General features: G+C 41.5%; 2 protein-coding genes and 2 long non-coding RNA genes across 4 annotated transcripts; all 4 read right to left on the bottom strand.

Annotated features, from left to right (window-relative positions):
• Nucleotides 1–17,880: 17,880 nt before the first annotated feature.
• Nucleotides 17,881–21,494, bottom strand: LOC144686339 (uncharacterized). The gene is made up of 3 exons (XR_013577904.1): nucleotides 21,387–21,494; nucleotides 18,533–18,643; nucleotides 17,881–18,006 (listed from the first exon to the last, which is right to left on the bottom strand). It is a non-coding gene; the product is annotated as an uncharacterized LOC144686339 (long non-coding RNA).
• Nucleotides 21,495–23,646: 2,152 nt separating this feature from the next.
• On the bottom strand, nucleotides 23,647–26,371 carry LOC144686940 (antigen WC1.1-like). Its single transcript, XM_078552786.1, has 5 exons — nucleotides 26,011–26,371; nucleotides 24,705–25,022; nucleotides 24,159–24,476; nucleotides 23,971–24,012; nucleotides 23,647–23,786 (listed from the first exon to the last, which is right to left on the bottom strand). The coding sequence occupies exons 1-5, from the start codon at nucleotides 26,369–26,371 to the stop codon at nucleotides 23,647–23,649; spliced, it is 1,179 nt and encodes a 392-aa protein (XP_078408912.1).
• A 931-nt stretch (nucleotides 26,372–27,302) lies between these two features.
• On the bottom strand, nucleotides 27,303–38,895 carry LOC144686941 (scavenger receptor cysteine-rich type 1 protein M130-like). The gene is made up of 4 exons (XM_078552787.1): nucleotides 38,784–38,895; nucleotides 33,363–33,677; nucleotides 31,878–32,192; nucleotides 27,303–27,625 (listed from the first exon to the last, which is right to left on the bottom strand). The coding sequence occupies exons 1-4, from the start codon at nucleotides 38,893–38,895 to the stop codon at nucleotides 27,303–27,305; spliced, it is 1,065 nt and encodes a 354-aa protein (XP_078408913.1).
• Nucleotides 38,896–39,004: 109 nt separating this feature from the next.
• LOC144686340 (uncharacterized) lies at nucleotides 39,005–44,464 on the bottom strand. The gene is made up of 3 exons (XR_013577905.1): nucleotides 44,278–44,464; nucleotides 39,829–39,861; nucleotides 39,005–39,098 (listed from the first exon to the last, which is right to left on the bottom strand). It is a non-coding gene; the product is annotated as an uncharacterized LOC144686340 (long non-coding RNA).
• Between the last annotated feature and the right edge of the window lie 27,625 nt (nucleotides 44,465–72,089).

Raw genomic sequence — 72,089 nt, forward strand, 5'->3', positions numbered from 1 at the left:
GTCTTTTAATCATTGAAGCTGGGCAAAAAATCCCGGATGCTCACTTTCCCGCCAACATTTCCATTGGTGCACCCAGATCACTTGGACTGTAGCGGTTAAATAAGTGGGCCATTTGCGATGATCAATACATTCTGGCTCTTCCAGAATCTTTCCACTAAGGTTGAGGTAAATAATGGAACATTGATAGACAGATAGTTAGACTGAAACAGGCAGGTTTATCACTAGAGCAATGACTTTCTCTGTAAGCATTGCTGTTGAGAAGTGAATAATCAAGAACCTTGGAAACGAGTCACAATCAGGGAGTTTAGCTGAACGCAAATCATTCCACAAAAACTCAGGTCTAAATGTAGAAAATCCAATTGCCTTTGCTGCATTTGACTCCATAATTGAGATTGCTGATCATGCCATGCAGCACATGTGTCTTTCAATCTAACTGTGTCCTTTCACATTGTAATAGTCACCATCAATTTGCAAAACATGCACCTTCAATTTTATCAGTACAAAAACCAGGTCATGAAGAGTGGGCTTCCCAGAGTTGTCGTCCTTCCCCCACCGTCTCCTTTCTCGTCGCAATTTTTTTCACACCTAATTTTTCCCTGTTTCTCTACCTTCTCTCTCTCTCTCCCTCTGTTTCTCTCTCTCTCTGCCTCTCCCGCCACCCTCCCCTTCACCGCCCGCCTCTCCCTCTGTCTCTACCAATATTCCTCCCCAAACCGAAGTTTTCTCTGCGGGAAGGGGTCAGTCTCCTTTCCTCTGTTATTCTATTCGAGTTTCAGTCAGCTCAGACCATGGAGTGAACACAACGTTGTTCATGAAAGCACAAGTATTGGAATATGGAATATCTGGCCTTTTCCGAAAGGAGATGAATTGATTTGTTGTGATGATCTGTAATGTACACCCTAAAAAGGCGATGGAAACAAATTCCGCGGAATTTCAGAGTAAGGAAGCCAGTCAGTCAAGCTCTTTGTCGGTTTTTATTCTCCCTAAGAACATTCAACAACAGGGGTCGTACAACATATTTTCCATTCTTGTTCAATGTATAGGATATGACTTCAGGAATATTGAGCTAGAATGATTCGAAAAACCTATCTATTCTACTAGTGTACTTTCACATTCCTGGTGACTGTGTTACAGGAAGAACGTGATCAAATGAGAAAGCGGACGGAGGAGGGAAATGGGCGATTTTGTCACAAACATAAAATGATATCTATGAGGAAAGATTTGATGTGCTGGGGCTGTTAAAACATCACAGACTATGTGAAGGTTTAATTGAGCTCTACCAAACTATGATGAAGTTTTATTGTGGCTGATATAGTGGAGAGGAAGCCCATATTTCTCATTGAAATGTTGTCAATAACGACGGGGCGTATAAATAAATCAAAACATAATGAACGAATTAGAATTTAGTTGAGGTGAACTACTTTCTGCCACAGGTTGGTGAGAATCCGGAATGCGCTGCCTGGATTTATTCTCGACGCATAACTTCTCATCGCATAACAAAAAAAATCATCTGAACTATCGAAACCTTGGGGCTAAGGATGAGTGTTGAAAAATAAATTACGTTGCCTAGCTCCATTCTGGCCAATAAAAATTATGGTTGGAATGACTGCCGACTGTGATGTACTTTTTATGTTATTATTTTTAATATTTGTATGAGTAATAGTGGAAATAGAATTCGATGCGGTAGTCGTATTATTGTTGTTACGATGATGATGATAATAATTGTTATCATCATCGTTATTATTATTATCATTGTTATAATTATTACTATTAGTATTATTATTATTAATTGTATTAGTAGCATTAGTAGTGGTATTAGTAGAACTAGTAGTAGTATTATTAGTAGTAGAATTAGTGGTAGCAGTAGGAATAGGATGTATTAACTCTAAGGATCTGAGCTTCGGTAGAAACTCCGCCATTTTTTGTCCACACCTGACTGCAATTTCGAAGGTTGGCCACACTGATGTACCCCATTAAGTGTAACTATGGTGCACTCTCAGTGATTTAAGGGAGTATTCTCTAAGATGTTGGTGCAGTGACAATGAAGACATGGTAATATGTACACTAGTGATGATGCTGTGCGCCTTCGAGCGCAACATGCAGCTAGTTGTGGACTCATGTTTCTGCTGCCCTTGAGGTAATTGTCGAGGGTCTCCATGCATCCCGTAGATGGCACTCCTTGCTGTCAGTGTACGCAGGCGGTGGAGAATGAGAATGCTTAATGTAGTGAGTAAGGCACGCTTTGATTCCCATCCTCTCCAGCTTGTTATGTGTTGCTTGAGCTTGGCTGATCTAGGAAAGTCGGAATTTGTCTATGGAAATGAACAGTTCCTACTTATTGATGGTTGAGCAAGCATTGGGGATGAAGGTGATGAATTACTCGCCACAGTATATTCAACCACTTACCTGGACTTGCCAGCACAATATTCATATTGCTCGCCGGTTATGGAGCTACATATTAACATTCCTTAGCATATTTTAGGTAGAAGATTTGTTGGTGTTGATGGCACTGAAATGTAAGAGGAGATGTTTCGAATTAATTTTGTTGGAAATTACCTGGAACCGGCATGGTGAAATAGTCTGTTGCCACCTATCAGTCAAAGCGGGAAAGTTGTCCAGACATTGTTTTATATTGGAATGGATGGCTTCAGACCCTGTTGAGATAGGAATATTGCTGAATATTGTCCAGCCTTCGGTGAAAATCAACACTGATTGCTTTATGTTGGAGGGACGATATTTATAAAGGACCAAACGATGGTTGGGCCTAGGAGACAAATGTGACCAATTACATAAACGCTGCCCTGGGGTTCAGAGGGTTGTCCACCGTAAACAGAAAGGACGCTGGTTTCTGTGTTAGGTGCGACTAAATCCCGTGCAGAGTGCGCAACACCATCCCACAGCCTCACTTCGTATAAATATCCCACCAAACTCCACGCCGTCGACTGAATGTTTTGACTGAGATTTAAAGAATGTCCGAAGCTAATTATTCAGAGAAAACTTTTGGCAAAATCAATGATCCCATCGCATGTACCTTGCTTTAAGAGGAGAACTCGTATCTATGACAATTATTTAAAATATTTGTTTCCAGGCAAGCATTTATGATGCAAGGGGGCTTCTGGAGGAAGATAGGTTCAAATGATTCATCACTGTCATTTAATAATCCTGGAAGCGGATTGGTCAGCGTGGATCAGCCTCAGAATGTTAGTTGTTTTATTACCTACGACCATTCTCGATAGATGTGGCAGGCCTGCAGAGTTCTGAGCTGATCCATTGGCTTTGGCATCGCTTAGCTCTGCACATTTCATGCTGATTCCGCAATTCAGCATACAAGGAGACATGTGCTGTCACTTCACCGTGTTGTCAGCTCCATTTCAGTTGTATGTGGCTGCTCATGACTCATGTCCTTGAATCATGAACATTTTCCTTTGAACGATTGGTAGAGTGAAGTAGATTTCGAGGCTGCATGTTCGAAAAATGTGGATGAATACTATTCTGCTGTCGTGATGATTTATATAACCTACTTGATGTCCCAGTACTGAGCTGTCATATCTGCACTGAGGAAGAAATAGGAGAAGGTGTAAGCCATTCAGACCTTCGGGACCTCCCGCCAACCAATGAAATAGTGGGTGATATTCGCATTCAACACGATTTTCCTGCATTTTCTTGTATCCCTTGATTAACTTTAGAAACCTATTGACATCGGTCCTTTGAATACGCAATGACTGAGCCTCCACAGCCCTCTAGGGCAGAGAATTCTAAAGATTCTCCACGCTCTCCTTTCAGAACTGCCTCCTCATCCCTGTCCTAAATGGCCTGTTCTTAATTGAGATAATGCCTCCCCTGTTTCTCGACTCGCGATCTAGGTGAACAATCCTTCCAGCATCAGCCTTGCCTAACATTGTTAGATTTTTTTTTGTTTGAATGCGATCGCCCCACACTTTCTAAACTCTGGATATTAAATCTATTTTTTATTTACTATTTCCTCATATGACAATCCCTCCATTTAATGAATTAATTTGGTGAAACTTCGTTGCCATTCCTATTCTGCAAATATAACGATCAAATTACATAAATAAATATTTTACCTTGCTCATTTTTTTTCCTTCAGAAGCCAATGTGCTATTTAGCTTCTTAACTGCTGGATGTGCCTCCATGTTAGCTTTCAGTGACTCATGAACAAGTATACCCAATGGCACACTTCCCACTCTCTGAACATTTTAGCAACGCTCGGTATTTCTCTTTTTTCCGACGAAGGTGGATAACATCGTACTTCTGCACATGGTATTCCATCTGCGGTACCTACACCCACTCGCTTAGCTTCTGCAAACCACATTGCATCCATCTCAAAATTGCGACTCCGACCTTGTTTTGTGTCATCTGTAAATTTGGAAATATTGCCTTTAATCCACAGATCCGAATCATTGATATAGATTTTAAATAACTGGATCCCAGGGAATTAATCTTGCAGTTCCAAATTAGTCACAGCCTGCCGACCTGAAAATATTTAATTATTCCTGGTCTCTGATTTGTGACTCTTAACCAGTTCACAATGCAGGCTTTAATACCACACCCCCTCCAACCCCCACCATCGCCCCACCCCCGCAATTTCATGCATCTAATTTTTCTTACCAGCCTCGCGTGTGGGAACTTACTAAAGCCTTTCTGAAATTCTAAACATTCCACTTGCAGAGCATCACCGTGACCTGTTCTGCTTGAGCACATTCTCATAAAATTGCAACAAATTTATTAATCGCGATTTCCCTGTTATAAATCAATGTTGACTCAGGCTAACCCTCCGATTATTTCCTCGGTCTATAAAGTTCACATTCTCCAATAGGAATACTAGAATTTTCCTTACTACTGATGTCAGGCTAACACCTGTAGTTCACCATTTACTCTCTCCTAATTTTCTTAAATAACTTGGTTACATTCGGCACATTCCGATCAGCAGATTTCATTCCAGAATCTATCAAATTTGAATGATGATCGCCATTGCATCTCCTATCTCTAAGCTACATTTTTCAATTTATTTGGATGCAGAACTTCAACTCAAAGGGAACCATTTTTTTTAAAGGTCAGTAATTTCTCCAGTTTTATTTTCAAGACGAATATTAATATCATGAATTTCCTCGCTAAGAGTAGTCCGCTGCTCCTCCAGTGTTTCTTGGAGTATTTAATATTTTCCTCCATAAAGACATGCACAATATATTTGTATAGCTTCTGGGCCATTTCCTTATTCTGCATTATAAATTCTCAATAATCCTTTGGTAATGGGCCCATATTTGACGTTTATTCACAAGTATTTTCCTTTATGCTTGCCTGTAGGATGTTTAACAGTCTATATTTTAATGTTTGATGCTACTTTTGCCTTATAATCTTTTCCCCTTAATTAAGCCAGGTGTTGCTCACGTCCCAGTGCAGATTCGATTGGCCGAATTGCCTCTTCTGCACTGTGTTATTCTGTGATTCTGTGAAGATTCTCTCTGTTTTTGTTTCCGCTTTGCGGAATTTAAAATGCTTCCAATTCTCAAGCTTACCATTTTTGCAAATTTGTACGCTTCTTCCTTTGACACAATGTAATCCTATATTTAATAAATTAGCCACGGCTGAAACACATTCCTTGATTAGCCTTATTGCATTAAATGAATGTATTTTTCTGGTAAACTATGCACGCGTTCCTTAAGTTTTAGCTATTGACTGTCTATAATCATGCCTTTTAACAAAGCTTTGCAATAACAAAGTCAACTTGAAGATCGTGCAATCACATATTCCTTTGCCTTTTAGACGAATATCCCATTGAACAAAAACACGTTGTGAATCAAGACTTGTTTTTTTGCGATTTATGGTCTCTCTTTCCTAAAGGGTAGTTTACAACAAAAGTATTAATTCGTCCCATTAATTGCACGATACTAGATCTAAAATTGCCAGTTGTCGAGTTGGTTCCTCAACGTGCAAGTTCGGGAAACCACCTTACATACACCCCAATATATCTACCTACACAACATTAGTACTGATTAGCATTTCCCAGTTTATTAGACCTCGAACATTCTCATGATTATTGATATAGGCCAGGAAAGAACAGGCCAGTGAGTCTCAGGTCAGTGATAGGGAAAATGTTGGAGAAAGTTCTGAAGGAGAGTCCCTGTTTCCACTTGGAAAGGCAAGGTTTGCTCAGGGATAGTCAGCATGGCTTTGTCAGAGTGAGGTCATGCCTAACAAGTTTGATTGAGTTTTTTGAGGAGGTGACCAGATGTGTAGCTGATGGTGGTGTAGTTGAAGTAGTTTAAATGGATTTCAGCAAAGCTTGTGACAAGGTCCCACATGGGAGACTTATAAAGAATGCAAATGCACATGGGATTCAGGGTGATTTCATAAGGTGGATTCAAAATTGGTTAAGTTGAAGGAGGCAGAGCGTGATGACATAAGGATGCTTTAGTGGCTGGAAGCCAGGTCCAGTGTAATACCTCAGGGATGTGTGCTCGGTCCACCATTTATTGTCAATAATATGAACGACATATTTGATTTTGCGGGGCTTAGGATTAGTAATTTTGCGTATGACACAAAGATTGGCCGGGTGGTTAACAGTGAAGTTCAGTATCTTGTGGTACAGTAAGATATAGACGGGATGGTCAAATGGGCAGATAAGAAACAGATAGAATTTAACCATGAAAAGTGTGAGGTTATATACTTTGGAAAGATGACTTTGTCAAGGAAGTATTCAATGAACAAAATGTCACTAGGAAGTTCTGAGGAAGAAAGGAACCTTGGCGTATGTTTCCATAGTTCCCTGAAGGCAGAGAGGCACCTTAGCGGGACTGTGAGAAAGGCATATGGGAGACTTGCCTTTATAAAACAAGGCATAGATTAGAAAAGGAGGGAGGACATGTTGGAGTTTTATAGAACATTGTTGAGACCACAGCTGGAGTACTATGTGCAGTTCTGGTCGCCACATTATAGGAAGGATGTGTTTGCACTGGAGATGGTGCAAAGGAGATTCACCAGGATGTTGCCTGGGATGAAACATTTAAGCTCTGTAGAGAGGTTGGATAGACGTGGGTTGTTTTCGTTGGAGCAGAGAAGACTGAGGGACGACATGATCGAGGTGTACAAGATTATAAGGGGCATGGGCAGGTTGGATAGGGAATAGATGTTCCCCCTAGTTGAAGTCTCAAGGGGGCATACGTTAAAGGTGAGGGATAGGAAGTTTAGGGGGGGTGTGAGGAAAAACTTTATTTTTACCAGCGGGTGGTGTCGGTCTGTAATGTGCTGTCTGGAAGGGTGGTGGTGGCGTGTTGCCTCACGTACTTTAAAAAGTACCTGGATGAACATTTGGCACGTCATAACATTCAAGGCTATGGGCCATTTCTGGGAAATAGAATTAGGTTGTTAGTTCTGGTTGTAATCGTGTGTCGTTGCAGACTCAATGGGCCGAATGGCCTCTTCTGCGCTAAGATGCTGCGATTCCGATTCCGTGATTCCGTGATTATGGTATTATTCTTGTTACACGCACTAAAAATGTCCTGATTTATTTTATGATTTACATTACAGTTGCTGTTTCATGCATCGTTTTTGGAGCTTGCTGGTTGTTAATTCCACCTCAGTTAATTCCATGCATTTATGTTCGGATCCAAGTTTATCTCTCACTATAGTATTAATACTGTTTTATTAACTGTGCTATCCACCACATCTGCCTGTTCTACCTGAGTGTTCAATGCCATTCGATAATCAGGTCCCAGCGTTTCTTTCCTTGTAGCCACGTCACTGCAGATTTTATATTGGAGCTGGAAAACGTCAAACACAAACAGGTAGTAGTGGGGCAGGAAAGAACACAATATAATTACTGTGACAATTTGGATAACAGACAATGATAACAGACTATTCATTACTTCAGTTTTACAAAAAAAATATGTACCTTATAAACAAAATATGCCCCTTGAGTGACTCCTGCAATTTGACATACATAGCAGCACCGTTCAATTTCTTTTAATGCATTACCGTGTCTCAGGCAGCCTTGAAAACCAATTAAGTTCATAGTTCTTACTTCATATCAAACATTAGTTTGCGCTTTGCAATACAGCGACCAAGTAGAGGGCACAACAGAACAGGTAGCAAGATGCTTCCTTCATTTAAACAACAGAACATGTTCGAATAATTTCCGTAGTTCTGGCAGCATCTGTTCAGATAATAAGAACTCCGTTTTTTTGGCACTCTGAATTCCAAAGAAGAAACATGTTGGACTGGCAACGTTAACTCTGTTCCTCAGTCCACGGAAGCTGTCAATCCTGCTGAGCTTTTCCAGCATGTTTTGTACTTATTACAGGCCTCCACTGACTGCACTAAATTGCTTTTAAATTCCATACATAATTTGCCACGTTGCTGAGTGACAGATCAGTACAACGTCTAACTTTGATACAAAATGGCTCATTAGTGAGTTGTAGTAATATCCGCATGTTCAATGAATGCAGTATAGGAAAGCAGAAGCAGTACCACCAACATGACTACTTCACCAGGATGGAATTGTTGCTACCCTGAAAAATGAAAAGCAAACAGGGAAAGAGTGTTCTGCATGTACCGCATGTGGATGAAATATATTATTCCTCTACGGGGGGCTCTGCAGTTTCGTACAGAAATAAAGCTGAGTCTCGGAGGAAAAACGGTCCACTTATGATTAGCGAAAGAGACCAGGCGACAAAGAAAGTGCATTTCCTGACGTAGTAGGTGCAAATTGCAAAGACAATAAAATAATTGATCTTTAGGGTTGTGGAAAGTGGGTATAGATGGGAGTCTAGCATGATGCTGATGCAGAGGAGCAGGTCGAGGGCGGAAGTGCAGGATATGGGACCATCATGGTCGAGATCCCTGTGTGCCCCAATGAAGCGGACTTATGGGCAGAGCAGGGAGGAAGGAATTTCTATAGTAGCGCTGTGGAACATGGCCCAATTAATACAGATGTGATGAAGGCGGAGGAATGTGAAAAATCAACTGAGAAATTACAGGAAGCAGAATGGCAGATGAGTCATGCATAGGGAGTACAGGAATTGAATTACTTTATATAATAGATAAGTGGTCTGTTCCCAGTCAACACCAGTAAAGTAAAGGCAGAATAACATAGCAGTCAAAATATCAGAAATAATGTTCCCTTCACGTAAACACAGGGATAACTAGGAAACTTAAGAATTTCAATATAATTATTCTGATTTCGTTGGAGAAATTCTGTAGATGCAAAGGTGATTTTTCCAATGAGAGTACAGTTTCGACAGATGAAGTTTGCTGCTGTTACAAGGCAATTATTTGGACGGACGTATATGAATAAAAAAGATGGGTCGTTTGGGTGGCGGGGAAGGGGGCAGTGGTGAAGCAAGCCACAGAATTCCCAGTAAAGTTGGAGAGCAAATATCCACTTGCTATCTTGGTGAATAATTATTAATAGGGATGTGGGGGAGATTGATGCGACCCGTTCCGAGAAGAGACAGAGGTGTTTTCTGTCAAAATGGATTCTCCAAGTATTGTGCTGCACTGGATATGAACGGAAAGCTGAGAGATCGTGGCCGTGGGGCACGTGCCAGGCTGTCCTTAACAGAAGCAGAGGTGTTAGAGGAAATGGATTTCCAACTGAGTGATAGAGTTATAGAGCGACTTAGTGTATTGGTGAGGGATGAACTTGCAGAAGGATTGATTGTTCTGATGTGGTCTGGAGAGGTAGAGGGAATGGATGTCATAGAACAAAGAAAAGTACAGCACAGGAACAGGCCCTTCGGCCCTCCAAGCCTGCGCCGACCATATTGCCCGTCAACTAAAACATTTTGCACTTCCGGTGTCCGTATCCCTCTATTCCCATCCTAATCATGCATTTGTCAAGCTGCGTTTTCAACACCTCTATCGTAAATGAGCCTGTGGAGTTCGCTGCTACATGAATTAGTACAGGCCAAAACATTGCATGTTTTAAAGGAAGAGTTGATATAGCTCTTGGGGCGAAATGGATCAAAGGATATTGGGATAAAGCTGGAGCAGGATATTGAGCTGGATGATCAGCAATGATCATAATGAATGGCGGAGCAGGCTCGAAGGGCCGTTTGGCCCATTCCTGCTCCTAATTTCTATATTTCTATGTTCCTATGTTTCACATAAACTCTCTCCCAATCTCTCTATCTCTCTCTCACATGCGCAAAGAAACACACACTCACACAAACACACACATAAATACACACACAGTCAGAACACGCACACACACACAAAAAGTCACAAAAACGCACAAATGCACAGACACACATACGAATGCACACATAGTCACACAAAAAAGGATGCACACATGCTCACAAAATTACTGTCACAAGCAGAGATACTCATGCACACCCACAAGATCTCACAAGCACCCCCTGACACACACACACACAGAAAAGCACACACGCACAAACTAACAGCAATACACATAAATCAGGTACATAAACACATGTGAATTTTCACATTCGCAGAAATTTTAAGAGAAACGCACGTTCTCACACACAGTAATATAGACAGGAATAAACACACACGCCTCTCCCTCTCTCTTCCACACACACATTCATGAACACACAAATGAACACACACACGCATGCACACGCAGGCACATACACACACATTAACTCACGCACACAGCCAATGAATCAGCCAAGGACTTTCAGGCACCAATATGCAGGATGATCCGCCAATGCACATCACCGTGTCTATACAATCAGATGGCTCTGTGAGCACCTATCCTCTGCGAATCCCCACTTCCAGTGACCTCAGCAGCCCCAGCTCCACATGCCGAGGAGGGTATCACTGCCACATAGCAGGACCACTATAGCAGGCCGGGCACCTCCAGGTCTCGGCCCTCCAGAGGCCGCCCGTCAAGGTAAAGACAATCAACAGGCTGTGTCCACCTCTGAACTGGATTTTGGGGTCTACCAATACGTATGGGCAGAGTTTGGGAGGTTAGGGAAATGGACTTGCACAGCCTGGGCAAGCGTGTTATTCCCTTCTACTTCACTAGTGTAAATTACCTCCCCAGAATGTGCCTTCCCTGTGTCTCCTTGTTATGATGAGCAATGTTTGTGTCACTCGGATGTGAAATTGGATTGTCTGTATAATTGCAACAAGAAATCCCCCCTCCTTTACTCGAATCCTCCAGCTCCGAAGGCCAACACACCATCCAGCTCCCCCACCGACCACTGCACTCGCATGCTTACCCTCAGCGAACGGTGCACAAGGACACCCATACCTCATTGCACACTCCCCTCACTCAATTCAAAGCCATTCAGATAACGATCTGCCCTCCCATCCCTGCGACTAGAATGGACAAACTCACAACCATCGCCAGCAGACTGCTTCTGGCATGCAGCTGCCCACCCACTCACCCTCTCTTAATAACACCGAAGCATCTCTGCATCCTCCACACAGCTCAGCCACCCAACCAGCAGCATTTGCAAATTCAGAGACACCACACCCAGCTCCCTCATCCAAATCATCGACACGCACCGTGAATAACTGGGATCGCAGCAACGACCCCCACAGCACCGCTCTATTCAGTGCCTGCCATTCGGTCCAAGACCTGCTCATGACCGTTCCCTGATACTTGTCTGCCAACCAGTCTTCTGTCTATCTCTGACTCTGTCCGATTCTGCCACTGCTTCCCAAGGGCTCAGCTAACAAATATTCCAAAACGGAATCCTGAATTCTCCACAGCACCGATGTCAGGCCGACTGGTCTACAACTCCCCGCTTTCTCTCGAACTCCCCTTGCAAATTTTGCCGTTCCGTTAGGTAAACTCCAACCCGCAGTAACTTTACCCAACACGATAGAATCTCGGAAGATGACCACCAGTGCATCCACCACTTAAAGGGCGACCTCCCCAATGACACTGGGACGTAGACCATCAGACCCCGGGATTCCACTGGCCCTCAATCCCATCAATCCCACCAACACCAATTCCGTGCCGATACTGGTCCCGTACAGCTCCTCCCTCTCACTCTATACCTTGCTCCCCAACATTTCTGGCACGCCACCTGCATCCTCATTTGTGAAGCCAGAACCAAAATATCCATCTAGTTGGTCAGCCACCTCTCCGTTCCCAATCATAAATCCCCTGTTTCTGACTGTAAGAGACCCGCACGTGCATCCACCAACCCTTCCCTCCTCACATTCTGTAGAAGCGTTAACAGACAGCTGATATGTTCCCGCAAGCCTACTCTCACACTCCACCCTCGCCTAATTAATCAATCCTCTGGGGTCTTCCCCTGATGAACTCTAAAGTGCTCCAAATCCTCATGACTTTTTCTTTTTTTCCCCCCAACTTGTCTGCCTCTTCCTTGGAACCAACACTATCCCCAATTTCCCCTGTAAGCCATGGTTGGGACACCATTTCTATCTCTCCCTTGTGCCAGACATGAACAAACAACTGTTGCAGCCCACAGAAGCGCCCCCCGAATATCCGTCACTGCCCATCCACCGTCATCCCTCCAAACAACGTTTCCAAATCCAGCATAGGCAGGCCGCACCCCATACCATCGTCGCCTACTCCATTAAGTTTCAGGGCCCTTGTTTCAGAATCAAATACGTCACTCTCTATCACCATCTCATAGTCGCTCATCCTCACTGTTGAAGAGTGAAAGTGTAGAAGGACTGGATGTCCGCGGAAGGAGAAATGTAGAGGGACCGGATGCCAGGGGTGAGTGAGGTGGCCTGGACAGGCTAGATGTCCGGCTGAGTAATGGGAATGCAGACTTACTGTGTGCCTGGCTGAGGGATGAAAGTGTAGAGGGAAAGTGCATTCTGTTGAGCGTCGGATGTGCAGAATAACTGCATGCCCTAGTGATGGATGGAGGTGAAAAGTGACTGCCGGTCGGATTGCGGGATGGAGGTGAAGTGAGATTGGTCTTCCTGGTGAAGATGAAGGGGTAGAGGTTCTGAATACCCTGCTGGTAGACGGAGGTGCAGAGGGAGTGAATTTCCTCGTGAGGCATGGAGAGGTGGAAGGACTGTGTGCCCTGGAGAGGGATGGAGATGTGGAGGGATTTGATTTCCTGCTGGGGAATTGAGGTGTCGAGGAACATGATATCCTGGTGATGGTATGGTACACAGAGGCACTACATGGCCTGGCGAGTGATGGAGGTAAAGAAGGACTGAATGTCGTTGTGAGGGATGTTGGCATAGTGAACCTGGATGTGTTGTTGAACAATGCATGTTCAGAGGGACCAGTTGTATCGCTGAGGTATGTGTGTGTAGACGAACTGGATGTCCTGCTGATGAATGGATTTGCAGGGGGACTGAATGTCGTCGTGATGGATGAGGCTTAGAGGGATTGGGAGACCTGGTGAAGATAGAATTGTAGGGGGATTGGCTGTTCTGCTGAGGGAAGAATTTATCAGTTTTTTATTCTTTCGTGGTATGCGGGAGTCAGTGGTAAATTCAGCATTTGTTGCTGATTCCTAATTGCCCTTTAATTATAGTGTTGTAAGGAAGGGAATTCCGGGACCCTAAACCATCGACAATGAAGGAACGGTGATGCAGATGTAGTTGAATGTCCTGGTTGTTGTAGGGGAACTGGATGTCCATTGTGAAACAGAATTAGTGAAGGCCAGGATACTGGATAAAAACAAAAAAACTGCAGATGCTGGAAATCCAAAACAAAAACAGGATTACCTGGAAAAACTCAGCAGGTCTGGCAGCATCGGGAAAGCCAGGATACTGGAAATGGTTAAACATGTTGCGTAATGTCGAAAGAGATTTTTAAATGTCTTTCCAAAGATTAGTGATAGGAAGAAGTGGGAATGATGTGTCGGACAGCGACATCATTTTTATAAAGGCATTTGCTTGATCTTTCATCACTAGCTAGGCCACTATATCCTGCCCATTGCCAATTGCCCTGATATTTATGTTGGAGCCAAATTCCTGTGGTGTAGATACATTCTCTCTGCGGCTCGGAGGGATTTCCAGTATTTTTGCCCATTGGCAGTAAAAGAACGAAGAGCGTCTTGAGTGTTACGGAAATTTGGAAGGATGCGGAATATGCTCGAGTACAGTGTGGCGTGAGGGTGAATTAGTTTTTTGTGAGCATAACTCCAGCGTACATGGCGTGTCGAGAGTGTCTGGGGAAGGATGGCTTGATGTCAACTGTTGGTGTCTCGCTACAGGTGAAGACTTGGACGAAATTCCAAACTGCTGGTGATTCCGATCCGGCAGCTGGAAGATTGGTATAAAACACCAAGTGCGATTATTTTTCCACCAGCCTTCCAGAGAAGGAAGAATTTTGGCCCTGAGCGTACAGAGCACAGCAAGTTCAAAGGGACAGAACACAGAGTGCTAGAGCTGAGGGTTTCCATAATCACTCCGGCCCATGACCCTTTCACAGACAGGAAAGATGAGCATTGTTTCTCTCTCAGTCTATGTTATCTCATTATTTGAACATTTTTTCTCTATTTTGTGCCGTATTTATTATAATGGTGGCCCTCAGCATGTGGTCATGCCTGATACAATCGCCAACCTCATGGAACTACAATAACAGCTGCTGGGGGATAGTGCACGGTGATTTGTTTCTCCTGAGCCAGTTAGCACTGAGCTCAAATGATGGGTAACTGAACAGTTATTTTATAGAAATAAAGTATTGGAGACATATTGAATTCTGATTGTTTTCTTGCCTCCCTCCAGACTCGATAACCCGAGAGTTATATGTTGTGCTGTCAAGCAACATCGTGTTGTTTTGAGCTGCTATGAGAATGCAGCTCTCTGTGTACCCGGTATGTGGCAGTCTAGAGAGAAAGTACACTAAATGGATGTAAAACAGACATTCCATTTATTTCCCTGTTCTAATACTTCTTTTTAAGGCATTTGGGAAAAAAACAAATCTTAGAAAATGGAGCTGAAATTAACTTGTAATGATAGTCATCGGTTCTTCAATTCTCTTGATGGTTTGTATTGTCGATACAGCGGAGTGTGGTACAGTTTTATTATATACATGAAAATGCGCGAAAAATATCCCTTTGTCCTACAATTCTGATTAGACAGTATTTATTCATACTTCTTAAGATAATTTATAGATTTAAGAAACGAATCTAGATGTTTCCACACAAGGTAACGTTTGCTTTTTGTCTCAAAATATGTTTATGTCGGAAAGGTAAGCATCTTCGAGATGGATGTACTTTTTTGAAAACTTAAGGGCGTTCCCTCAGATTTTACACAGCGAGTCACACGCCTGGGGCTTCGCATCCTCGATTTGTCGATGTATTTTACCTGAAAGATGGGTTAAAATAGTATTGCTTTAGAGAGAGTGTTGCAACTATGTCCACCATCATCGAAATGAAGGCAATGCATTTATTTTCTTCTTCAGAATATTTCCAAATCAACTAGATTATTTTTGTTGTTGTTGTTGTTTCTAGAGAAACAAAAAACAGCAGGTTCTCATTGATAATTTCAGCATCATTAAAAGCATCAGAACAACTCCATGTAATGACATGGTAAAAACCAGAGAGGGCTGCATACTCCCCAACTATGCGGAACAAGCTTGTAGCCGGTAATGAAGCATTGGCTTTACCAGTTTAATGTATATGTTGTAAAGTTTGAGCAACACCCTCATTGCTTTCTGGGGACAGATTGAGCGGGCTTGTGAAGGTTTCACAGAGGACATTGTCATTAATATCAGGAATTGGAGGAACCGATAAGGCGTGATCAAAAATAACCTGAGTGTTATGCACTTAGGATGAACATGTTATTGGTTAATAATGGGCTGAGAGCGGGTGCATTTCCGGTGTCTGGTGTGTGTGTGTGCGCGCGAGTGAGCATGTGCGTGGGTGTGTGACAGCAGCATGAAGAGGTTAGAATTTATTTATTTATGAGTGAAAGAGAAATGGTGTTTATTTTTGCCCGGGCTGTGTTGTGCCGCTGTGAGGCAACAGATGACGTCCTGCAAAGTCCGATGTTTCATGTTGAGCACTCGACGTATTCCCGTTTGGGGTCTGAACAAGTGAGAAAATCACAGCGAACAGCATTAATTTTATTAACGACTAAAGCCAACTCGAGCCCAATCAGTCTACTCTCCATCATCAGGAAAATCAGCATCGACACATGCTTAGCAATCTCCTGCTCAGTGACGATCAGTCTGGGTTTTGCCGGGGTCACTGAGCTTCATTATTATTTTCGGCCTTGGATCAAACATGGACAACAAATCTGAACTACCAAGGTGAGGGGACAGTGACTGCCTTTGAAATCGAGGCGTTATGTGACCGAGCGTGGCTTCAAGTAGCCCGAGCAAAACTGGAGTCTTTGGGATCCAAGGGAATGAAAAAAAAACTCGCAGTTGCTTGGAGTAATATATACCACACAGGAAGATGGCTGTGGCTTTTGGAGGCCATGGATCTCAGTTATACGGCACCGCTGCAGGAATTTCTCAGAGTAGTGTCCTCGGCCCAGTCATCTTCAACTGCTTCATGAATGACCTTCCTTTCATCAGAAGGTGAGAGGAGGGGTTGTCCGCTGTAGATTTCACAATGATCATCACCATTCACAACAGCTCAGGTTCTGAAATTGTCCATGACTAAATGCAGCACAATTTACACAATATCCACTCTTGGGCTGACATGCGACAAGTAGCATTCACTCCACCAAGGTGCCGGACAATTACAATCTCCCACAAGGGAGAATCTAATCAACATCCCTTGACATTTAATGGCATGCTCATCTCTGAATCCCGCTATCAAAATCTTGGAGCTTACAATTGACCATCAGTTGAACTGGAATAGGCAGGTAAACACTTTGACTACAAGAGCATGTCAGATGCTCGGAATCCTGAGGCGAGCAACTCAACTCCTGACTCCAGAGAACCTGTACATAATCGACAAGGCACAAGTCAGGAGCCTAATGGAATACTCTCCACTTGACTGGACGATGGCACGACCAACAACACCGAAGAAGCTCGTCAACCTACAGAACTAGGAACTCTGCTTGATTGATACCCCTTCCACAAACATTCCCTCCCATCACACCGACGAATAGTAGCATCAATGCGCACCATTTGTAGGAGGCACTGTAGAATCTCACTAACGCCCCTGTGGCAGCACCTTCTGAGCGCCGGACCAGGGCCATTTAGCACGACACGGGTATAGCATACATGAGATCACCAACATTTGTAAAGTCCCTCCATGTCACAAGCCTTTCTGATTTGGAAATTTTTCGCCTTTACTTCTGTGTCGCTGGCTCAGAATCCTGGAATCCTGTGTCCAACAGCACTGAGCAGGTACCTACAATAGCAGGGCTACAAAGCTACAAGAAGGAAGCTCACCACAACCTTCGCAAAGACAATTGTGTTTGGGCAATAAATGCTGGCCAAGCCAGCGACGCCCATATCCAATAAATTAATGAAATATATGGTATCACCTCAAGAGGAGCATACACCTAACAAAGGTTTGTACAATCGCCAATATGAATGAACTTTAAAACTGATCCAGTTCATTCCGCAAATATGAGCAGGTGAGGGAAGGAATAATCAGAAGTAATCATCTACTCCGAAGTCAGTGGCGGGAGGTGGAGGAGGCCGATCTCTCCCAGAAGGAGGAGGAAAATCAATTCAGGGATGTTTCCAACGCATCCCTGAAGATACACAACTAACCCCGTGACTTATCTGAAAACGCTGTTGGCCGCAATCCAACAAACACAAACGTGCATATACTAAGTCGAGATGATGGATGGAGCGCACAACCTTCGAACAACCTGTGTACCCAACTTTTCAAGCTGCGCGTATCCCGTTAGTGAGAGACTCCGCAGATCATCCAATGGACTATCAGGCATTTCAGAACCGATATAAGCAGAGAGTAAGAAAGTCACCAACAATACAGAGGACAGGCTGAGAAGATAAATAAATCTCTATCACACCCAGAATTCACATATCAGCGCCGGCACTTTCCCGTGTGAAGAAATCATCATGAACACGGTCCAGCAGCAAGTGATCGTCCTTAGAATCATTGTCTGTAGTCTTAGCATCGTCGTAATCGCGGAGACCTGGGAGGAACAAACGACTTTCGTTGAGATTAATTGCTAACAATTAACAGAATAACATTGAGACTTGTCAAAAAACAATAAGAGGAGAGGATAGTGGTTCTGTCGCGCTAACAGGGGAGGGAGCTTAAAGTGTGGAGAATTTTTTGAAGAACTCGCGTCACAGTATTTTTATATTATGTTTTAATGCACGTGTCTCACTGACCCAATGATTTCGACAGCCTGCGTGCGCATTTCACATTTCACAGATTACTGGGCCTTGTGATGAAACTAATAATATGATATGTACTCTAAATGAAACTATTTATCTTCTTTATATTATTGAGTACAATCACATGATCTTGATATGATATTGTATCAGCCTGAAAGTATTTTAGAAGCGTTTTTATCTAAAGTCACTGTAATAGCTGATATCATCGTCCGTGCAACTTAACTTCTATTCGTTCTTTTTAATACTTCATATTCGATTGTAGATATTACTGAGTGTGAAGGATGAAAACCATATGGTCGGAAGTATAAGTTTACCCACCCTGAATACTGGAGGAGTTCTCGTCAGGATTTTGCGATCCAAGACTTTCGAAATCCAAAATGTGGCTGGTGTAAAATTCGATATGATTGAGCGAATCAATGGAAGCAGAAACTGTTAAAGAAAGGGGAAAAAAATACTTTGGTTCTTGGAGGAATTATTGATGTCATTATAGTGTCATCACGGTACAGAAGTAAACAGCCCTTTGGAGTAGAGGTTAAAATAAGTAACCCCCTCCGAAAAATTCTCCTTCCATTTCATTGTCAGAGACGTTAAATCCGTCCTATTTGAGGGAGGAGAAAGGAACTCATGGGCAATGGAACCAAAAAGAGACCAACAAGCATTTTTTGATCCTTATTTTCAGCATTTTTGGATTCCTTTTGCTCCTAACACGGTTTCCGTTCTTGTAAAGTGCTTTGAGCCTCATCAACTACTCCTCTATATCTTTAAAAATATGCTGACCAGAACCCTAAATTATACTCCAAATTCCCTCTAACTAATGTTCGATCGAGGTTCAACAGAATAATATTGTTATTTAAGCACATCTATCCAGAAATAAAAGATAGTGTTTGTTTTGGCTTTTTACAGCCTGATCATTCTCCATCGATTTACTTTCTTTATTTATTTCCCTGAACTCCTGCATTCCACGATTTTAACATTTAATTCGGATTCATTGTTACAGACCGAAAATTAATTCTTAGTTTATATACTAGATTGTAATTCCCCATAATTACTTATGCAGATATTCATTTGCCAATCGTATGTTCTTTGCCGCAAATTTAATAATGTATGTTTTTAAAATGCTTTCACTATCCCCAGCCCAACACAATTTGTTCAATAGTTAAATTTAGAAAAAATATCATTTTTATCCAAAGTCTGAATCGTTCAGATTAATTTAGAACAACAGTAATCCCAGCAGAGACGCGTTTTAAATACCCATTCCCACTTTCCTCCCCCAACATAACTACCTTGTGTACCACTCTCTGTTTCCTGTCTTTCAGGCAGCACTCTACCCATTCTCATAGGTGTCACTTTACTGCATATAAATGTGATGAATACGAGCAAACAGTGATTTTCAAGATCGCCAGATGTCCAAAGCTTTTTACAGCTAATGGATATTTGTGATGTATCATCACTATTTAAATATGGGAAATGCAGCAGACAATTTGTACTCAAAAAACTTTCCACAGGCAATCACAGCGATGTGCTAATTAGCAGATAATATGACTTTGTGATTTTGCTCAAGAGATACATATTTGTCAGTATACCAAGGGCAGGTCTAAATTCTCCAGGAGAAGACATTTTGGTCACCACTTAAACAACGACTCTGAAAGAGAACACGCCAAGAAGGCATCAGCCGCTCATTTCTGCACCACAGTGTCAGCGTTGAAATTCCTGAACAAGTACTGGAGTGGAACTGGATGCCGGAGGATATTGATTCAGAGGCAAGATTGACACCCACTTGGCAATAGCTGAGAGGTTAGCACTTGTCTTATCTATCGGAATATTAAGTGCACAGTTCCAAAAATTATTTATCAAATCCACAGATTTTATGTCCTCACTGCTAACCTTATCTATGCTGTTAACTTTTTCAGCATTTTGCTGAAGTTGCTAATGTGACAGTTCCCATTATGGAGTATTTGCTGACTGCGCTTTTGGTTGTTTGATGCGAATTTGTACCCTTTTCCTCCTTTGTATCAATTTAATTAGTTTTTCTCCCACCAACGTTCAGATAACGGATCATTCTTCCCTGGACATTTTCCTTCTCCATATTTAATTGTACATTTAATATTAATTATCTGCCAGGATCGTGGCACTACCACCGCTTGAAATTAATTGGTTAATCACTGTAATTGTGCCTCTGCTATCTTATAATATTTTTCCATAATGATATGATGCAAATTGTTCTGACCCGTGCTTTTTTGGTAAGATTTTTTTTAACTTTCTTTTTAAATTCATTTTAAATGAAATTATGTCACTCCTAACCTAATTTTCCAAAGTCATGCCCTCTTACCCCTGGTGAATACTGAAATAATGTTATTGATTAATATTTCTGATATTTCATGAATGCTGCTCTATTCTTTCAGTTCCTTTTTGGAACACGGTCATGACATACTGACCGACCATTTCTTTGTGCCGTTAAATATTGTACTAACTTGCTAGACGGTCCACGATCATTTCATTGATTAGACGTTATTATCACCGTAATTACATTTGTCATCTTTCTTCGTTTTCTCCCTTATGCTGCTTTGCCACCACACCGCTTCCCATCATTGTTATTCTTCGCGATTTTATCGTTATTTCTTTTTTTACGTGTGCTCTTGTTCCCAATGGTTTGCCCCAGTATTTATCATATTCTTATTAGTTATTGAAATATGGTCCCCTGGATTCGGTTGAAAGTAGTTTGAATATATTTTCTTTTTCATTATGGATATTCATAATGTTGGATCAATTATTCCCGAATGTGATTCCCGGCCCCTGAGATCAGCGGCCCTGTAGACTATCATAGTTGGGGAGAGTGGATTGCATTTTCTGTTCAATAATCCTCTCTTTGTATAATTTAGTCAGTCAGATACCTAATGGAGGCAGTGAGCAGTCCCTTGGGAAGTTGGAAACACCGATCTGCTCCCTATTTTCCGCCAAACGGCAAAACACCCTTTGAGCAACACAGAATTTGGGAAATTTGAGAAGCTCATTACTCTTCTCACATAACAGAAGCACACGGAGATAGGAAACTTTCACATGAGTAAAGTGAGCGGAATGCCTGTCGGGCCCATTCATTGCCCTGGCTTTTAAAATGAGTAAACGGAAATGGAATCCCCCAGTGCGGATTGGCTTTGCAATGGAAGTTACAAACCTGAGCCACGGGTCAGAGCGGGATCCTTGACAGGCGGAATATCTTCAATTTCTTCATAAATTGCTTCGTACAAATCAATTGGTGTACCCCAACTGCCAGTGACATAACCTGATGGAGACAATGACGAGGGGTTAACAATTTGTTGCGTTTTACCTTTGATTAATAATATAAGTGTTTGCAAATATTAACACAAAACTGATGGCGAAAGTGAATGCAGAAAGTCAGTGAGCTGGTTATGAAGGATCTTTTGTTAAGTAGTTTTATTTTAACGAGAGAGCGCGTATCCATACGTGTGTGTGAGAGAGATAGAGAGAGATAGACGTTATGTGCGTGTGGCTGTGTCTGTGTGGGCGTGTGGGTGTGTGGGTAACCGCATGGGCGCGTGTTCAATTTCACCAGTCTATGGAAAATGTAATTAAGGTCGGAAAAGACGAAACTAGGCGTTTTCGGGAGGAATGAATTCCAGCTGAAAACTCTGTTGTGAGACCCAAGGGGATTTTAGCTGATGAGAAGCTGGGGAAAATGACTGAATTCTGCTGACAGCATCAGGTTGGAAAGACGAGTGAGGAGCTGACGTTTCTTTTATGTATCGCAACAGTATTAAAATTAATTTGCTGTGCGCATCGAGCAGGAGTGTTATAGTTGTTCAGATCAGAGTAGTTAGTTAAGTCAGGGTACACAATATTAATAAACTGGTGCTTAAAATCCCATCAAAGTCTCCTGCCTCAAAAGTGTGGATCGATTCTGGCTATGGAGCTCGAGATTGGGCATCTGGGCACTGAAACGGAAGGACTGGACGGACACTGATTGGATAGACTTCGATTGACGGAAACATCATGACTGGGCACTAAGTCTAAAATGCTTCAAATAACCTTCAGATCGATGGCTACAACAATTGCTTGACCTTCAGACACAGTAGCGGTGGAACAATTAGGACAGTGAATGTGGACAGTCAAGTGACTCTTCCATTTAAATGACACATTTCACTATTTGATCGAGTACTTTGAACGAGAATACTCGCTAAATCGGTTAACATTAGCTTCCAACATGACAAGTGACATTCAATGGAAAAGGGCAATAAAGTGAGTTCTCGTCGGCGTATCAGGCATGAAGGCGCCTGAAAAAAAACTGGAGCCAGTAGGATTCAGGGGGAAATCTTCGCTGCTTGAAGTCAAAGTGAGCACAAAACAAGGGAGTTGTGGTTGTTGGAGGTCAATCATCTTTCAGTAAATGCACATTAATACAGGTGCTCCTCAGCATAGCGTGCTAGGACCAACGATCTTCACCTGTTTCATCAATGACCATCTCTTCATCTGAAGGTCATGAGTGGGGATGTCCGCTGATTATGGTACAATGTTTATTACCAGTCTCGAATCCTCAGCTACTGCAGCAGGCCATGTCCACATCTAGTCAGACATGGACCATATCCAGGACTGACGTTCATAGTGGTGAGTAAAATTTGCGCCTCACTAGTGCCAGGAAATGGCCATCTACAACAAGGTGTGATCTAACTGTCAGCCTTTGACAATCAGTGGCATCACCATCACTGATTCCCCCGCTGACAACATCTCGGGGGTTTCCATTGACCAGAAACTGAACTGGACTTGTGATATGAATGATGTGGTGACAAAAGCAGGTCAGAGGCAAGGAACGCTTCTGAGGAACTCAACTCCAGACTAGGCAAATCGTTTCCATCATCTACAAGGGACAATCAGGAGTGTTCCTGAATATTCTCCACTTGCCTGTTTGAGTGCAGCTACAACAAAACTCTAGAAGTTTGCCCCAATCCAGAATAATGTTTTCCGCTTTATTGGCACGATATCCACAACCAATCACTCCCTTCACCATCGACTTATAGTGGCAGCAGTGTGTACTGTTTACAAGATGCACTTGGAGAATCCAGCAAGTCTACTTAGACAAGACCTTCCAAAACCACATAAACAACCAAGGATAATGACAAGGGAAGCAGAGACATGGGAAAACAACTTCCTGGAAGTCACCCTCCAAGCCTCTCACCATTCTTATTTGCATATTTGTCGCCATTACGGCATGGTCGCTGGGTCAAATCCTTACACTCCCTCTGTAAAAGCACTGTGGGTGTACCTACGCAACATGGATTGCAACGGATCAAGAAGACATCTCATCACCACTTTCTCAAGGGCAATTATGGATGGGCCATGAATGCAGGGCTGCCAGCGAGGCTCATTTATCATTCATGAATTGAAATAAAAAATAAAAATATCCGAGATTAAATGTGAAGTCAGTGGTAATATTTGTCCTCACCTTTCCTTGATGATTTTCTCCGCATTACCACAATTAGTGCGATGAACTCACAGATCAACAGGATCCCGATTGTTATACCGATCACAAGAGGGATGGAAGTGATATTGTCTTCATGTTCTTAATGAAATGTTAAATAAAGATTCAACTGGGACACAGGATGCTATGTATTGTTAAATAGTCCAACATTCTGAAACACTAAGATTAATTCAGAATTTTTTTATAAAAACAAGCATATGTCAATCATATCAGATCATTCTGGACATTAGCCTTGACATGAATGCTACTTATTCATAAGACCAACCTGCGGGTGTGGACGGAGAAGCAGCCGACGACAATTCGGGACCTTGGGTTATTATGCAAAAAAAGATACAAATTTAATTTAGAAAGTGATCTGTTGTTCATCGTTTACGAATTCATGAGACATTGAGCGAACATTGACCAACTGCCAATCTCCCGGCCCCAACCCGCCCCGTTCTGCACTACCCTTACCGGAACAAATCACACTGGCGTCTTCCTTGTGATCGCAGTCAGGCTGAGCAGACGCTGAAGAAGGACAATCGGAGAGAAAGGATTCGCTTCCCGTACACCTCACCTCATCAAACCACATGTCACCTCCACCCTGGCCAAAAGCGGCCCCTCCTGCGGCAAGTAGAGCAGAGCCACAACCCAGCTGTCTGCAGACAACATTGGCATCGGCCATATCCCAGGAGTCATCACACACCGTGCCCCTCGTGTTTTTGCACTGTATCTCCACTCGCCCGGAGCAGCTGTTGTTACCTCCAATCAGGTGCAAATCTACACCCGAATCTGTCAATGATAATCAATCACTAATATTTCTGCACAAAAATACAGGTATACAACTCAGATAATTGATATAATAAAGCGGATAGATCACCTGATTGTCGAGCACAATCCTTTTCACTTTCGGGTTGGTCCTTCGTTATCTTTCCTCCTGTTGGGGAAGGAAACGTGCTGACTCATTTGGACATCAACGAATAAAATAACACTCTCACATTAGAAGGTTTGTTTTGTTACCTGAACATAAAACGCCTGCATCTTCTCTGTGATTACAGTTGTGTTGTCCCCACGGGTCTGTCCGACACTGCCAAATGGTCGACTCGTGTGAAATACATTCTATCTCATCGAGCCAAATACGTCCTGATCCTTCTCCGAATGACCGAGCGCTATAATCAATAGAAGCGAGAGGGCCGCACTGTAGCTGTTTACAAATCACCTCAGCATCATGGCTATCCAGTGTTTCCGAGCACACTGTTCCCCAGGTCCCATTGTAGAACACTTCCGCCCTCCCCTGACAGCGATGCTTTCCATTCACCAGCCGCAGCTCCTTGTGTTCTATCAACGAAATAAGAAATCTCCAGATGTTTCCAGTGATAAATTGAATCAAGTCAACAGTGCCCCCTCAACCCAAGTTGCGCCAGATGTGCTCACTGAATAGAGATAATTATTCCAAAAATGTAACAGTGATGCATGTACAATCCAATTATACAATCAAGGATAATCAACGCAGATTTCCAAAGAGCGAACTCTATATCTTCCAATTAATTGAATTACTTGAAGAAGTTTCAGAAAGATTATGTGGAGATAATAATGTCTATGTAATCCACATGGATTTTGAAAACAATAACGTTCGAAAAGTTTTCAAACAGCAGAATTAAGGCTGAGATCAGGGAAAATGAAATTATCGGCACAGTATTAAAAGAAGAGCCAACAAACAACAACGCAGGATTTCACATAGAATAGCAGAAGATGGAGCGTGCTGTGCACAAGGATTAATGCTGGGGGTCACATCTGTTTAAGATTAACATACTACACTTGGTATTGGGAATTGAAGTAAATGTTCAAAATGCACTAGGATTTGCAGTTAATACCAAGACAGACTCCACTAACTGCAGGAAGACGTTCAGAGACGGCAGGATAGGCGTGTCAATGCCGAAATTATTTCAGTGCTGATTAGAATAAAGTTGTGCTTTTTTTGGACGAAGAAACACAAGAGCCAAACAAATTGCGATTTCAGCTTTTTTTTTTCACTCTCTATTACCCAGATAGAAGGAGAATGTGGAACATGGAACATGTACGTTTGGTGGGGCGAATTGTGGTGATGCCTTGAATGTGACGTTTGATAAAGACACGAGAGGAAAATGCAGAGTGGAATTCAACTCATGCCAGATGAAATGATGTAAGATTATGAGCAGAATAAGCAGCTGTCAGACGCGTTGAGCAGAATAAACCGTTGATGTGCAGTTTCTGCGCTATTCAGTAAAATACCATCTGTGTGAATCTTCTTGTATAAAGGAAATGAGTTCATTTAGGTCGCCCGTACCTGAGCACATAATCTTCACATCTTCTTTATGGGAACAGTCGTGGGAACCCAAATATGCAGAGGGACATTGCCAGAGATACGATTCCTCCCCTGAACACTCCAAGCCTTCCAGCCAAACTGGACCTGAGCCTGGTCCACAAGAGGCAGGAAGTGTGACGTCCAATGCCTTTCCGCAATGCAGCTGTTTGCAAACTACGTCAGCGTCTGTCAGATCCCAGGAATCATCACAAACGGAGCCCCAGGTCCCGCTGTAATAAATCTCCACTCGTCCTGCACATGGGCTTCCACCATCTGACAGCCTTAACTGTATGTGTTCTGATCCAAAAAATACAGTATTTATCAAGAGGATTCGATTACGCATTTATGTCATAACCCAGTTGAAACTATTGAATATTATCCAGCAAAAGTAATTTAAAAAATATTTGACTTGACTATGACAGGTAACTGTTTCTATAGTTGAAACCATGTATCACTAATTATTTGAAATTTATAGTGTGGAATGCACAAATATTTCAAATATTCCCACACCTGACTCCTACGGTATTTTGGATTGCAGTTCACATATTGTGTGCTCAATGCTGTGTGCCCTGTTTCAACCTCAATTAAACTTTTTTGTATTCATCGTTGCACCCAAACTACTAATGAACTTCAATTGTACACAGTTTATTTTCCCCTGTACGCATCTCGAACCCTTATTTCACTCGATTTCTGAATATCTCGCTATTTTCTATTGATTATATTGAAAAAAATGCTGTAAATCCTCAGGAGGTCTGGCAGCATTAGTGGAAAAAGAAACCAAGTTGACTTTTAGGAAAGACATTTCATAGAAGCTCAGCCTTCTGCTGCTGAAAGGCCTGTAAGTACCTGGGTTTTTCAAAGATGGAATAATCCAGAAATCCCATGAGCGGCCTCTTGCCCTGACCAGTATGTGAACTGCAATTCTATGAAAACGTTGTTAAATTAACACAATTTCGCACCAAGCTGTAAGGCTCCTCCCGACACCACCTCACCTCCGCCTCACAACACCCCCCGACCCGCGCTAACAACACACTCTCCCAACCGTGCAGTCAGAATTTCCTGTCTGAGAGATAATTGAGAATTCGGTCGTTAATAAATGCACAGCTAACATGCAAGTGCTGTTTGTTGATCAGTTCTGTCCGTGCCCACTCTCTCCACGTTAGCCCTCCAGTGTTAAGCAGTTAGCTTAAAAGAACTCGAGGAACAAGTGACGTATATTCACACCAAACTCCTTATTAGATATCTCTATGTATGTTCCTGTAAAATTGAACTATTTATTCACCTGAACACAGAACTCCGACGCCGACACTCTCATTGAGAGAAGAATTCATTGCAAATGGGCTGCAGTTGCGGAGATGCAATTCGTTTCCTCCACACTGGACATCATTCACCCACACAGGCACTTCACTCTCTCCATAATTTGAAAAGATATAAGCGGCAATTGCGTCACCACATCCTAGTTGCCTGCAGACCACGTTAGCATCATTGATTTCCCAGAGGCTGTCCTGTACTCTGCCCCAGCGACCGTTGTGGTAAATTTCCACCTGACCATCACAGCGGCTTCCCCCATTTGTCAATTTCAGTGACCAACTTTCATCTACAAGAAGAAAGCTGTTGAGAGCAAGGGTTAACGTTCAAAAAAAAAGTGCACCTTTGATTCAACATAACCGGGGCAATAATTATTCAAGTAAATGTTGTGACCGTGGTGCCAAGGTGAGGCAGATCACTGGCGACCTGCTGAGCTCTCTGATGCGGGAGGGTGAGCAGTCAGCATTCGTGCTCCGTTAGTGGAGCAATTTCAGCGGTAGGAAGAGGGGTGTAGTCCTGCAGATGATTTTTAAGGATATTGCAAAGAATCTGGTAAATTGCCATCAACGGAATAATATCCTGATAATATTAAAATATCCCAGCACAACGCACGAGCGATAGAACTGATGAACGTCGCCGGACAAACGGTGCATGAGAGCGCTAATCAAGCTCATGTGACTTTGTGATCTGTTCTCATGGACTCATAGACTCAGTTCTGTGAAGAAAGGACCAATGGATGTTTTCATCTGTTTCAGATGAAAAAATCCGAGGGCAATGTCCGTCTGGTTTGTTTGTTGGACAGTTCAGAACTAATTTGGCTGGGATTTGGGAACGGGCAGATAATGTTAGAGAGAAAAACCAAACTGCACAAAAAACTAGAAAAGAAAGATTGCAATAACGGAGGAAATAATGTGGTGTTATTCAGGATAAGAGCAACAGGGGTTGTATAAGGGTTTCAATTATATTTACCATTCAAGTGTGTGAACATACATTGTAATAAATGATTTTCGTGACGTGCAGGCTCTTTTGCAGGTGCAAAAATGGAAAATTGGCTTAGACACGTGCAGGACGATGCAAAAACTCCAAGGCTCCCTGGCTGATTAAAGAGGTGGGGATTAAGGTGAAGCAGAACAAAATATATACATAGGATATTGAATTTGGATAATGCAAGTGAGATCCAAGATTAATGTGCAATATCCAAACCGTATAAGAGAGTCCCACTAACATAAAACGTGATCTTACAGTCTTATATAGGCACAAAACCGACACCAGGAAGGACATCGGCATATAAAGGCTGATGTTTCAGCTCAGCTGCTGAGTGAGCATTTTGAGTAAGTTTTTGCCAAGGAAGAAAACGCTGCTCAATGGCGGACAAGGAATAGGCAGACGGAAAAGAAATGGAATGGCTAGATGTTTATAAAGAGGACGAATTGGCTTGGGCAACTAATGTTGAATTTGACAGGACACATGGATTGGATGAGATGTATTCGAGGGGCATGACCAATATCAGAGCTGAAATCGCCAGATAATGGTCATAATGTTCCCATCCTTCTTCAATGCCGATAACTGATGTTTCCAAATATTATACCCTTGTTCAAGAAAGGGTGTAAGGATAAATGCAGTAAATTCAGACCAGTAAGTTTAATATTGTCTTTGGGAAAGCTTTCTTTCCTTGGAAAATATCCCTTGGGCAGAAGTAACAGCAAGTTATGCTTGAGAAAATATGGATTCATTAACAAACTAGGGCGGATTTGGTAAGATACATCGCATTGCACGGACTTGCTAGAGTAAATAAATGAGGTTACAGAGAGTGTTAATGAAGGTCATGGGGTGGATGTGGTTTTGATGGACTTTCAAATGACCTTTGGAAAAGGGCCACGAATGATGCTTGGTAGAAATGTTAGCGCCTGTGGAATAAAAGGCTAAAATGGCTGCTTGGAGATGGAATTGCTCTTTGAAAGGGACAGGATGTCGTGTTCAAGATTTCTTCTTTTCCAGACCAGAGGAAGAGAACATTCCACCCGGATAGCAACCCTAATTTTCCAGTAATATATATTATCTACCGAAACTTGGTTGTAAGAGGAACAATTTAATGCTTTTTTTTTCACAGAATTTTTAAGTGTTGTAAAATGTTGAAAGGATAAAATTCAATCGAACACAGACAAGCTGTTAGGACGGGCCGGAAAGTTCCAGATGAAATTTAGCTGAGGGAAGCATTGGTTGGCTCACTTTTGTCGGAAGTAAATAAATGTATATTTAAAGTTGATAAGTGTTTTTTTTTAAACTACCGGATGTCTCAACGCAAGTTACAGGCATTCATTTGCATCGTGTAATGTCGTCACTGTTGCAATTTAAGGAACGCCGCAGCCATAATGGGCGCAGTAAAATCGCACAAACAGTCATGTGATAATGACCAGATGAGCTACATTGTCTGATGTTGATCAAGGGATAACTTTGGAAAGGACACCGAGGAAGACTCCCTCGTTTCCCTCAAAGTAGAGCCATGGTTCACATTTTTATTAACCTCCACTGATGCAGATATGGCATCGATTACCCCTCTTACCCGGAACACGAAATATTATAGAGGGCAGCATTCCCGCAGCACTGCACTTCATTCACAGACTTGACTGCTCTGGTAAATAACTTGAGTCATTCTTGTACCTGGCCTTGTGCTTTAGAAGTGAGAGTGTTTTTAAGTGAAGTAAGGCTGGCACACGAAGGACGAGCAGAAGGAACAATAAAGAGCGGGATCATTTCTAAATGAGTTTCAGCAGCTGATGAATCTCGGGTTCATTTCTACAAACAAATGTACTTCACAGCGCAGGTTGCGAAAAGGCTACTAAAGTTTTGAGTTCTTTGGTGTATAACTAAGGCACTGAGTACACGGCAGGGAAGATGTGATGACTCATGTCGGCCTCATCTGGAGTAATCCTTCCATTTTTTGGCAACAAACTTTACGGAGGGTCTGAAGGCATTGGAAAAGATGCAGAAATGCTTCATAAGATCATTATGGTGATGATAAACTTACTTTTTCTACATAGTTTTAGGGAGCTACGAATATTCTACTTGGAGAGGGAATGCTCAAAACCTCCGGGATCTGGACAATATGACACAGAAAAATTGTTGCCATTGGTGGAAGGATCATGAATGATCAGTACAGATTTATGGTGATGGACAAATTGGAAATGGTGACGTAAGGATGCTAATTTTGCATGGTGCGATTAATCAGGTCCTGCAATGCACTGCCTGTGAATGTGGAGGTCGAGGATCTGCAATGCACTGACTGAAATTGTAGTGAATGAGGAAATGCAATGCAATGTCTGAGAAAATGCTGGATTACGATCTGCAATGCACTGTCTTAGATTCTGATGGATGAAGATCTGCAATACATTGACTGAGAATGTGGGTGATGAGGACCCGGGATGCAATGTACGAGAATGTGGTGGATGACAATCTGCAATACACTGTCTGAGATTGTAGTGGCTGAGGATCTGCAATGCACTGTCTGAGAATGTGGTGGATGATGGTCTACAATACACTGGCTGAGAATGTGGTACGTGAGGATCTGCTTCACGCTATCTGACAAAGTGGTGGATTAGGATTTGAAATGCACTTTCCGAGATTGTGGGCGGTGAGGATATGAAATGCACGGTCTGAGATTGTGGCCTATGTGGATCTACAATTCACTGCCAGAGATTGTGGGGGATGTGGATCTGCAATGCACTGCTTGAGAATGTGGTGGATTTGGATCTGCAATGCACTGTCTGAGAATGTGGGGGAATGGAGATCTGCAATGCACTGTCTGAGAATGTGGGTGATGAGGGTCTGGAATGCACATCTATGAGAATGTGCTCGATGACGATCTGCAAAGCAATTTCGGGGAATGTGGTGGATGAGGATACGGAATGCTCCTTCTGAGAATGCGGTGGATAAAGATCGGAAATACGCTGCCTGAGATTGTGGTGGATGTCGACCTGCAATGCACTGTCTGAAAATGTGGTGTATGTGGATCTTCATGGCATTTTCTGAGAATGTGAGTGATGAGGAACTGGAATGCACTGTCGGAGAATGTGTTGGATGACGATCTGCAATGCACTGTCTAAGATTGAAGATGTTTGATGTTCTGCAATGTACTGTTCGAGAATGTGGATGATGAGGGTCTGCAATGCACTGCCTGAGAAAGCGTAGGATGAGGACCTGAAATGCACTCTCTGAAAATGATGATGATGAGGATCTGCAATTCATTGTCGGAGAATATGGTGCTTGAAGATATGAAAAGCAACGTCTAAGGATGTGGCGGTGAGGATCTGAAATTCACTGCCTGAAGATGTGGTGGATGAATATCAATCGGAGATTTTACAATATATGTGGTCAGATAATTGCATGGAAAATAATACCGGATTATTGTAAATTGCATGGGTGTGTGAGTGGGTGAGATACTTTTGCAGAGAACCTGCACGGACAGAACATGCTGAAAGGCCTCTTTCAGTTCTGCAGGGAGATTATTTTAATCCATGATTACATCGACTGAGAGGACTCACCCGAACAGATGACACTCGCGTCATTTCCATGTGAGCAGTTAAAATTTTCCCCGGATGTAACCGGACAATCTGTCAATCGGGATTCATTCCCGCGGCACCTGTAATTTTCCTTCCACACGGGGCCAGTTCCCTGCCCAAAGTAAGAACCCCTCGGGATTTCCTTTACAGCCCCGCACTGAAGGTGCTCACACACCACACTGGCGTCTTGTAAACCAAAGTGAATATCACACAGCGTCCCCCACTGCCCTCCGTGCAGCACTTCCACCCGGCCGGAGCACCTGTTCTCACCACCAACCAATCGGGGTCCATGCTTCCCTGTTTTTAATAAAAATAAGGACGAAAACATTTTGTAAATCCACATTTGAATATAGACATGGCGAAAGATAAAAAAGGAAGAGATGAAAATGGATAAGTTTGTGTTACACTGCACTGTTTACACATCTTATTGGTTGAAACTCACCAGACTGCGATAAGTCCTTAAATGAACGTGTCTATTTGCTCAAAGTAGAGAGTTCATCCAACAAAAAGCTAATGGAATTTTGGACTTTGTCACAACAGCTTTGAAATTCCAAAGATAGGACGTGACGTTTCAGTCATACCCAGTATTGGCCAGAACCAACCTGTATAACATATGTCAGATTTGGACAGGGCACTCCGGAAGATAATATTCGTCTTGGAGGGGATAAAACGTAGATATGAAAGATGTATAATGTAATTAAGCATTGTATTATGATCCCAGTTTGAACAAAGATGACTTGAAGCTATTTAATCTGGAAGAATTAGGGCTGATAAAACTATGTTAAAAATCTTACATTGATTTCAAAGATTTGATAAAGAGTGACGGGTGCAGTAACCCAGAACAAGGCCACTCAAAGGATGAATTTGCTGTTGCCGGGGATAGGAATATATTTGACAAGGTTTGCATTTATTACTGGTTCCTACACTCCCCTGCAAAAGCGATTGAAATCCATTCTCTTGAACTGCTGACGTGGGCAGATTGAAAGTAGACTTGCAATGCTGCTACTGAGATAATCCCACTATTTTGAGCGAGAAACCAGAAAGGAAATTTTCTCCTAATTATTTACCTCATTTGGGTCAATTCATGGAAACGCCTCTCTAAAATAACGCAACCACCGTTAATTAATGATTCGCCTACGTTTGTAATTAATGAAGTCTGCCTCAGGTTTGGCAAACAGAACACGATTTGAGAGTTCTTTCGATAATGGGTGTTCCGGCAAATGTGAATGAAGAACCTATGCATGGTGCAAGCATTAATTTAGCAATAATAATGTGCTATTTTCAGATAACGTAGAAGTTACTGACTTACACAGAATTGTGTTATTCCAGAATCATAATAAAGCGACAGTGAACTATAAAGAAGTGCTTGGGAATGATCATGAAAGAAGGAAATATCAATGGCTTTTTCTCAGTTTCTGAAAAGTTCACCAGAAAACTTTTTTTGTCATTCGGATTCGTTTTACTCACCGGAACAGCTCACACTGACATCGTTCATGTGGGTGCACTCGTTTTGATTTACTGGAGAGTTTGGACAGTCTGTCAGGCTTGTCTCATTGCCTTTACATTCAAATTTATCGCTCCGTTGAAGTCCAGTGCCCTTTCCAAAATAAGCCCCTTTTGCCACGGACACAGCGACTCCACACTGAAGCTGATCACAAACCACACTGGCGTCATTCCAATCCCAGTGAAGATCACACACTGTTCCCCAGGTTTTGCCGAACTGTATTTCCAGTCTGCCCGAGCATTGGGAATCCCCGGAAACGAGTCTGGGAAACCTGTGATCTGAAGAAGAACAATTCATGATAGTCGCAATCATTTTCAATTTTGTGCATATCTGTTTAAGCAAAACCTGTCATGATGACTCCTGATAAAATTTTCGTTCTGGCATAATCGCGATTAAGCTAAACCCTACATTGCTCCAGAAGTTATTGCTTGCAAAGTGGCCATATGCAACCTTTAACATACTTAGATTTATTGCTACCTCAGTACGGTGTTACAAACACGCACTATATCTACAGGGGGAACTTAGCTAAGCATCTATTGAAAGAGATGTGCACTTTGACGTCAAACAATGTCTACTCTACCCGCAGCCAACTTTCTTCATTCCCATATCGTTCTTATCCCGATTCCCGCCTTCAAACTATAGACCGAAATGCGGCCTATGAAGAACACTGAAATTCTGTCTACACTGAATGACAAAAAGATAATGCTACCCTTTCCCTCCAACCATACCATCTTTCACCCCAACACACGTGGACACCTTCGAGGTGCAGTCGATAGATCTCATTAATGAAAACCACCCAGAATTCGACTTTTCACAGCTGGTATTACATTGGCACTAATTTGCAAATATAAACTACATCAAGTTGCATCCAGGCACCTCCCCTCCCCAGCCCCATCAATCCCTGCGGGAAAACATCTGATCACCAAAAAAAATCCCTTTCCCTTCCATTCTGTATTTTCTATCGGGTTGTATTTAATAATTTTATTACATATCTATTCTCAAAGTCCAAATTTATCTACTTTTACTACCTCTGGCCCCTCACGTTTCAATCCCTTCTCTTGAAATTATAAGACCCACTCTTCACAACATCTACTTATATGGAAGCGACAGCAGCTTTCTCTTCATAATACTTTCAGGGAGTAACTCTTCCCTGGCACCTATTGCACATACTGTGACAGGCCAGAAAATTATTCGGATAAATCCAGGAACCCTGACTTGTCCTCGAGTGTTTAGAGTCTCCCATTTGATCTGCTGGCGTTTGTCATTTCGTCAATGGGGCACATTGACGAACACAGACACGAAATAACCTCAAACATTAACTGTTTGATTCCACACTACCTTCCTAGTGAAAAGTTCCGAACACTGGAAGCGCAAAGCAATGTTAAGAGCCCTTTTGAATCTGTCAGTAAAATGTAACGGTCACATACAAGGGGAAAAAAATGGCTCGTCCTATTTTAGCATTTTTAACGTATTGACAGCTAGAATCAAAAGGAACCAATCACCGGATAACCATGTACAGTTCGGGAACCAAGCCTTGGTTTGAATACGCTGATCATGTAAGGAGTGCATTTAGAGCTCCCCAGAATGTTCCTCGTCTTTCAAGTGTAAACTTGAAAGGACAGCTTATGTCGATTGGTTCTTGTTCCCTTACATCACCTTTTGATTCCCGAAGCTTTAGGGAGCCTCTTAAGGCAATGATCGACGAGCAAATAAATGGGGAGACAGTGATACTCCAACAATATTCTCTCTCATCGTCGCTCGGCCCTCACAACTAATTTAATCAGGACAGTGAGAGGCGATGAAGAAGCAAACTCATTGCAACCGAATAGTCTTCACGGGCCTTGGCAATTAATGCCCAGTAACCTTCCATCACGTAGCCTAAATTACATCGTATAATGTAGGGGAGAAGAGATAAAAACAAAAATGACCCTCAATAATTAAGGGTCATTTGATCCAGGACAGTAACTGCACTGCCGGATGCATTCGAACGTTTGGATAACAGAGTATCTGATCGCTGCCTTCTATAATGGTTACCAACGTTGGTTATGGATTGTTTGTCCATTAACGAATGTCGTCTCTGAATATCGCTTCCACAGTTTTAGTGCCAAAAGCCTACTGGTGTGAAACGTGAACATTGTCTCTCCACAGGAACCTCTTACTCAAATCATTGGGTTTGGCATCTTCTGTTTTTTTTTTAATAGTTACATTGTTTCCTTTACATTTAACAGTAGATTTTCTGTACTGTCGTGCAATAGAGAAAAAAAAACAAGCTAATTCTGTGAGAGACGATGTGGAGCTAGCGGACAGCGAGCAGAATTAATTCCAAACTGCATAGCAAACAGAAATCAATGATTAGGGATTGAGGGTAGATACTCAGACCAGCACAAAGGTAGTACATTGTGTTCCAGCAGGACGGATGCCAGGAAGAATATTGTTTACCGTTTATAGAAACAGATTATCCACAGGAAAAAGTTCAAAATTAGTCTGTGAAGTAAAATTCGAAGCTCAGCTGAAACTCAGGAAATCTGTGAGGATGTACTGACAGAGACAGAATAAACAGTAAATGCAATAAATTCACAAAATGTGCACTTAATTTGCAAATGAATGTTATAATAGTGAAGGGCAATGCAGTACTTTTGTTAGAATTAATTCAGAGCTCAAGTATTCATTGGAAAATGAAAGTGCAAATTAGGTAGATGCGCCATCGGATGGATCTCAGTCTCGGCCTTCATTTTTGGAGGGAAGGAATTAAAAATCTTGATAGTTTCATTATATTTAGGTCAGCCCACGCTTGCGCTCCCGGCATATTAAAGTCCCGCCGAAGTCAATGCACATTTGAATAGCTCACCGCCATTTACACCCACGGCACCGCCGCAACGGGGCAGTCAAATTCCAAGAGACGCGAGAAAAGTTGAAAGTTATTTAATTGGATTTTGACAGTTCTACGAGGAAGGTCGGGGGAAATGAAATTAATTGCTTGGGTACATTTATTATCACTAGGGAAGGTAGCCCGAGCACTGAAATGATAAAGATCTTTATGACGATTGAACGAATTGAAAGGATAGATGATCGTTAACTGTGGTCTATGGCCAAACTTGCAAGCATAAAAAAAACTACTAAAATTTGCAAATGCATTCAGAAGAATTTTTTTTTACCAGACGGTTATTAGAATGTGGAACTCGTGGCCACAGAAGATGAGGTGATTGACATGGATTTATTTATGACTGATGAACAGATAGGGGAGAATGGAACCTCACGTTATATTGATGAAGATAGAAGACGTGGTGTTGTTTTGGCGGGAGGGTAAATTGGTTGGGGAGCGGGGGAGGCTCGATTAGATCATTAACCCTGAGATTGACCTGTTGGCCTATGGAGTCAGTAGCTTTATCGTCGAAAATGTGTGATTCTGTGTAATTTTTCCAACAGAACTACAGATGTGAACTTCGCTAACACGATCTGTATTAAGTGTCCATCCAATTTTGCTTGAGAAGATTATTTTGTGTTTCATAAAAGAAGCTGCCTTGTGTGTGGTGAACGGGCTACCACATTGCTGTTCGATTGGGAGTTCATGGAATTTGAACCAGCGAGAAGAAGGCCGTTTCTTTGAGAGATGGAGAAGAGAATGTTTTTAGAGGAGCTGCCGTTCCCCCTGCACATAATTAAGAATTCAGTCTTATTACCCCACTGAGGAAGAGAATTGTAGTTGATGGCGGTGATTAAACACCCTGTCAAAGACAAAACTTCGTCTGGGGATGGGAAGTCTCCTGAACAGTGCCTCAGCAGCGCCTATACAGGTCAAGTGCAGTTTCCACGATGAGCAATCATTCGGGAAATAAGAAACTCTGGTGAGACAGTTGAAGACCGAAACTCACAAAACATTCAGCCTCTGGCCTGCTGAAGACGCCACAGCATTGGCATTCGGTATTGCAAATGAAAGTTCAGTCAACGGTGTTCCCGAAGTTTAAGATGGTGATGGACTGTTTGATTGTAAAGCAACTGAATGTTAAGTGGAATTTCTCATTCTTTGCTGTCGTTAGCCGTTTGCAGACACCCGTGTGGTGCACTTATTACTTGTCTTTTATCATTTGAGGCATGGATGTTGTGCAGGATTTGCTCTATGTGCTCCTGGGCTGCTTCCTAATTTGATGAATTGCGAATGGAGCCGAGCGCTGAGCAGTCATGATCAAACAACTCGTCTCCTGAACATATAACGTTAAGAAAGACATGACTGAAGCAGTTGAAAAAAGTTCGATATCGATCAGTAACTTAGAAAATGCAGTTTCCGTTTAATCTTCATTGAGTTTAGTTTTAAAAGACTGATTCAGTTTTATAATTGCTGCCCTTTGCAACAAAATCCTACAAAGTGTTAAATTGCTAATGAATCTGTTCTGAGGATGGCCAGGTTAGGTCCATGTGGTCGGATTTCTTGGGTGCGGTGATGGTGAACTTTCCCCTTTCTTCCAGTACTATAACGCTGTTAAGATTATTGACTGCAATTGTGCCGTGCACTGCACTTAACATATCTGTTTGAAATGCAGCACTTCTTCCGATCTCAATATAAATTAAATATTGAAACGAATGGACTGTGCAGTTAACATCGGGATTCTGTTTGCAGATTAGACCCGTGCTGCCCCATGATTTAGACTCTCCCTACGCACAGAAACCTTCCTCCCCAATTCCCGTTTAACAACCTATAAAATAGCAGCCCAAATATTCCGTACTAGTGACTCTCGGAAACCTAAGGAACGGCAGAGATGAGCATGCGGCCCCTGCGGAAGTATTGGCGCCTTGAACTATGTGTGAACAGCCCGGGAAGTTTCAACTTCATCTGGGGAATTCCCCTGCTCTCTGGGAGACTCCGCAATGGAGCTGAATGAAAGACACGTGCGCGCTCCGATGTGCTCCCCAGGGTCGTTACACCAGGGAATTTATACAGGGAGGGACAACATAAATCAATGATCTAACAGCCGGGCAACTGAACAACTGGACTCTGCAATCGCTCTCACTCATTCCCCCAAGAGCATCCCGAACCACCCGGGCGAGTGGCGAGGGAGAGGGTAGAATGCGTGCGGGATTTTCCGGACATTCTTCCCTATCCTCGGATGGTCCGGGTCACCTCACAGCAAGAAGCCAGCAGTGATATAAAGCGGGGTGCAACCTGCCATTCGGTGTGAGCTTATTTTGTTTTTAAATTAACACAATTATTGACATGAATTTATGACACACAATGAATCTGATTGAATATAACATTAACTCCAAGTGGAATATCCTGCCCTGAGTCTCATTCTTCAGCAATCGGCTGTCCCAAAATAACATCTCCGCCTTTATTCCAGGGAAAAAAATCAGACCCGGCGGGTGATGAGAAGCAGAAGAAATATTTGTACCTGAGCAGATCGCGCTGGCATCATTGTTGTGTGTAAAGGAATAGTGACCCCAGGCAACTGATTGACAGTCTCGCAGGGCGGCCTCGTTCCCGCTGCATTCAACATAAAGCATCACAATGGGTCCGGAGCCTTCCCCAAAGTGAGCCCCGCCCGGTGCAGCGACTGCGGTCCCACAACCCAGCTCCCGACACACAACGGCGGCGTCCTGCAGGTCCCAGCTCTCATCATACACAGTCCCCCACTGTCCCCTGTAGTGAATCTCCAATCTTCCTGCGCACCGACTGCCCCCATTCGCCAGTCTCAGTTTCACCGCCTCTGTAAAATACAATAATAAGCGCAGAATTACAACCTATTAAATCCGCGAGACCCAGCTAACCGGTCTCCACTTTCTGCAGGTCAGAACAGGAGAATTTGGAATATTGGCCTGTGCCCAATCTCCCATTGAATCTCGATTTAAAAATCAAACCTGTCAAACACAAGGGTATAATTGTATTCAACCCTTTAAACGAGCCGGTTATAAGTGGGAGAGATGCCCCTTCTGGGGCAGTTGGTCGATACGTTCAGAATATATTCCAGTCCCCGGAGATCAAGAGATGGACGTGACTATAACAGCGAACTCACTGATTGGCGGAGACTGAGGTCCATTCAGAGCACCAGACACACATTGCAATCTCCTTCTCCCAGCCAGCACTTCCCTCCCCAGCCCACCGGAACTGGAACGTCATGTAACCTCTATATCTGTCTGGATGTAATTCGAGAATTGGCAGCCCATTTGGGATCGGCAGCAGTATCAGTGGTTATTGATATTCCCCTCTCCGGGACCCAAGCCATGGTCGCTCTGCATTAGGCAGCAATTGTCCCTCAACAGGGTTTAAATATGTTCATTGTCAGAGTGCAGGAAACATCCCATTCCTCCCTGACAGGCACATGGAGAGCGGGTTAATCAATGATCAAATCGGTACCGCAATTGTCTCCGACAGTTAGTTTTAATTCACGTAGAGTGGACAGGAAAATATCAGATAATATGAAAATTGAGAGTTATTACCTGATGGATCAGCCTGACTGCTCCCAGTTCTGCCTGAAATGAAATGTTGAGAATTAAATTTTCATGGGTTAAGAGGACGATGAAATGGCCAGAAACGTTATTTGTTCAACGCAACTGGAGAATATTTTGTCATTTTTTGAACATAATGTTTTCAGGAACTTTATGTTAAAAATATTCAACAAACACCCAAGTTTCCATCATTATCTGAAGGTAGATTTCCCGTCGCTTTTCGGGAGAAATAATCCCGCGGTTTGTGATTTCATCTGTTTTCCACTCCTGATGATGCATCCAGTACAGGCTCAGGAGCAAGTTCATGTTATTAACTGGTCAACGTTTACCCAGGAGTTCCCGAGAATGCCCCATTACACAGATCACCTTCTCACCATCTAAAGTCCCTCTAACATACTATCGATGGTATGTTTACCTCACTCACGCTCGGTGCTGTAAGACATGGTGGCCCGCATGTTTCTTGGTCACTTTCCATTTGTTGGTTTCACACCATTGACTATGCGTTAACATTTTCCAAAATTGGCTCTGGTTTTTATTTTAACCAGGAGTATATTCTGGAATCGCTGTACTCCCTTTTTAACGTGTTATAGAACATCTCACATTGATTTCCGTCCTCAATTGGATTTCTGCAACCCCTTACATGATTTCTGCCAGTCCTGCACAAAGCCTGCGCCTTCCTAGAATATATAACTCAGGGGTTTGTTGGAATTGTCTGTGATTGTCTGGGTAATGGAAGTCGCAACAATACTCAACAAGCTGCGCACCAGCAAGTTCATAGCAACCCCCTTGAGCGTCAGCCCAAACATGTCCTCTTTAACTACCTCATGTACAAGGTGCACAAGATATAAATGCGGCCTAAAGCCTGATACAAAGCGGCATAAAGGAATGCAAGTTTGAGAGTTGAGATCTGATATCTCATTAGCTACAACATGATCTATTATAAAAACATATGAAGCATGTGGAACAGGCTGACAAACATTCAGGCTCACATAACAAATATACATATAAATGTCTGCCTTAGGAAAGTGTTTAATTAAAACATATTTCATGCCCCCAAAATGTTACAAATAATCAAGCATGTTTACAGGTTAATTGCCGGTAAAATGTGAGATCTTATGCTCTCCTCACCTATCAGCGTGCAATTAATACTCATTTTTGCCATAATTATCCTATCACAACCAACGTTGATCGATCGCAATTTACAATTTTAATTTGAAAAAAAACACAGCCATTGTCCATCATTCCATAGTTGAAAATACTATTTGAAACCTTTCAGCTCGTTATAGCACACAACAATCACAAAGCTCTACCACTGATAAACATATGTTTGAAAAATATGTGCGCGGGTTCACTTGGCAGTAACTGCAACTTTAACAGGGTTGTTACAGTCAGTCCTTGACCTTACAACCCATAATGTGATTCATGCTTCTCCAGGAGTAAATGCGCTCTGCTTCTAGCACTCTGGGATTAAAAACATTTGCAATCGACTCTGCTTTGCCTGTGCAAGAGCCGCAGGGGAGAAATTAAAACTAACTGCCTCGTTTTTGGAGTTGTATTCTGGATTAAATCGAAATGTGATATCTATTTGGTCAGGTATTCAAAGTTTCTGTTAAGCAGATGCAAGTTAATATTTAGATGTCACAGTTATTAATAGAATTGGATAAATTAATTTCCCTGTTTGATGTCGAATGAACGGAAAATAATACAGTCCGTAATATGTACTCAATGACATTTCCACAATGCAAATAAACAATTTCAAATCTCGCTACATCTAATCACACGTATTCTAAATTTTAACAACATTGGCCCGCTTTTGTGGAATTAAGCCTGATCTGCGCTTGGTTTGTGAAAATGATTCTGGATAATATTAATTTTGTCTTCTATCTCCTGTGCAGGGAATGTTCGTTAAATTAGCGACACAATTAGAATTTTAGAATTGAAACTTTTTAAAATTTTACTTTTTTAAAAAATAAATTAAATAGCCAATGCAAATATATTTCGGTAAATGTAAAATATATCTGATAGCTATTCTCGAATTTATTCCCTGTCAGTAAAACACAATTTATTTTGTGCTTTTGACTGACAAAGCAGCAAAAAAGATAATCCTCGCCCCGATGCAAAGTAATTTTTTTTAAAAATCCAGAGATCCCCTTAACTCTACATAAAAGCAATCGGGAACGTGACACTCATTCACCAGTGAGTGCTGCCCTGACCAGGATTCTGTATTCATGGAGTTAATTTACATTCCAGAATTTGATCCGCTCCTTTCTAACAGCGACATTCTACGGTCCTTATCCACTGAATTAAAATAACCAGGTTCGAATTGCATGTTCAGTCTGCGGTTTCTGGACAAGAGGGGCAGAGGTCAAGATAAAAGCAAACTGCTGGGAGTATGATCACTTTAGACCTTTTGACACCCAAGTCTCAGTTGCAATTGGAAATAAGTAAAACATGTTAGTCCAGATAACGGCCACCAAAAGCAATGGCAACATTTGGACTATTGAACTTGGCGGATTTAAAATGAAACAAATGAGCAAAGAGTCTACTAGCTCAGAATTCAACACAATTAAATTAACTATTTCAGGATTCCCTTCTACATCCCAATTTAATTACCAATTTAAGGAAAAATCTTCCAATTTTCGACAAAGAATTTTGTTCATTCCTGGATTTGTGAAAATATTTTCCGGAGCAATATATAATACATGCTTCCAGTAGTTCTTTGATTTAGAAGACATGTTCCTCAAATAAATTACAATGCCTGGAGTTTAGTGTCAGTCATTTATTTCTAGATAATTAGAAACTGATTGAGAGAGCCATGTGCCTTTTACCGTGTACCTGACAAGAATGCAGCGAGGTTTCCCTGTCACTAAGGCAACATTTCCTATTTCTAATAAGAGATTTAGAACTGTAAATGAAGACCCGCACTGGAAGCAGCAACAAATTTCAACCAAGACATCGACATAAAACTGAACAATAATATCAGGCCGGTGGAAGGATGTAAAGGCACAAGACTCGATACCTCATTAAACACCACATGGGACCTTGAAAAACAGTGAGAATTCGGAATAAATTTCAGAGAACGTACTTATCACATAACCCGTGAAAACAAATAGTTCAATGGGAATTTTAAACTTTATACAATGTGGTCATAACTTGGAAGGTTGTATCATCAAATTAAGCAAGAACATTGATAAGTACCATTTCCCATGAGTTAAAGAAGTTGCAGTAACTATATATTTGGAGAATGCAATTAATCGCCAAAAGAAAACATTATAATATTAATTGTGCTCTTTCTTCTTATTTCAATATAAACTATTTATCGAACTTGCAAAACACTCGAAGGCAGAACCAACTGTTATGCATGCTTTAGTGTTTGCCCCTATATCACACATAATTCAGGCGGAACGTCGACTGAGAAATACCCCTGAGAGTACTATGTGTGGAGGCTCACACGTTAGTAGGTGCAGTTTCATACTCAGTTAATTGACATAAACCAGGACTCCGCTCCATGATATTCTAACAGTGACGGCTCTCTACGTCGTACCAGCTCTGCTGAAATTGTCTGATCAGAGTGTTAATCTTAATAAGCTGTGTGTGAGGAAGATTAGCAGGGGACTCAATAAATTCAGCTGCTGTGTTATTTCTGTTCTCTTTCGGATTTAAATCGTTCTGACCTAAATATCACATTTAAAACAATCACCAACCAGGTGCAAATCCTTTCAAATATGATTCAAAATGATATATTTTTAAATCAATTGAAATGCCTAAAATATTAACTGGATAAAATTTCGGCAAATAAACTCGACTCATCAATCCTCAGTTCATACGATCTTAATGAAGCGCAGAAATAAATGTAAAAAAATCCGTGTTCAATAAATAAAGCCCAGACTCGACTATTCTCTCTCGGCAAATCCATCTGTTTTATATTTGTACAACTGTCTCAGTTGGGAAGTTGTTCAACTCCAAACTAGCCAGCCGGTTAAGGGACTTTAGGTGAACGCTGATAGAGAACAGGGACCTATGCACACGGGTAAAGCCATAGCAATTTGAGGCTCAGAATTAGAGCCTTCGGTTGAATGGGCCTGCGCGGGTCGAAAAATCGGATACCGCCTGGTCCCACTTTCCAGTTTTGGCCGCTTGTTTTGTGCGCTACCATAATTTAAATGCGCAACCGAACGTGTTTTAATTGTAATGAGGGTTCCTGCATTCACCGGCCTTTCAGGCAGCGAGCGTCCTTCGATCTGCGTATTATTATGCAGCAATATCCCATTACACAATAGGCAAACGTGTTAATATTTGAATACAAATCCAAAATTTACCTTACAAAATAGCTCAATGTTTTCTGCAGTAAATATCAATATCTGTATTGATAAGATCCATTGTTGAATATCAGTGGAAGCCGCAATGTAGAACAGGATAATATTAATTTTAAAAACTTACATTTCAGAAGTTGCAGTGCAGTTAGAGTCAGAAAGGACCGCAGCATCTTCCCGGAACTGGGATCCTGCGCTGGGAATTGAGCTTTAACCGAATGCTGTACACAGATGCCGGGCTCTCCTTCGAACACCTTCCGAAAACCCGGCTGAGGCGGCAATTAAGTGTTTGAAAACAGTTTGAACAGAGTTGACTCTTCCTTCCAAATAAAATAGAGATGTTATCATGTGAGAGCTCTAGAGTGCCGTCTGGTAACAGACCAATGAGAATGAACTTGCCCATTAATGGATAAAACGAACCGAGGGCCCATCCACCGCCTTTTCCTGTTAGAATGGAAAGGAAATGAGTCAACAACACTGTATCAGGTCATTCAATCATTGAAAGTTACAGCAGGAACTTACAAAGCAGTGGGCTCTTACACCTGCTGTGTCACAACTGCTGTTATCCCGACATACATTTGCAAATGAGTCCTCTTAAAGCACATGTCCAATTGCCTTCTAAAGAATCCTGTGGAATATGATTACACCATTATGTCTTATGGTGTATTCCAGATCTTATCCAGCAGCTGTGTGATTACATTTCTGTTCAGTGACAATGTTGTCAATTTATTTAAGTTCATAACATCCAGTGAATGACAGAAAAGCTAATTGAACATTTGAATAAATGTTTTTCCATTAATCAGCGCTAGTCTTGGGGAGACGTAGAGCCAACAGGGATATTTGTTGCGACATGAAATGTGTTTTTATTTTAAGATGAGTAATTACTACTGAAAATGTTTGTGTGTAATCCCACAGCAGCTCGTAGTGTGCAGATTCACAGAGCACTCGCTGTATGTTTTGTTGTTGTGCAGAACTGACTGGAAGCACCTGGCGTTGTGGTGAAGTCTGCACCAGCAACTTCGTCGCTGCTCCCTTACAATATTGACATAAGGCTTGTGTACATTGAACATATCCAGGCCAAAGAATCGGGGCTTTATATCTGGGTACCGGCACCAATTCACGGTAAAAGCATGAAAGAATGTCGCCTGCAAATAGTCCAAACCAGTGTCATTAATGGTTGTTCAGGGAATAAGATGTCGGTAAAATGTCGAGACAGCCTGGCGTGTGCAACAAACAATACGTCTAGTTTGGCGGCTTTAATCGACTATTGCCATTGCTCAGGCTGTGGAAGTCTACAGCCAGCATGTCGGCATTTATCACCGCTCCCACCGCGCCCCCAAATCCCTCCCTAACGTCACCCTCCTCAACAACTCCGCCTTCAAGCTACTGGCGGCCGGGGTTTCTGCTGAATAAAATAAATGATTCGGTGTAGCCAAACTCCCCAGAGCAGTCCAGGGGCAGCACTTTACGGATAGGATTTCAATGAGGGCTAAATATTACCTCGGATAACGAGTATGCCTCTTTTTGTTTGGGTGCTGAATATTTTGAATGGTTTTTGGCCAGTGTGCAGTGTATCAGTTTACATTGTAATGGATGGTTTGTTAACATGAAAAGTGATAAACACTGGAGAATTTCTGAGATGCTAGGTCAGTTTCAGAGCACTTGGTTACCATTTCTACATTGTACTCGTTTATTAGCGAGGGATGAATTGATGGGTCGTGGTAACTTTGTTAAGTGAGGATTTCTAAATCAGTTGCTTGGTAAACAGTAAAATGAATATTTGGAAGTTGATGTGATTGTTGTAGCAGGTGAGGTAAAATTCTTGTAGCAGGTTCTATTTTTTAAACAGTCGTGTGCTTCGAGTCATTTTATTGATTTTGAATCAGCAAGGAATACTTATTTTTATATGGTATTTGCAATTTCTCGGTTTATATAAATTATATTTTGCCAACTGTCAATTTACCTCAAAATATATCACATAGCAAACCCCAATGCAAGGTCGCCAATTTGTTCTCTCTACACGTTAGGAAAAATCTACTCTCCAGCACAGACAAATTCAAAGTAGGTGTTTAGTACAAAAATCATGCGCTCTGCCGACAATGGAAATTTTATTTGTTAGTCCCAAATCATCCTGAGCCATTATTTAAAGCCAATTAATGAATTAAGCTAATGTGCGAACCATTTTCACATTAGTCCCAAATAATCCCGGGCCTCCATTCGAAGGCCACGCAATGCCTCTGCCTCATGTTCAAACCGGTTTGAATTTGGCCCACCCTCGTCCCCGGCCTTCCGGCGAAGGCCGTGCAACGACCTTGCCTGTGTTCACACAGTTTTCGTCTGTTTTTTGAATTGGTAGTTGATGATTCAATTTCCTGATGTCGAGCATTTATACACCCAGCTGACTGATGTGAGTCAATCTACTGAAGTTGAGTAAGGTTTAATCAGGAAGCTGATACAGTTAATGGTTAAATTCAGGTTAAACCAGTGGTTGAATTACTTCATTATTGATATTTCTTTATGAGCGCTACTTGAATACTCAATGCTACTTCACCATGTTACTGTGCCTGCATTTTCAATAAGCTCAATGTGTCATGTAATGTTACATACGTTTCTAATTGGAGATTATTCGCTTTACTGGAATTATTCAGTTAATTGATAGTGCATTGCTTTACAGTTTTTTTAAAAAATATTAAATGAATACACGATTAACTACATCGACAGTGGTACGGGTAGATATTGTTGTTTTTGTGTCGGTCTGCCATTGCCCATAGGTTTATGGCGCTCAATAAGTTAACAGGCGCAGTATCAGTTCACGGACCTTCCGTCAGATTAGTGGCAAATATTGCAGGGCCCCAACATGGGAGTTGTGTCAGTACAGCTTGATTTTATCAGTGGTGTTTCATCTTCTATTTCAACACATCAGACGGAGGCTTTGTTGACTTTTTTTGCGTTGTTAGGCCGAGAGTGTTAGTTTTTGGACTGGTCGATGTTAATGTTATTATTTTGGTTGGACGAGGGTTAGTTTGTGGGGAGCTTGTCCTTTTGGAGGAGTGAGGGAGTGTATGGGTAGCGAGTTAGTTAAATGACAGTTGGGTATATAATGTCTTATCGCTAGTTTGGAGGTAATCGAACGGCTTAAGTTCACAAGTTTACTTGCTAATCATTTGGACAGTGTATCTGCAGGGCGTCGATGTCTAACTCCTCAAATCCTTTGGGACACGGATAATCTCTTGTTTTTTGTTTGTTTTGCTAAAAGTGAGTAAATATGTTATTATTGCTCAGGATTGAAGACAATGGGTCTCTTTGGGGGTGATTACTAATTTTCCATCTTTCTGGTGACTTTATATTCACAATGTCAGTAAATTAGCTTTGGCTTTTCTATGGGCTTGGCTCAGAATCAGAGTCTTCATCAACATGTAGTTCTGTGTGACTCTTTGTTCAGTCATTGACATTGATACAATGTACAAAAAAGCAAAGTTGACAAACTCAATTTGGTGCGCATGTTGCCTGGCACACCGTCCTCTACCTTGCAGAGTCTGTGGACCTAAACTCAGACACTTCTTCTGAACCCCATCTGGAACAAAACCCCATCAACAAACATCAAGCTATAGTTTGCAAGCCTGCGACTGATGTCAACTCCAAAGGAGACCTTCCCTCTAAAGTCTCCAGCCTCATGGTGCCCCAACTCTGCAGCCCACTTGTACCAACTTTATATATATACTCCCAAAAAGGACTTTCCTATTAAACCCATTGTCTCCACCAGAGCCTACCCCGATGGAATTATTTCTTCATATTAGGCTTTATTTTTCCCCCTACTGTGCTTAAACATCCTACCTAACTTTGTGATTATTAGGATCACCTACATCACCTCAAAATTTTCCATTTACATTGCCCTGATCGGCACTCTTCACTATGTACATCCAATCACTCTAAACCACCCTACTCCACATGGGCTTGTTGTAGGCTCTCGGTTTGTTTAATGAACATAGGCCCGGACATTCCTCATCCACCACCACACACCACAGCTTAGCACAACTCGTTCTCTCATTGAGGAAACAAACATTAATTTGTTTTTATTTTACTTCCGCAAAATAAGAATCACAGAATCAAAGAACGGTAAAGGTGTAGAAGGGCGGCATTAGGCACATCGTGTCTACATCGGCTCCGCGCACATTTTAAATCCCTGTCAATCTCCTGCCTTTTCCCTGAAGCCCTCAGATTTGTTTCAATTTAAATAATCATCCAGTGGCATTTTGAATGCCTCTATTGAACCTGCCTCCACCACGATTCCAGGCATCGCATTCCAAACCCCAACTACTCACTGCGTGATAAAAGCTTTTTTCTCATGTCACATTTGCACTCACATCGGTGTGGATATGTCTACGAGCATGGACCCCAGTTACATCTGCCTTTTTTGTGTGTGGTCATGTTCGACATTCCTGAATATAGTCCGACTTAGGCCCACTCACAGGGTTCATTCTTTTTTTTTCTGGAACATCGAAGTCTGTTTTGGTGCAAAATCATGCTTTTGCCTGAACGTCTGGAGACAAATATAATTCATCAAGTTTTCATCCAATTATAAACTTTTTTTCACCATCACATGATCCTTCTCCGATACCACCAATGCGTGACTTTCCTGTCTCAATTGCTGACAATGTAGTTTCTCCATCCCTCCGGCATATCCCTGACATCTTAATTTGTTGCACTACCCCTTTCTTTTTTTTTACAACAGCTTTAAGCTCATCGGAATTCCGCTTCTCTCCAGTTCCTAAGAAATAATAATTATTGAACTCACAGTTTTGTTTTTTTCTGTTTCCCTCTCCACAGATGCTAAAAGACGAGCAGAGTTGTTTACAGGCATTTTTAGTTTTGTTTTTAAATTAAAATTTTGCATCTTCTTTTTTATTTTCCGAGAAGACAGGTTATAGGCTGAACTTAAAATGAAGTAACTTAACTAGCTTTCAACTCCGATAACGGTGGTTGAGGTATATTTAGAATGAAACTCTGTGAAGTTTCATTGGTTGCATGACAGCTGGAGGAGATATGATTGTAGGTCATATGTAACCCTCGCTCCTCAGTAGTGAAGAGATGAAAATGTTAGATAGAGAAGGGAGCAGAATTTGAGTAGTTGAGAGATCTCGGGCAGTGTTTTTATTTTGGAAATCGAACCCGGTATGAAATAAGGCCAGAGGAAGATAACAGAGAAAGATGTGCACAGGACAGTGAGTAGACAGATGTGGGAGGATACTGCTGTTTTCATCGCTATTTTCCATTCTTGCTGATGCAGCCTTGTTCCACAGAGAGGACTTCTCCACATTCCCGCACACTAGCGCCTCCCGCAGACACCATCCATACAGAGAAACATCATAAACACAGAGATCTCTCTCCACAAAGAATTACCCCCTCTCGCTTTCTCAAACGGAAACTGCAGCAAGCAGACGTTTATTAGGCAGTCCGCAAACATTTTTTGCAAACCCACTGATTTCCACAGACTTCTGGGTTATAAATCTTCACACCATTATTTCGGTAAGGAGTCTCTTACATTCCAAAATTTCTTGCCTTCCACAGATCTGATTGTGTTACCTTTCACAATTAACATCCAGAGAATCTTCTTCCCCAGCCCAGCAAACCCTGCTCTTTGGCCCCTGAACAGTATCCGACACATATCCAGCACTTCTGCACACATCTTTTCTGAAACAAGGACGTGGTTCACCACGAACTCATTCACCACCCCAGCAGCCTACGCCTCTTCCACGAATTGTAGCATGATACCAGCAGCAAACACATCGCCCCCTCACTAGCCTGTCAAAATTACAATGAAACAGTTCCCTCTGTGACACCTTGGTGCAATCCGCTATCTACCCCAACACTTTATTGCCTTTACAGGGCACTCTCACTTGCAATCGAATGAGCTGTAACATCTGCACCTTTACCTCATCCCCCTTGGCCTTCAAAGCCTCAAGCAATCCCTCCAGGTCAAACAGCGATTTACTTGTACTTCAGTCAATGTATTCTACTGTATTCGCTGCTCACGATGCAGTCTCGTTTTCATTGCGGAGACGGAAAGCAGACTTGGTTGTCTCGCGACAGAGCGGGCGTGTTTTTTCTGCCATTTTCTGCGAACCATTTATATTGTTTCAGACAGTGCTGACATTTATTGTACTATCGACATCTGGCCCAGACAAAAGTATCAAACTTTAGCAACGTGATTGTCATTCCCTTTCTCCTGTGTTCAATTGCATCTTTCTGATGTAGTCTCTCCATCCCTCCGGCATATCCCTGACCTCTTAATTTGTTGCACTATCCCTTTCTTTTTTTTTTTGCAACAGCTTTAAGCTCATCGGAATTCCACTTCTCTCCAGTTCCTAAGAAATAATAATTGTTGGACTTACAGTTTTGTTTTGTTTTTCTGTTTCCCTCTCCACAGATGCTACCAGACGAGCAGAGTTGTTTTCAGGCGTTTTCAGTTTTTTTTTTAAATTACAATTTTGCATCTTCTTCTTTATTTTCCGAGAATACAGGTTATAGGTTGAACTTAAAATGAAGTAACTTAACTAGCTTTCATCTCCGATAACGGTGGTTGAGGTATATTTATAATGAAACTCTGTGAAGTTTCATTGGTTGCACGACAGCAGGAGGAGATATGATTGTAGGTCACATGTAACCCTCGCTCCTCAATAGTGAAGTGATGAAAATTTTAGATAGACAAGGGAGCAGAATTTGAGTAGTTGAGAGGTCTCGGGCAGTGCTTTTATTTTGGAAATCGAACCCGGTATGAAATGAGGCCAGAGGAAGATAACAGAGAAAGACGTGCACAGGACAGTGAGTAGACAGATGTAGGAGGATATTGCTGTTTTCATCGCTAATTTCCATTCTTGCTGATGCAGCCTTGCTCCACAGAGAGGACTTCTCACCATTCACGCACACTAGCGCCCCCGCAGACACCATCCATACAGAGAAACATCATAAACACAGAGATCTCTCTCCACACAGAACTACCCCCTCTCGCATTCTCACACGGAAACTGCAGCAAACAGACGTTCTTCAGCAATAACATATTCCCCACACACACTAACTAGGAGCAACAGTAGGTCATTCTGCCATTAGAGCCTGTTCCGCCATTCAATAAGATCATGACTGATATTCTTGTGGCCTCAACCCCATATTTAATCTACCCGCGATGAAATTCGACCCCCTTGTTAATCAAGTGTGCTTCTACATTCACGTTAAAAATGTGCACTGGCCCTGCTGTCACTGGTCTTTGGACAAGAGACATTCAAAGTTTCAAGATCACCTGAGAAAAAATTCTTCTCACCCGCGACTGAAGTGGGAGGAACCTTAGCTTTTAAGCCCTGCGATCCAGTTCTAGACTCTTCCACGAATCTAAACATCCATTCAGCCGTCACGATGTCAATCTCCATCAGGACCTTTCAAGTGTAAAAATAAAATCATCTCTCATTATTCTAAATGGGATCCTCCACAAGTCTGACCAAGCTTTCCACGTACTCCCAATCCGCCATCACCTCGCTAACCAATTAACATATCAACGTTAATCGCCTGCTTTTACTAGTATGTAGTAATGGCAGATATTTGACTGCAAACACACGATTTCAAAGTTTGCCAATGACACGAAGGTATGAGGTGATTAACTTGGTAAGTACCTGGAGGCGAGAATATAGAAAATACTGAGTAGTTTACATATGTGGTTTCGAGGCAGAGAGGGTAGCTATATTTCCATGAATTACATAATCTGATAGAGTATGATGATAAAGCATACAGGTTTTGTGCTTTATGAAGAGGGACATGGATTTCAAGAGAAAATCATTCATGATAAAATGTAAACAACATTAGTGCACATTAAACTGTAGTGATCTTGGCGTAATAGTACATAGGAAACTGAAAGCAGCATTTCAAGCAGACAAGATTGGATAGAAGCCGTATGAAATGCTCTCCTTGATTGGCAGAGGTATAGAACATAAAAGTAAGGATAAATTGTTGGAATTGTATGAAACATTGGTAAGGCCTCAACTGGAGTATTGTATGCAGTTCTGGTGACTGCATTACAGGAAGGTCGGAATAGCTTTAGAGAGGGTGCAGAGGAGTTTTACAAGATTGTTTCCAGATTTTAAAAAGCGTAGCTACGAGGAGAGATTGGATAGGTTGGGGTTATTTTGCTTAGAACAAAGAAGGCTGAGAGGTAACTTGATTTAAGTGTACAAAGTTATAAGGGGAATAGATAGAGTGGACTGGATAAAATTGTATCCCTTGACGGAGAATTCTAAAACCAGGGGACATAGATTCAAGACAATTGGCAGAAGGTGTAGGGGTGAAATGGGTAAGATTTCTTTTTATACAGCGTCTAGTGGATGACTGGAATTCGCTGTCCATATTTGTGGTAGAGGCAGAAACTTTAAACGCTTTTAAAAAGCACCTGGATGTGCACCTAAAGTGTTGTAAACTGCAGGGATATGGGCCGGGTGAAGGAAGGTGGGATTAGAATGGGCTCCTTGGTTTCCTCGGGATGGCATGGAAAAGATGGTCTGAATGGTCTCCTTATGTTCTGTAATTGTTCTAGGATTATGTGTTACAAGCGCCGTTGGATTATTTCATAACCTATTCAGCTCCAACAGGGGTAAAAAACAAAACAATTTCACCAATCTCTCCACATAACAACATTCTCCCGCCCATAAGATACTCCGGGAATGGAAGAGGCCATATGCCTCAGCAAGCCTTCTCTGCTGTTCAATATGATCATTGTTGATCTGATTTGAGCCAGAAATCCATGTCTCTGCCACAACCCTTCAAAATAACACAGCTTCTTTGAGGATCAAATGCATTGTCTTTCTCAAACTGACAAAACTTCAATGCCCATCAACCTCCGTGCAAGGAGCTTTCAAAGAGTAACATCGTTCTGAAATAAGACATTCCTGCTCATCTGCCACTTGTTTGAGAGATCCTATGTTTTTGAATATCGCTGCCTATTTCTAGGACTTCATGCGAGAAGGACGCCTTCCCAATATCTACATTGTGAGGCCAACCCCAGAACGTTGTTAGTTTATCTTCATGATGTTATTTAGTTGTCATCGTGTCTTCCTAACAACTTTTTCTGTACCTTCTGCAGGACCTTCACATCCTTCCGCCATTACAGTGACTAAAATTGTGCGCCATATGCCATCTGATTAATAGCAATTAATTTACAAATGTATTAAATGATTCATTAGATTTCAATTTAATACCCATGTTTACCAAACCAGTACAGAGTATGTTTCATTTTCCCCAATCTCCACGCCGCTTTCAAGTAATCATGGGCATGCACATCATCCTAATTGTGTTCATTTCCCCCTTCAATGTAATTACATTTATACTTTGATGCCACAAGACGGAATGCATTGCGTCTCACAAAAGCACAAAAAATTCAAGCAGCCACGCGTCTGGCCACTTTACCACTTTGCCTGTGTCCGTCTTATTTCTGTTGCTAATATGTTCATGATTTTGCAACATTATAATGTGTTGTAACCAGTTTCTTTCTGTACCCAAACTTATCTTAATATTTTAAACATATGTGTAAAAAAAAGATGAATAGTATTATACTCGATGCCTAAGCGGAACATACTCTTCCGACTCGGATGAAAATTCATTTACGACTATTTTCATCCGCCTCCCTTTTCGTCAACCAAACAAGCAAGTTAACAATGTTCTTTCATGCAATGCACTTGGACTGACTGTGAAAATCTGCAAAGAGTTTGTTTGACAAAATTGAAAGCCCACGTCATACATATCGATAGCATGCCCTTCCTCGCAATGTCTGTTAATTCATCAGATAACTCACAGATTATTCAGACATGATTGGCTTTAACAAATGGTCTGGTTGACATTGTTAATCCATTTCCCAAGTGAGAATTATTTTTTCCTTGATGAGGTCTCTCCAATGTCAAAGATGTTATAAAGATGAGTCCGCTATTCCAAGAGTTGCCATCTGCCCCTTCATGTACAAAACCATAACATTTGCACTAATTCATTTCTCGAGCAGCAGTTCAATTCCCAAAGAAGATTGAAACATTTTCCTCATACTTCTGAAATTTATTATTGTTCCTTCGTCATGGAAATATTTTGGCTGGTTACATAACTGTTTCTACTTTGAATGTAGACGATTTATAATCTTTCCTTCATCAATTGCATAAAAAATCACGTAATTATTATTTTGAACCTTGAAATTTTGGTATAATAATTATTATACACACACACACACACATATATATATATATATATATATGCATTATTCCACCGCATTCCATCGTCTGAAACACAGAACATTTTTGCGAATTCTTTCAGCAAAACTATATCGAAAATTTGAACCTTCTTCACTGTTCTTCTAACAAATTGATTAAGCAGATTCTATTCGAGAAAATTTAGTGATCTTTCGCCCTCTTTGCCTTTTCTTATCATGTTCCCCAGCCTGTACATGGTGAGTGAAAACGCTCGATATTGTTGCCCTTTAATTTCACATGTCACTAAAGTTTGCTGATAAATTCAATCGCGAATCTGCTGTGTGTTATTTGATAATCACTAAAAGACGTCGAACTACTTTACATTGCTCTTAATGTTTATCTGACCAAAATGATTTAGGCTATCAATGCTATGCTATTCTGCACTCCTGTAGAATTCTCATCTATTTCCTGAACAATATTGCCTCCAACCTCATTTATCTCAACTATATCCGCTCAGTGTTTACTGCAGACAAAGGCGCCCGGTTCCCATCATTTCCCAAGTATTCTGTTTTATTCTCATTATCATCAACTCATGTAGCACCTTCTGTAGCAAACTTGTCAATCGATTCTGGAAAATTCCTTAACTTGACAGCCAGCTATTCCATAATACCCTACACGCCTTAAGTATATTTGTTAAAATGTTGTTGCTGCTCTTACGTCTCCATTCCTTGTCGTGTTGCTGCTCCTTCACTCATTTGCTGGGTCCTAGTGTCCAATCACACTCATACATTTTAGACTGTCGCCCACAACAATAGTTAAATGCATTGTCGTAGCCCTGATCGGGGGCAAGATCCACAGATTATCAAAATTAATCTTGTCTCTTCCCTCTTGTCGAGATTATCCTAAGCACCTGAAGCTATTTCTCGTCCATCATGTGTGGAACCATGCATTCATCGGCACTATCTTCTTGGTTCAGTATTTCCCAGCATGCAGCTCTGGGATGAATCTACAGATAATGAACTGTTAAGCCCTGTTTTCACAGTTTCTTGTTGATGAAAATTTGTAATAATGAGCTGTGTCAATTCTCTAGCTATGTCATCTGTCCCAAATTGGACCGTGCCTTCTACTCGTCTCGCCTTTCCAGAATTCACTGCACCCATTCAACTGCATTTTTTTCTCTGTTACGAGGAGGGTGTGGGGGGGTGGGGTGTGGGTGGGTGGGGGGGTGGCGGTGGGGGGGGTGGCTGTTGGGGGGTGGTGTGTGTGGTTAGGGGGACGGGTGGAGAAATGCAAAATGTGCGAACTTGACAGAGGAATAACATTCCACTCCGCTTAATATCAAATCCCCAGTAACTTCTACATTGTTGCACGTTGTCGACCCACGCTGTGCAGCCCATCCCCGAACAGGGTCTAGGAATGGTTCCTGACTGCACTTCAACCTAGTCTCAATGCGCTGAGTTATAGACAACGCTGACCATCAATTTTAAAACGTGAAAATGGAGACAATCGAGGAAGAAGTGATTTAATATCGCATGATATATAATTTTGGATTGTGAAAAGCTCTATTGATCACAATTAATGATCACATTGTCTTAGTTAGAGGTGAAGGGATTGAATCTCATCACATGTTTGTTACACTGCATGAATTTAGTCATGTAAGGAAATGAAATGGACAAGGTTAGAATGATGAAACAAAAGCTGTCAAATGCATTCAAATCTACTTTATTCCTGACCCAAGGGCGGTGCACAGAGGAGCGGTGCTTAAATCTTAAACCATTCTCCATTCTGTACTACCACCTGGATTGCTATTTACAAAACAGGATTCTACCGTTTCAGGCAGGCACGATCATTTATGTTCGCACCATGAAGGCAGCTTCTATCGTGTGGTCACGATAGTAACTGCTCCTATCCTGTAATCACTGAGCAGAGCTTCAGCATTCCACTGTTAATTTTAAAAGTGTCCATGACTGTTTCATGCACTGGACTGCACAGCAGCCGAGAGCAGAACTAAAGATAATCACCTTTACTTTTTGATCAATTTCATTTCACATGGTTAAAAAGAGGAAGCAAGTAATCTTTACCTAAGTTCCATTCTGCGTCCCGTCGTTACACCTGCTACCTCTTTCCTGGCCTGTAAAATATCTGCAAAGGGAGCAATGGGATTGACCAGTATGGAGAAAAAAAAACGACTTTGTCACAACTACAGCCCTCACCCTACCGAGTACTAAAATAAAAGGAGCCCTTAACTCCACTAAACATTTCCAATGAATATTGGTTATCGTTCCACATTCCGTGCAACTCCATTCAAAGGCTTGAAACAAATCAAGGCAAATGAATCCATGCATTATATTAACGTTATCACTTTTCTCGTGGAAATAATTATTTGAAGCTCAGACACGGTGGCAATTTGAGAGACTGTTTTTCACTTATGTCCGAATAGAGTAATATACAATAGCTTAAAGCACGGTTACCTTTTAAATCTCGGTCCACACGTGTTTGTGTTAGGTGAGTTGACATGCGAATTACACTTTTTGGTGTCAGTCACAAACCGCAAGCTCATTAACAGAACATTACACAGACTCATTAATTCACAGATAGAACTTAGCTGAACAGTTCCAAACTGAAACATACACCCTCTGTCTTATAATGACCAGTTCAAAAGGAGTCCATGCAAACATTTGAGAATGTATTATCGTAATGCATTTGTTATAGATTTCATCTGCATAATTATTACATAATTCCCTGTCCTTACCCCAATCCCAAACACATTCTAGCAATGAAGCATTCGGTAATATGATGATTATCATGGTAAATTTCTCCAGAGGTAATCAATAGATTATAGTTAACATTTCTGCGAGTATAAAAAGTCTATCTGGAGCCTTAGTTAAGAGGGTGAATGTCAGCTGAAATTAAATCTGTTTAAATATGCTGTTCGGAACAGCCAATTTTTTTGCCTACTGATTCTAGCTTTTTGTAGTAAAAACCTTTTGGGAGGTTTTGGCAAAATATTTTGGTTCCTACAATTTAATCTTTTTGGTTACAGCTGTTAGATTGTGAAGGACAGGTCAGCCGTACAGCCTCACCCCAATGGAACATTTGTTTTTCTCACCTGTGATGGCATGGGATTGTCCCATAGAGAGGAGAGCGGAAATTCAGGGTGTTGGAGGACAGGTTGGAAGTGTCAATTTGAAGTAATGAAAGGGAAGGGGCGGGAACGATTTATCTAGTGTAGATCACTAGAACACGAATAAAATCTTCATGGAACTCAGACACTTGGGGACATAAAGATGCTGGAGGGGGAGAGCAGCTTCCCCATTTCTGTCAAGAATAATATACCCTAAGAATCTGATCAACACAGTTACCTGGATTAAATTTTCCACAATCCTCCTCTCTTGAGGATGCTATGCCAAACTCCCAACTTCTCTGTTTCTCTAACTTCCATTTTGGCAATGCAAGCTTCCAAAGGTTGCTTCGGATATGATTTATCTTTTCCTCAATTGTGGGCTCACTGACTCAATGGTTGCCATCCGTCAAAAATGCGTGTTCCATTTCAAAGAGTTCAGGTGACGCTCGTCTCCATTATTGTTTACACCATGGTGAAAACTGCTCCTCGACATTCACTCCAAAAACCTACAAATTCAGGCCTCAGGCTTTGCCATTTCCGCCACATTCTATGGAAAGCTACCATAAAACCTATCCAAGCTACCTCTCGATTTATTTTATTTAATTACATGGTTACATTCCCTAAAAAGTCCCTGGTCCATTATTGCTTCACCAAGGATACCCACTCTTCTTTTAATGGCAGGTTCCCCTATAGTTGGTGGATGTGCAGCAGGTTTCCATTCATGTCCTCTCATTCAATATGAAGAGCCATATTCACTCCTTCCAAAGTGAAAGGGTTGAGTGTTCATTACCCCCAATATTTTTCTGCTTACATTCGAGAGACAAAGCAAACATTATGTCATTGTTTTGCTGAAAATTACTGTGAAGTCCTCAAGCGTGACAATCACCTTCAAGTAAGTTTCCAATGTAATGTTTTTCTCCCACCTCAGCCAGGCCATTCTCTCTTCAGCCCCTGGACCTATTTCAATGGATTTTAACTGAATTTTCTACAAGTGAACCTTATTTCCCTCCTTCACACATTGCATCTTCCCAAGCTCAGAACCGAGTTAAATGTAAATCATGTCAAAATTGTTCTTCTATAATATTGCTTACAAAGGGAGCTGGAAACGATTATGCCCACCGTTTAGGCACCTCTGCCATTCTCAGTATGATATAGATTTACTTGAGTTCTTTAAACAATTTTTCCCCTTCCCACTTTCAAGGTGCCTGTTCCTACTGGAACTATGACGACACTGCATTTACCATTTTTAACAAAAGGACACTTGGCTGAATGATGAAGATTATTTTTCTCCTTACAGCGGTTGCTTGGAATTCTAAATATTTCAAGGGTTTTTGGTCATATTTCAGTCTCACAGCATCTATAGCATACTGCCATTAAAAAAGAGATTCTAAGGACACATAAAGATTTCGGGGTGCAATGGACGGGAAATAACATGCTACAGAGAAAGTATTAAACAACTCTAGAAACACTGGCAAATTGTATTAAAATGGATTATCAAAGTCGCCTTCTTGGTTGAAGTCTCAGTCAAGTGCAACGTTGGAATCATGGCACTTTACGTCGATTACCATTATCAATGCAGCCAGCAATGAAGGCAACACATTTTAAAATCATAAATTTGCTGCATGTGCACATTGAAGAGCTTTTAGACATTCTGAACTGTAGACTCAGTATTGCTGCTGCATTGCACACCATATATGTGTTGCGTAGTTGCAAAGGGCAACTTTCCAAATAGTTGAGGAAACATGATCACTCGAAGAGACTTCAGGAGAGAATAATAAAAAAATATAAAGAATTACCGAAAACAGGGAACAAAATTAAATTCCACATTCAATGATCTCTATCAGGGGAGACTTAATTGAGTTCCCTCTAAACAGCAAGGGATGTGCTTTATAGAAGGCGAGCTCTTGGAAACGATGGGGGCATTCATGTCCCCCAACGCATTAAACGCAACTCGCAGCCTGCAGAGACTCACAACAGTCACTGCGCGTTTTGCTGTCCTGTGGACTAACAAGAAGCACTTGGCGTTGTGGTGGCTTCTCTGCTCGTGTTATGTTTGCAGTTCACCTCCAATGTGGACATAATGTGCCTGGAATTTTCCCCTCGGAACTTGAATTTGAGCTGTATAAATAAAGGCTGTAAAAAGACAACAAGTATTTTTTTTGAGTAATTTGATGTATTGACTGAAACTACAGGACAGTTTAGTGCTTGCAAATATTTTTTCCCTGATCACAAAAGAGATTCACGGTACCAAGTTACCGTAATCTGTGCACACTTTCCCAAATGCATAACACAACAAATCCACAGGTCAGGATCAATGTCTCCGATTCCAAATCAATCAGTAAATTCATGTATAGATGGAACCGCAATCCTCCCTGTACCTTTGAAGTGAAATAGAAGAAATTGGTAAGATTTTAGAGTTCATTATTAAGGATGAGATTTCAGAATACCTGGAGGCGCATGGTAAAATCGGGCAAAGTCAGCATGGTTTCATCAAGGGGACGTCATGCCTGACACATCTGTTAGAATTTTTTGAGAATTTAACGAGTAGTTTAGACAAAGGAGAGCCAATGGATGTTATCTACTTGGACTTCCAGAAGGCATTTGACAAGATGCAGCACAGGAGGATCCTCAGTAAGATACGAGCCCATGGTGTTAGAGGCAAGGTGCTAGCATAGATAGATGATTAGCTGTTTGGCTGGAGGCAGAGAGTGGGGAAAAGGTGATCCTTCTCAGGATGGCGGCCCGTAACTAGTAGAGTTCCGCAGGGGTCAGTGTTGGGAAAACAACGTTTCAATTTATACATTACTGATCAAGATGAAGGAACTGAGAGCATCCTGGCTAAGTTTGCAGATGATACAAAGATAAGTGGAGGGACAGGTAGTATTGAGGAAGTGGGCTGGCTACAGAAGGATTTGGACAGGTTAGGAGAATGGGCAAATAAGTGGCGGATGGAATATTACGTTGGGAATTGTGAGGTTGTGCACTTTGCTAGGAAGAATAGAGGCATAGTCTATTTTCTAAATGGGGAGAGAATTCAGAATCCTGGAGTGCAAAGGGACTTGGGGGTCCTAGTCCAGGATTCTCTTAAGGTTAACATGCAAGTTGACGCAGTAATTAGGAAGGCAAATGCAATGTTGGCATTTATTTCGAGAGGACTAGAATATAAAATCAGGGATGTGCTGCTGAGGCTTTATAAGGTTCTGGTCAGACCACATTTAGAATATTGTGAGCAATGTTGGGCCCCATATCTGAAGAGGGATGTGCTGGCCCTGGAGAGAGTCCAGAGGAGGTGCACGAGAATGATCCCAGGAATGAAAGGCTTAACATATGAGGAACGTTTGAGGACTCTTGGTCTTTACTCGATGGAGTTTAGAAGTATGAAGGTGGGGGGATCTAACTGAATCTTAGAGTACTGAAAGACCTGGATAGAGTGGACTTGGGGAAGATGTTTCCATTAGTAGGAGGGACTAGGACCCGAGGACACAGCCTCAGAGTAAAGGGAGGACATTTTAGAAGAGAGATGAGGAGAAAATTCTTTAGCCAAAGAGTGGTGAATCTATGGAATTCAGAAGGCTGTGGAGGCCAGGTCTTTGCGTGTATTTAAGACCGAGATAGATTGGATCAAAAGTTACGAAGAGAAGGCGGGAAAATGGGGTTGACAAACTTCTCAGGCCTGATTGAATGGCGGAGCAGACACGATGGGCCGAATGGCCTAATTTCTGCTCCTATGTCTTATGGTCTAAGCCATGGAAAATGAGGCACTATTTCTGCACTAATTTCTAGGCCAGTGTAGCATTAATATTGTTGTTTATCAAAAGCAAACAGATAGATTGAGTATGTGTAAATGCAAAACCTTGACTTGCTGTTATCCAGTGACGAGAATGCACCTTGAAAATAAGTCAGTTGGTTACTTGCTTCGAATCAACCTAAATAGTCATATTTTACCGTCAGCCTGAAATCTCGGGGACTAAAGGTTTATCTGGATAATTATAGGTGTCTGAATATTTAATGAAGATCAATGTCCGAACACAGAAGTGGTGCAGCTATAAAGTTACAGTTTTTATCAAGAGCCATTCGTCGGATGGCACATTTACCGGACGCTATTTGGAATGAAAACAATTTCAGCAGACATAGACATTTACAAAGTTATTTCTTTAAATCGATTGTCAACGGTGATGAAAATGAATTGAAACAGAATTTTTCCGTTGAAAACTTTGCCTCGCAGTCATCTGTTTCCTCTGATGTATCTGGTTCAACACAAACTGATTCACTCTGACAACTTTGCAGACAACAAACATGAGCATGGAACATGAATATAGACTACAAGAAGGTTCCTCAGCAGCTTTAAATACTCGCACAGAATTGTGGAGCTGGCAGATATTAGAGTTGCTGCCGTGTATCCGAGTGGACTAAGTGACAGTGACATATATCAATATTTTGCACTTACAAACGGACATCCTGGAAATTTTAACAGGATATATTTGGCTACGAATAATCATTTTAGAATCAAGGATTCGAAGCATGGAATCCGTGCTACTTGTGTTACAGCTGCTGCATATTCTCATAACCCTCCATGAATGTGAATTCTGGGAATACCCCTGCAAGCACTGTAACTAGCTCGGAACCCCATTATTATTATAAGTAAATAAAGGCCCATTCGGCCCTTCTGTTTCCTTCCACCATTCAAAAAAAGCATGGATAATCTGACTGTGGACTCAACACCACCGCCCTGCCTGTCCATCATAACCCCCGGCCTATAAAAATAAATCTTCCAAATCTGCCTGGAGTGCATTGCGTAACAAATGCTACATTTAACAAATAAATTAAATAATGGCTGAATCCTGATCTCCTGAAATCCCTTTGACATATATAAGGGCTTCTAAACTCACTCCAGAACTGCCTTCAAATTTTGTGAAATACGTGAACTAATTGTACATATCGACAAACAAACGAACAGTCCTCCACAAACCAAGAATAGACATATCAACATGTATATGCTGACAGTTACCCAGGGTATTGTAAAACAATTGTTGAACATTCTCATTCATTGTTCTGAGAACAGCGCCCCCAAGGAACCACATGTCCACACGACATGTAACTCAGGGTGTTATGGCTTCATGGAAACGGATGGGAACGCTGCACTGTCAGATCGACGCTCAGTGTCTCATCACAGGGAAAATGGCAGTAACGAGGCGGTATTTCATTAAAACGTTGACCTTAGAGTACACAATTGGATATCAAGCCTTACCAAGAACACAACCAGCAACCGTTAAGGAAGAAGTCAACTCCCAGACACCCAGATATCTCAATTCCTAAAAACGGTGCATGTAATTTGATTGTACGAGTTTATATTCTTCCATAATGATGTTCTGAAATGCTACTCAAACCTCCTCTACACTTCAGGGACCCTGTCAACTAACAGATATAGAGCTGATGTTCTCACGGACAGGGAGAAAGAGTTAAATTGTCACGAAGTTGTCAATAATAACAGAATTAAACAATCTAGAGACACGATCACGATTCAAGGGAACTACAGTAGTTACATCATTTATCAAACAAGTTCAGCAATCCATGGTTGTCCTGACACTTTGTGACCCGTAACTCCTAATATTGTTAACCAGATACATTGTGAACGGAAATTGTAAAAAAAAATCAAGGTCCAGATTTAAAATTCGCTAACTATTTCAATGGCGAAAACTGCACAAACGAATGATGCAATTAGAGAAACGATGTGCATCATCGCCGAAGGGTGTTGTGGGGTTCAAAGGTAACATGTTGATTGGAATGCAATTTGCATTTGTGAAAACAGTAGTGCAGTGTTCACCTTCACAGAGCAATGATGAACATTGAATAATTTGCGTCATAATGAATATAATAATGGTTCCCCACTGTAGAACACTGCCCGTTGCGCTAGCGAATTTTATGGAGCAATTTCCTCCTTCTCTTTCGATCACTAGAATGTACATTGGTCACATTTATACCATAATGCCCACCTCCACCTTTAGAAACCCTTCATAAGCTAAGCCAGCTGTTCCTAGTGGTGCAATATGTGCGTTTCTCTGCAAAGGTTCCTGCCAAATGCATTATTTTAGCTGTTTCAAGATCAAGAAAGACATTTAAGCTAAGCTCACATTGTGACTCAAACAATCAATTGGCAGAAAAACAGAAATTGAAAGAGTTTTCAATACTTGACCTTTTGCAAACAGTCTGAAGCCAAACATAAATCAGCACCATCAATAAAATTATGGGCCGGCCCTTGTTTGAACAACATGTAAAGATTAATACGTTAAAGCGAGACTATACTATAACATGATAAAATTTCGTGCACTACCGTGCAACCTTGCAAACAGTTTTGGAATCCGTCGTCGGTATGTATGTAGAATTGATTTGCCAGTGTCAATTTCACAGAGTGTTTGTTGCGAAACCAAGTTCAGCTCCTGACCCCAGTGGCCATGCCTTTCTTAGATGATATGTCAGTGCAGAGTTGAAATGAGTGCTAGCACTGACCAGAGTTGAAATACCTGACACCAGTGACCATTGGCCAATGGGAGGCCCTGTCGGTGTAGACTTGTGCCAATTGAGAGAATAAGCAGGCTTTATTCTGAAATCGTTAATTTAGCTTACTGGTCTCTCCACTCCATGGAAATGTTCTATATTTAAGACAATTTAAAATGTGTCAATTGGAGGAAGTTTCATGTTTGTTAAAAATGTTTAGTGATAAGTGTATCAAGGTAAATGTATCGTTGACATTGTCCCTTATTGAACTCCTGCAGAGGATGATGCTGCTTATTTAATTACAAGTTTCTGGAACTATCCCGGTATTCCCTTTTTATGATAATTAACATGCGGACATAGGAACGAACAATAACAAAAAGAATGCGACATTGAGCAGGAGCAGGCCACTCTGCCCCTCGTTCTTTGCACCATCATTCTTTAAGAACATGGCTGATCTGAAATAACCTCTGGCTTCCTGTCGTACCTTTCACCCACTTGTTTTAAAATTATTTATCATCCTATGCCTCTGCCTTAAATACATACTCATATGTCACTGATTCCAATGCCTTTTGAGGAAGACGAATTCAATTCTCACTACTCTCTGTGGGAAAAAAAATACATGTTCTCACATCTCGATCTATAAGAGTTGGATCCCTAAATTTTAAACAGTGACTCTTAGTTCCACATGCTCTCTCAAGAGGAAACATACTCTGCAAATCCACCCTGTGGTGACCGCTCAGGATCTTAAGCGTCGCAATCAAGTCATCTCTTGCTCTTCTAAATTCCAATGGATTCAAGCAAACACTGTCGAATCGCTCCCCAGAAGGCAGCCAGCCCATTTCTGTCATTAGTCTATTAAACCTTCTCTTAACTGTTTCTAAGGCATTTCCATCTTTCTTTAATAAGCGGGCCGATACTGTACATAATTCCCCAGTTTTGTCTCACTAGTGTCCTGAGGAGGTGAAGCATAAGCTCCCATCATTAGTATCCAGTTCTTCTAACAATAACCGATAACCTTCTGTTCGCTTTCATAATTACTTCCTCTACCACAATGCAGTACATTCGCCTTTTCTACTTTTCCACAGCACATGTTACTTCTACAAAATAGTCCAATAATTTGGTTAAACAAGTTTTCCCATGCACAAAAGCATGCTGACTCTGCCTGATTGCCTTGATTTTTCCCAAGTGCCCTGCCATAAAATCTTCAGTAATAGTTTCTAACAGTTTCCCTCTGTTAACTTAACTGCCCAATAGTACTCAGCTTCCTGTACCTTCCGCGAAATGACTCTCATTGGTATAAGTAACTTAAATTCGCTGTTTATATATCTACTGGAACTTTCCCGTATGACGGACATGTTGAGCAAAATAAAATCAATACATCCATGATGTCACTAGCCACTTATTTAACTGCACTCATTTGAATTACATCAAGACCCGGTCGCTGTCAGACTGCAGCTCTAAAGATTTCTTCAGAACAACAAACCTGCTCATTGCAATTTTCATGCGTTGCTCCATCCGTCCTATTCTCTGATTTACCGAAACTTCTAGGATGTTACTTGCATCCTCCATAATGAAGGCACATGCCAAATACTTGTGTAGGTCTGCATGGTTTTTGATTATTAGTTTCGGAGACCCAGATTCTATATGAACAAGGCTAACTTAGTTAACTCTCATCATATTTGAGTATCTACCTAAATTCTTACTACCCGCTTCATATTTCGATATTGGTTTCTCTCATATGTTATCGTTTTTCTCCTTGTTCATCTATTTTGTTATTCATTCATGTTCTTTACATCCTTTCTAATATTCTGACTTGTCACCTGCCTTTGCACATTATGTTTGTTTTCCTTAAGTTTGACATTGTCTTTAAATTTTATTTTTAATTTATTATTGGTCCACAGATTGAATTTGTTCTTTATTTTTCTTTCTCGTTGGAATGTTTCAATTTTGTGTATTGTGATATATCCCTTTAAATATCTGCTGCTGCATTTCTATTGCATATTCATGAACCTCCTTTCCCAGTTCCCATTAGCTATTTCTACGTTCTTTCCCTCATAATTGCACTTATTTATGTTTAAAATGTTCGCCTTAGACAGCCCTTCTTTCCCCCAATCGGAGTTTATAATTCAATCAAATTATTATCGTAGCTACCTAGAGCGTCTTCACTAAAATATATTTATTTAATCCTTTCTCATTTCACAGACCCAGGTCGAGCACAGGCTGCAGTATAGATGACCTCGGAACGTGCTCTTCTAAGAAACTATACTGAAAGCATTGTAGAAATTCACTACCTAGGCTCCAATTGCCCATCAGATGCGTCCAGCTTATTTGGATTAAAATCGTCCAAAAATTTCGCTGGGCCTTTCTGATAAGCTGTCATTGTATATTATTTAGTACTTTGCCCTCCCGTGTGACATTATCTCTCGGCGCATCCTTCATTTACTGACATCTTCTTAGGCTGCTTTCTAATTTTGTATCAGTTTTCTGCCTAGAATGCCTTTCAGATTCTGTATTAGTTTAAGTTTTCAATGCATATTCACAAGTAAATCGCTTTAGTTAGTTCCTGCCATTTCATTCAATGTCCACAGATACAGAGGTCAGTCACAGCCAAGGTGCAGGAGAACATGCATGGAAGAGACACCGGGCGATTTTGAATTAGATCACTGAATGCCCAAAGTCGAGCTAGGGGCATTAATGAAAGAGTATGAGATGCAGCAAATGGAGTGATGATTCATTTTCTCCCTTTCCTATCAGAATTCAGCTTCCATTCTTAAGTTATTAAAATATTGCGCTTTGAAATGTACAATTTGCTTTCAGTGCAAAGTTTAATTAAGAAAGGGGGTTTTGGGTAGTTGTTGTAATGCATTTGTACATTTTAATAAAAAGTGAAAAAATGTTACATCCCCAAAATCCTATGGAGATTCCACATGATATATGTTAATGGCTCTGGGAATGATTCACCTCAGAGATTAATGCAGAGGAATTGTCTGCAGCAGAAAGGGGAAGGAAGATTCAAGTTAGAAAAGGCATCTTCCAATTGAACATGTGCAGAAAATATGTTTCATGATACATGCAATTGCTGAGCACCAGGGAAGTCACTATCCCCATTGAGTATGTAACTTTTTGTGCAAACTGGGCTCTTCTTTCTTCTCAGCGATTGAAAATGTCACAGGGTCATCCAATAAGCACTATTTCAAAGCCAATATCATTAAAATTACATTGCTGGTTAAGGAGAATATCACAGCTGTACAAGAGGAGGAGACTTCGGTGGGCTCATGCAGCGAGGCAATATAGGCAGAGCTCCTGGATAGGTGCAGTCACAATGTTGGGTTTAACTGTTGGTCTCCCAACTGCCGCCTGGAGATTGAGGAACAGATTTGCAGACAGATTTGGAAAGATGTAAAAGCAATAGGGTTGTTATGGTGAGTGATTTTAAGTTTCCTTATATTGACTGGCAATCAATTAGTGCTAGAGGTTTGGATGGTGCAGAATTTGTATGGTGCATCCAGGAGGGCTTCCTGAGACAATGTGTAGATTTTCCAACTAGGGAAGGGGCAATACCGGTCCTGGTATTAGGGAATGAACCAGGCCAGGTGGTCGAAGTTACAGTAGGGGAGCATTTCGGGAAAAGTGACCATAATTCAGTAAGTTTAAAGGTGCTGGTGGATGAGGATAATAGGAGTCCTCGGTTTAAGGTGCTTAATTGAGGGAAGGCTAATTGTAATAATGTTAGATGGGAACTGAGGAATCGAGACTGGAGGCGGATGTTTGAGGGCAAAACAACAATGGCCATGTGGGGGGCTTTCAAACGTCAGTTGATTAGAATTCGGGATCGGCATGTTCCTGCGAGGATGAAGGATACGTATGGCAAGTTTCAGGAACCTTCGATAACGAAGGATATTGTGATATTAGTCAAAACGAAAAGGGAAGCATTCGTAAGGTCAAGAAGGCTAGGAACAGATGAAGCCCGTGAAGAATATAAAGAAAGTAGGAAGGAATTTATGCAATTGTCTGGAGGGCTAAAAGGGGTCATGAAAAGTCACTGGCAACCAGGATTAAGGAAATCTCAAGTCCCTTTATACATATGTAAAAAGCAGGAGCCTGGAGAAGGGTAGCCCCAGTCAGGGACAGAGGTGGGAATTTATGTGTGGAGCCAGAAGAAATGGGAGAGATGCTAAATGAGTACTTTTCATCTGTATTTACCAAAGAGTAGGACTTAGCCGTCGATTTGTCTAGGGAAGAGTGTGTACATAGCCTGGATCATGTTGAGATCAAAAAAGAGTAGCTTTTAGGCGTCTTGAAGAATATTACGTTCGATAATTCCCTTGGATTGGATGGGATCTACCTCAGAGTACTGAGGGAGGCAAGGGAGACGATTTCTGGGGTCTTGACATAAACCTTTGTATCCTCACTGGCTACTTTTGAGATCCCAGAGGACTGGAGAAATGCGAATGTTGTTCCATTGTTTAAGAAGTGTAGCAGGGATAAGTGTAGCAGTCACGCTGCCGCTGTGTAGAACCTTGTTTAGGCCATACTTGGAATATTGCGTGCAATTCTGGTCGCCACATTACCAGAAGGATATGGAGGTGTTGGAGAGGGTGCAGAGGAGGTTTACCAGGATGTTGCCTGGTCTGGAAGTTATTAGGTATGAGGAGAGGTTGGAGAAACTCGGATTGTTCTCACTGGAGCGACGGAGATTGAGGGGCGACTTGATAGAAGTTTACAAAATTATGAATGGCATGGACAGATTAGATAGTCAGAAGCTTTTTCCCTGACTGGAAGAGTCAATAACTAGGGGACATCGACTTAAGGTGAGAGGAGAAAACTTTAGAGGAGATGTGCGGAGCAAGTTTTTTGCGCAGAGGGTAGTGAATGTCTGGAATTCGGTGCCAGAGGAATTGGGGAAGCACGTACGATAGTGGTGTTTAAGAGGGAACTTTACAAATACATGAATAGGATGTGAATAGAGGGATACGGACCCCGGAAGTGCAAAGATTTTATTTGACGGGCAATATGATCGGCGCAGACTTGGGGGGCCGAAGGGCCTGTTCCTGTGCTGTATTTTTCTTTGTTGTTCTTTGTATATATTTTTTAATTCCACCGAATGTTTTCGTCTGAAACACGAAACATTTGTGCGACTTCATTACGTAGAACTGCATCGAACATTTGATCATTCCTCAAGCTGCTTCTAACTTATTGATTAAGCAGCTTATATTCAAGAGAATTTAGGAATCCTTCACCCTCCTTTCCTTTGGTTGTGACGTTCCCCACTCTGTACTTGTTAAATTAAAGCGCCCGGTATTGTTTCCGGTTAATGATTCATGTCACTGAAGTTTGATGATAAATTAACTCCATAATATGCTGCGTGTTATCCTGGAATCTATAAAACCGGCCGAACTACTTTATATTGCTATTTCTGCTTATATGACTATATTGACTTCGCCGATCATTGCTCTGCTATATTGCTCTCCTGTAGAATTGTCATCATACCCCGAACAACATCGCCTCCAACTTTATTTTTCTTTTCCTTATCCTTCCAGAGTTCACTGCAGACAGAGACGTCCTTTTCCCTTCACTGCGCACGTATTCTGTTAGATTCAATATATCAAGTCATGTGGCACCCTCTGCAGAAAACTCATCAATCGTTTACGGATGATTCTTTGAATTGATTTGCGTATTGGATTACAACCTTGAAGCCGTTTATTTTTCATTCACTTGCTGCTCTTACGCAATCATTCCATGTAGTGTTACTGTTCCAGAAACTTCCAGAAACCAAGACCTGCCACAGATATCTCAATTCCTAAAACATTGCATGCAATTTCAATGTTCATATTTATATTATTTCATAATGTTGTTCTGAAATGCTTCTGAAATCTCCTGTTCTCTGTAGGGAACCTGTCATCTATCAGGTACAGAGCTGATATTCTCAGGGACATTATAGGAGAGTTAAATTTTCACGAAGTTCTTATTAATAACAGAGATAAGCCATCGAGAGACGTAATCACGAATCATGGCGAACGGCAATTGTTACATTATTAATCAAACATGTTCAGCCATGCAGGTTTGCCCAAACACTTTATAATTCTATCACTTAATTTTAATAACTGGACACATTGTCGAGGGAAATTGAAACATTTCAAGGCCCAGATTTTAAGTTCATTAACTATCCCACTGGCGATAAACGGCACAACTGATAGAGGCAGTAATAGAAAATATGCGCATCTTTGCCTATGGATATTGTGCGGTTCAAGTCTAACATGAAGATGCTACTGTCTGCATGCTTTTGTGAGTACAATAGTGATATGTTCACCTTTATACAACAATGATGAACATTGAATAATTCGACTCGCAGTTGATACAGGAATGGTTCCCTTCACTGGTGAGTTTTGTAGAATACTAGCCCCGTGTACTGTAAACTTTAAATTCCTCCTTCTCATTCGCTCACTGGGACGTACATTGATCATGTTTATTTGATAGCGCCGACCTGCATACGTAGAATTCACTCCATAAACTAAGTCTGCGGCAGCAGCTGGTGCAATGTTTATATTTCTCTACATGGTCCCTGATAGACCCAGAATTTCCAGCTGTTTCAATATCAAGACAAAAAATTCCGCATGGCCCATAGCATGACTCATCAAGTGGCCGAAAACTACAAAGTGAAATAGTTTTCAACAGTTGACATGTTGCAAAGAGACTGAGAACAGACAGAAATCGGCAGCATCAATAAAATGATGGGCCACTCCTTGACCTATCAACACACGGAAGCTTTATAACTTCAAGCAAGGCTATATTATAATATAATCAAATTTCGTGCACTGCCCTGGAATCTTACAATCAGTGATAGAATCCGTTGTGCATATGCATGTAGTAATTATTTGGCACTGTCAATTTTACTGAGTGTTTGTCACGAAACAGACTTGTGCACCTGACCCCAGTTGCCAGCCTTACTGGGAGTATATATCAGTGCAGAGTTGCAATGAGGGTTAGCACTAATCAGATTTTAATACCTTACCCCAGCGATCATGAATCAATGGGAGTTTCTGTCCGTTTAGATTTGTGCAAGCTGAAAGAAAGAAGGAGGTTTTTTTTCTGAAATCGTTATTTTAGTATACTGATATTTCTACTCCGCAGGAATTTTCTTTGCTTAAGACGTTTTAACATGCAACAACCTGAGGAAGTTTTATGTTTGTTAAAAATGTTTGGTGATAATTGTATAAAGGTAAATGGATCGATCGACATTGTTCCTTGTGGTACCCCTCAAGTGGAAGTTGATTCTGACTATTTACTTACTGGATCTGAAACTGTACCGTTATTCCATTCCTTCGTTAATTAACAATAACAAACGAGCATGCGTACGAACAATTAGAATAAAAATTAACTGAAATGTAGCAGGAGTTGGCCACTCTGCCCCTCGATCCTTCTCCGACATTCAGTAAGGTCACTGCTGATCTGAATTAACCTCCGGCTTACTGCCGTTAACAGTTCAACCCCAACTTCAGCAAGCATTTATCTAACTCAGCATTAACAAATGTCGAAAATACACTGCTTCCACTCTCTTTTGAGGAAGGGGAGTAAAGGTCTCACTTGCCCTGAGAGAAGATAAAACGTTTTCTTCATCTCTATCTTTACCGAGTGTTCCCTTTAATTTAAACTGTGGCCCCTAGTTCTAGATACTCCAACAAGAGGAATGATCACCTCCACATCCATCCAGTCAACACTGTTCTGGATCTTAAATATTTCAATCAAACCACCTATTACGCATTAAGCTCCAGTGGATGCAGCCAAGTCTGACAAATGTTGCCTCAGAAGGCAACCTGCCCATTCCTGGCATTAACCTATTTAGCCGTCTCTTAACTGCTTCCAGCACATGTACATCCTTCCAAAAATAAGGAGGCCAATAGTGTACAGAATACTGTAGTTGTGGCCTCACCAGCTCCCTGTACAAATGGAGCATACTTACATTAGTATTGAATTCTCACAGTATTAACCGATAACATTCTGTTAGCTTTCATAACTAATTGTTGCACTAAAGTACGGTGCATCCACCGTGCACCTTTATACGCAGCACATGTCTTCAAAATAATGCACTGGTTTTTGTTGAAGAGGATTTCC

Source organism: Cetorhinus maximus, chromosome 11 (assembly GCF_964194155.1).
Source record: "Cetorhinus maximus chromosome 11, sCetMax3.hap1.1, whole genome shotgun sequence".
Taxonomy (NCBI): domain Eukaryota; kingdom Metazoa; phylum Chordata; class Chondrichthyes; order Lamniformes; family Cetorhinidae; genus Cetorhinus; species Cetorhinus maximus.

What these genes read in the sequence shown, in the direction of transcription:
- LOC144686940 (XM_078552786.1), bottom strand. Translation starts at nt 26,371, where the DNA reads ATGCGTAATCGAATCCTCTTGATAAATACTGTATTTTTTGGATCAGAA. An exon ending in CGCCAGTGTGATTTGTTCCG is followed by an intron (nt 24,013 to 24,158) that starts GTAAGGGTAGTG and finishes TAATAACCCAAG; the next exon opens with GTCCCGAATTGTCGTCGGCT. An exon ending in TTCTCCGTCCACACCCGCAG is followed by an intron (nt 23,787 to 23,970) that starts GTTGGTCTTATG and finishes CATTTCATTAAG; the next exon opens with AACATGAAGACAATATCACT.
- LOC144686941 (XM_078552787.1), bottom strand. Translation starts at nt 38,895, where the DNA reads ATGCTTTATGTTGAATGCAGCGGGAACGAGGCCGCCCTGCGAGACTGT. An exon ending in TGCCAGCGCGATCTGCTCAG is followed by an intron (nt 33,678 to 38,783) that starts GTACAAATATTT and finishes GTTCTTCTTCAG; the next exon opens with ATCACAGGTTTCCCAGACTC. An exon ending in TGTCAGTGTGAGCTGTTCCG is followed by an intron (nt 32,193 to 33,362) that starts GTGAGTAAAACG and finishes TATTAAAAACAG; the next exon opens with GGAAGCATGGACCCCGATTG.